We start from the raw sequence: 72,089 nt of genomic DNA, 5'->3' as shown, positions 1-72,089 counted from the left end.
ACTGTTCCCCACTCAGTGTCCTGACTTCCAGCCCACCCCTGCTCTAACCACTAGCTCATGCTGCCTCCCAGAAACCAACCTTGCAGTTTTAACCCCATGTGACGTTGTTCTCTCCTCTGTCCCAGCTGGTGGGATCTCCTGCAACTTACCCAAGTCCCTGTGTTTTTCACTGTCGTCAGAGCGATGGACCCCAGCCTCTGCAGAGACGAATCTCACCCTGATCCTCCATTCCATCTTGGAGCGAGTTATATAGAGCCCCACCGGATGTGGAGGCGGGAGGAGTGGGAGGGGAAATGCAATAAACAGTTGGGTCAGCGCAACTGTGCAACAGCTGATTATTAAAAGCAAGGGCCCAGCAGGCAGGGTGTGGGTGGGGAACAAACAGCATGTGTCCTGCCAAAGACATGGGCTCCACAGAAACATGAAAAGGTGTGTTTCCCTGCAAGCAAGCGAAGGTGGAATTGTAGCACAGGTGGGTGGTGTCACGCCAGCTTTCATCTGACAAGCATGGGTAATAATAGCCAACAGCGCAGACTTCACCGCGGGCTAGCTGGCCCAGTACCAGCCTTCCTGGGACTCTGGGATACCTACCCTGGTTGCTCTCTGTGCTGCTGTCCAGGACAACATGTCCCCGCTGCTGTTGTTCCCTGTACTAGCAAGATTAAAGTTTGCATGGGAACTCCCACCCATGCTGCAAACACATCTTCGTTTGCTGTGTAGACAGACCCTGAGTCCTGACCCACTGGCACCTTCCTAATCTAGTCCTAGTCTAGAAACTCACAGCTCTGCCAGTGCCCTTAAGTCCTGACCCACAGTCCCTGCTATCCCAGCCCTAGACTCTGTTGCACTAATTGAGATGGAATACATGGGTCCAGATTGATTTTGGTGTTAATATGACCCTGCCATTGTCCAGCATTAAACAGTGTTAAACAAGATTCGGGGTTTGGTATCCAGAGCCCTTGGCCTGCTCAGTCCAATGGCAAAAAGACTTTTAACAATCCTGTCAACCTTTCATTAAAGATACAAAAAAGGATGTTTTATTAAGGGTACAGAAAACAAGAACAAACAGCTCAGCCCTTTAACTGTAAAGAATTCAGGCTTTTATTTGAACGACATCCCTTGTTCCCTTTCCCTGTATTTGCGGAGAGGCTTTAGAAGGAAGCCCCCGTCCCCTTTGATAGTCTCATAAATGATTTTAAAGATGGTGCTAACTGTCCTTTGGGGACAAAGAGAAGAAGTTAGCTGTGACTGGCTGGAGCTGTTATTATTACTGTGGTTGTTACAGTGCAGTCCTGCTTCCTAGAAGACACAACACACCAGACACACATGAGAGGGGAAAGAGAAGAACAACGAAGAGAGAAAATGCAGCCTCTGTAGGTGGTGTTGACTCTCCTCCGTAGCCTCCCAGCTGGAGAAATCCAGGCCTGGCCCATGGTCTTACCATCCGCTCTGAGACCTGGCAACTTGCACTAGCCTGGGGTGTTCAGGGCATTGCTTTTAACTGCCTTGTTGATCACAGGCTCACAAGAGTGTTGTGAAATATCCAGGAGTACTTGTGGCACCTTAGAGACGAACAAATGTATTAGATCGTAAGCTTTCGTGAGCTACAGCTCACTTCACCAGATGCATAGAATGGAACATATAGTAAGATATATATATATATATATATATATATATACAGATAAGTTAGAAGTTACCATACAAACTGTGAGAGGCTAATTAGTTAAGATGACAGGTTTCAGAGTAGCAGCCGTGTTAGTCTGTATCCGCAAAAAGAAAAGGAGTACTTGTGGCACCTTAGAGACTAACAAATTTATTTGCGCATAAGCTTTCGTGAGCTACAGCTCACTTCATCGGATGCATTCAGTGGAAAATACAGTGAGGAGATTTATATACACACAGAACATGAAAAAATGGGTGTTATCATACACACTGTAAGGAGAGTGATCACTTAAGATGAGCTATTACCAGCCGGAAAGCAGCGGGGGCGGGGGGGGGGGGGTTGTGGGAGGGGCAGGGGAAGAAAAACTTTTGTAGTGATAATCAAGGTGGGCCATTTCCAGCAGTTAACAAGAAGGTCTGAGGAACCGCGGGAGGGGAGGAAATAAACATGGGGAAATAGTTTTACTTTGTGTAATGACCCATCCACTCCCAGTCTCTATTCAAGCCTAAGTTAATTGTATCCAGTTTGCAAATTAATTCCAATTCAGCAGTCTCTCGTTGGAGTCTGTTTTTGAAGGTTTTTTGTTGAAGAATTGCCACTTTTAGGTCTGTAATCGAGTGACCAATGAGATTGAAGTGTTCTCCGACTGGTTTTTGAATGTTACAATTCTTGACATCTGATTTGTGTCCATTTATTCTTTTACGTAGAGACTGTCCAGTTTGGCCAATGCACATGGGTGGCAGAGGGGCATTGCTGGCACATGATGGCATATATCACATTGGTAGATGTGCAGGTGAATGAGCCTCTGATAGTGTGGCTGATGTGATTAGGCCCTATGATGGTGTCCCCTGAATAGATATATATGGACAGAGTTGGCAACGGGCTTTGTTGCAAGGATAGGTTCCTGGGTTAGTGGTTCTGTTGTGTGGTGTGTGGTTGCTGGTGAGTATTTGCTTCAGGTTGGGGGGCTGTCTGTAAGCAAGGACTGGCCTGTCTCCCAAGATCTGTGAGAGTGATGGGTCATCCTTCAGGATAGGTTGTAGATCCTTGATAATGCCTTGGAGAGGTTTTAGTTGGGGACTGAAGGTGATGTCTAGTGGCATTCTATTATTTTCTTTGTTGGGCCTGTCCTGTAGTAGGTAACTTCTGGGTACTCTTCTGGCTCTATCAATCTGTTTCTTCACTTCAGCAGGTGGGTATTGTAGTTGTAAGAATGCTTGATAGAGATCTTGTAGGTGTTTGTTTCTGTCTGAGGGGTTGGAGCAAATGCGGTTGTATCGCAGAGCTTGGCTGTAGACAATGGATCGTGTGGTGTGGTCTGGATGAAAGCTGAAAGCATGTAGGTAGGCATAGCGGTCAGTAGGTTTCCGGTAGAGGGTGGTGTTTATGTGACCATCGTTTATTAGCACCGTAGTGTCCAGAATGTGGATCTCTTGTGTGGACTGGTCCAGGCTGAGGTTGGTGGTGGGATGGAAATTGTTGAAATCATGGTGGAATTCCTCAAAGGCTTCTTTTCCATGGGTCCAGATGATGAAGATGTCATCAATGTAGCGCAAGTAGAGTAGGGGCATTAGGGGACGAGAGCTAAGGAAGCGTTGTTCTAAGTCAGCCGTAAAAATGTTGGCATACTGTGGGGCCATGCGGGTACCCATAGCAGTGCCGCTGACTTGAAGGTATATATTGTCCCCAAATGTGAAATAGTTATGGGTGAGGACAAAGTCACAGAGGTCAGCCACCAGGTTTGCCGTGACATTATCGGGGTTACTATTCCTGATGGCTTGTAGTCCATCTTTGTGTGGAATGTTGGTGTAGAGGGCTTCTACATCCATAGTGGCCAGGTTGGTGTTTTCTGGAAGATCACCGATGGATTGTAGTTTCCTCAGGAAGTCAGTGGTGTCTCAAAGATAGCTGGGAGTGCTGGTAGCGTAGGGCCTGAGGAGAGAGTCCACAAAGCCAGACAATCCTGCTGTCAGGGTGCCAACGCCGGAGATGATGGGGCGTCCAGGATTTCCAGGTTTATGGATCTTGGGTAGCAGATAGAATAACCCTGGTCGGGGTTCTAGGCATGTGTCTGCACAGATCTGTTCCTGTGCTTTTTCAGGGAGTTTCTTGAGCAGATGGTGTAGTTTCTTTTGGTAATCCTCAGTGGGATCAGAGGATAATGGCATGTAGAATGTGGAGTTAGAGAGCTGCCTAGTTAGAGAGCTGCCTCTTGTTCATATTCCAACTTATTCATGATGATGACAGCACCTCCTTTGTCAGCCTTTTTGATTATGATATCAGAGTTGTTCCTGAGGCTGTTGATGGCGTTGTGTTCAGCACGGCTGAGGTTGTGGGCCAAGTGATGCTGCTTTTCCACAATTTCAGCCCGTGCACGTTGACTGAAGCAATCTATGTAGAAGTCCAGTCTGTTGTTTCAACCTTCAGGAGGAGTCCACGCAGAATCCTTCTTTTTGTAGTGTTGGTAGGAAGGATTCTGTGGGTTAGTATGTTGTTCAGAGGTGTGTTGGAAATATTCTTTGAGTCGGAGACATCGAAAGTAGGATTCTAGGTCACCACAGAACTGTATCATGTTTGTGGGCCTGGAGGGACAAAAGGAGAGGCCCCGAGATAGGACAGACTCTTCTGCTGGGCTAAGAGTATAGCTGGAAAATAACAGAACGCCACTAGCTGTCACCTTCAGCCCCCAACTAAAACCTCTCCAGCGCATCATCAAAGATTTACAACCTAACCTGAAAAATGATCCCTCACTCTCACAGACCTTGGGAGACAGACCACTCTTCACTTACAGACAGCCCCCCAACCTGAAGCAAATACTCACCAGCAACCACACACCACACACCACACACCAAAAACACTAACCCAGGAACCTATCCTTGCAACAAAGCCCGATGCCAACTCTGTCCACATATTTATTCAAGTGACACCATCATAGGACCTAATCACATTAGCCACGCCATCAGGGGCTTGCTCACCTGCACATCTACCAATGTGATATATGCCATCATGTGCCAGCAATGCCCCTCTGCCATGTACATTGGCCAAACCGGACAGTCTCTACGCAAAAGAATAAATGGACACAAATATGACATCAGGAATTATTAATATTAATTAATATTAATAATGTTAATATTATTAACATGTTAACATGTTAATGTGTTATGAATGTTAATATTAATTAACTTTCAAAAACCAGTAGGAGAACACTTCAACCTCTCTGGCCACTCAGTAAAAGATCTAAGGGTGGCAATTTTGCAACAGAAAAGCTTCAAAAACAGACTCCAACGAGAAACTGCTGAGCTTGAATTAATATGCAAACTAGATACCATTCACCTGGGTTTGAATAGAGACTGGGAGTGGCTGGGTCATTACACATATTGAATCTATTTCCTTAAGTTAAGTATCCTCACACCTTCTTGTCAACTGTCTAAATGGGCCATCTTGATTATCACTACAAAAGTTTTTTCTCCTGCTGATAATAGCTCATCTTAACTAATATATATATATATATCTTACTATATGTTCCATTCTATGCATCCGATGAAATGAGCTGGAGCTCACGAAAGCTTATGTGCTAATAAATTTGTGAGTCTCTCAGGTGCCACAAGTCCTCCTGTTCTTTTTGAGGATAAAGACTAACACGGCTGCTACTCTGAAACACGTGAAATATCCAATCTTGACCAGCTAAGTCAGACTCTCGTTAGATGGAAGGAAAAAGGAGAGAGACAAAAGAAGGTGGGAAGGAAAAAGCACATGGGCAGACCATCCCAGGTGGTGGCTGGTTTTTAGCCAGAGCTGATGGAAGTGTCGTTGTCAGCTGGGTCCCTCTCTCTGGTCAGGGTGTCTCTTGGGATGTGGTGTCAGCTGTATCCCGTGCTCCCAGGAGATGGCCGTGGTGGCAGCCACAATGGTAACGCTCGCTCCTTCCCCTTTCATTCCGTCAGTAATTGTTCCATTCACTTCCTCTCCTCTGATAATTTTTCTCCCAAACTTGCCCTTTTTAAAGGACTGCAAAAGTGAGTGATTGGTGGAATAGCCCCTCCCTTCATTGTTTTGTTCACCATTGAGGCCTAATTTCCCACACACGAATTCTGGTCTACTGATTTCTGGTCCCACACTTCTCTTGTTTACCAGACATGGTCATAATAGAAGCCTTGAGTGATATCAGGAGGCCTCTTTGTCTGGACAAATTCAGTCTCTGTCTCTGACTTTTGCACCTTTTCCCATCAACATTTATTGTTATTTGTGACTGGAGATTTCGTGAATTTTTAGTCTACACATTTCAGCTTAAAATCAGAATAGATTTTCAGGCCAGTTATTACAACAGCTCCTCCATCCCCCACAGTTCTGCCAGTGCCCCTCAGACCCAACCCACAGCTCCTGCTATCCCAGCCCTGGACTCCCCCATCCCCCACGGCTCTGTTGGTGCCCCTCAAGGCTGACCTGCAACCCCCTCCCAGGTGCCTAAAGGAATTGGATGCTGTGGAGAGAAGTGAGGAACTGGGTATCTAAATCAATTTGGTGATTTGAAGGTGGCACTCAGAGCACATATGGGGAGCTGTGCTATCAGTACAGGAGGAGAGGTTAGTAGCCAGCTTCCAAAAGAACAAACTCCTCCAGAAAGACTGGACCTCACACTACCTGATTGCGAGAGCTAGTGCTTGAATCACTGGGCAATGGAGCCATGAGCATATGGAATAGCATGGCAAGGGGGCAGAGCTGATGCATGGGGTGCATGCCTTCCCCCCGCCACGATTTCTGCCAGGGTTTGCCAGCTGGGCCCCCTCCCTGTGTGGCAGCTCACTGAGCTGGCAAGCTGCAAGCTACGGCCATGGGGAGAGGCAGCAGCAAGCAGCTGGGAGCTTCAAGGAGGAGCCACTGAGGCTAAGGGGGTGGTGTGCTTGGGGAGCATGACTCAAGCTGTTGGGGGGGGACCTTTAAATTGTCCTCCCCCACTATCAGCAGGTACCAGTCGTCTTTGTGAAGGGGTGATGTGCTGACATACATTGCACATCCTGGCATCTAAGTGATATGTTATTCTTTCTCTGTTGGATAAGAGTGATTCTCTGAAAAGAGAACTCCCATTGAATGCCATTGGGTGTCTTCCCTATTTCTGAAAGATGCCCTTGGAATTTTAATAATAAAAGAAGGAGAGAGAGAGACGGGGAGGGACAAAATGAAAGAGAGAGACTGTCAGATGAGTGGTATAAATTACTTCCTGTTGGGACCAAAGCCAGGTTTGAGTTTTCAAAGGGAACAGTTTGGTTTGGGTTGGAGTTTTGCTTTGCTCACCCATCAGCTCTAGGCAAGGGAAGGAGGGTGGTGTGTGGAATGAGAAACTCTGAGGAACATGCACAGATATACACACACACACAACACAAACACACACAGAAAACAACACTGGAGACAAACAGGGCTCTGACTGACACAACTAAGAGAGAGGCACAACCATGCAAAAGATAAATTCGCCGATAAAAGATACAAACACAAAGGAGGAGGAAGAGGAGCCCCGCGAGAGTCCCATTACCACAAATCACAGACACACAAACAAGAAACATAACATGAGACACACAAGACTCACACAAGCAAGGGATTCACATACAGGCAACACACACATGAGCCCTATCGTGAGACATGGGAAGATGTGACTCACAACAGCAAGAGTTTGGGGTTTTCCATTTTGGGCAGGGAATAGCAATAGAAAGGTGTTTATATTGGTATAGCTTGTTTCTATCAACACAGAGGAATAAACTACACTTCTATCAACGATGGTTCTACCGCTCTACGTGCATCCACACTAGAGGATGTACTGGAAATTGGTACCAAAACTGCTTTCTCTCTATCCATCCACCCCCATATACAGTCACTTGCATTCTCTCTAGCAATCCATCTGTTCCCAGACACCCCCATCTCTCTCTCTCTCTCTCTATTTACATATGTGCCCAGCCAGTTGTCGGAGTCTCTGAAGACTGGCAGCTGCTACAGGAACATGGGAGGTTGTTATTGCCATGAGCGTCCTCAGCTGCTATAATTAATGGAGACGCCAAGCTGGGAATTTAAGGCTTTTGAACTAGCTAATGTCCTAGTTTCACTTAGGAGGTCATTTTTGTCCCTATGACATCCTTCACTATTTCAGTTTAATCCATTTTAAATTTGTCAACTCTGCTTCTAGCTTCTGGTGGGGATTTGGGACCTAAATGGGGAGTGGGGACGGGGAGGCGGGAGTCAGGACTCCTGGGCTCCATTCCTAACTCTCAGAGGGGAGTGGGTGAAGTGTTTTGAGTAAGAGGAATGGAAATCCAGGACTCCTGGGTTCTTTCTCCAGTGGAGAAAGTCATTGTGACGTCATCATGGGTATTTCACTGAAAACACCCATTCAATGTGCAGCGGCACTCATAAAGGCTAACAGAATGTTAGGAACCATTAGGAAAGGAATAGATAAGACAGAAAATATCCTAATGCCACTATATAAATCCATGGTACATCCACACTTTGGATATTGTGTGCAGATCTGGTTGCCCCGTCTCAAAAAAATATATTAGAATTGGAGAAAGTACAGAGAGGAGCAACAAAAATGATCAGGGGTACGGAACAGCTTCCGTATGAGCAGCAATTTAAAAACCCTGGGCCTGTTGAGCTAGGAAAAGAGACGACTGAGGAGGGATGTGACTGAAGGCTACAAAATCATGAGTTCTGTGGAGAAGGTGAATAAGGACGTGTCATTTACCCCTTCATATAATTCAACCAGGGGCCTCCCAATGAAATTAATGTGCAGCAGGTTTCAGAGAAACATAAGGAAGGAATTCTTCCCACAATGCACACTCAGTCTGTGGAACTCATTGCCGGGGCATTTTGTGAAGACCAAAAGTAAAACTGGGTTAAATAAAGGATAGGGTAAGTTCCTGGAGGATGGGTCCATCAATGACTATTAGGCAAGATGGTCGGGGATGCAGCCCCAGTCTCTGGGTGTACCTGAACCTTTGACTGTCAAAAGCTGGGAATGTACAACAGGGGATGGATCACTTGATGATGACCTGGTCTGTCCATCCTCTATAAAGCACCTGGCATTGGCCACTGTCGGAAGAGAGGATATTGGGCCAGATGGCCCATTGGTCTGACCCAGTATGGCCATTCTTATGTTCAGTGCTACAGTTGTCTGGGCATCGAGGTCTCAGCTGGAATGTTCTCTCCAGAACACTGGTGTCAAGCAGTGCATTAGCCAGGGTCATGTGTACATTTGGGTGTGTGAGAGACAGAATGACTTGCTGGAAATTAGAAGAACATTTCTAACCACCAGCAGAGCGAGGTTCTGGAGCAGCCTCCCAGCAGGAGTTGCGGGGAACAAATGACTTAAGAGAGATATGGAGAAATGTCTGAATGGGATTGTATGACAGGGTTGCTTGAGATGAGGGTGGGGCTCAGCACTCCTGTGGCTCCCTTCCGGTTTATGTCTTAAGTTCCTAAGTCTCATGAGTCACAGTTTCAGCCAGTCACCTGCCATGGTCAGGAAGGGATTTTCTTCCTCCTTCCCCTGTATATTCTGTTTTGGGGGGGATTTTGTTTTGTTTATCTCCTTCTTCTGAAGCATCAGGGATGGCTACAGCCGGAGAGAGAACAGTGGGTGGTGTGGACCAGTGCTCTGAGGTAGCATCAAGCCATTCTCTCTCGCCCTGGTACTTGGCTGGCTGGCTCTTGCTCACATGCCCAGTGTCTACTGATTGCAGTGTGTGGGGTCAGTTAGTCATTATCCTCTCTGTCAGAAGCAACCCTGCAACCAAACAAAGGACCACACCACTTTTGAAGCCAGCTTAACAGGTTCTAGTGAGGCATGGTTCTCTGTGCCAAGACCAGCCATCCCTAGCGAATCCACCGCAGCACACTCTGCATTGGTGGTGCTGTCGAAGATGCTGCACGCATGCTGAATGGTTGCTTTTTTCATCCTGGGCTGTCATGGGTCTTCTCCAGCTGAACACTGCAGAGTCTGAGGTCACTGACTGCTCCAAACTATGCAGCTGATTTCCAGATCTAGCCTGGCTTGTGTTGCCCACACTCAGTCACTACATATATGTATGGATGATGAAAATGCTTCTTCTCATCTGATTAGTGGGCCATCATATATTTGAAAGCACAGCAGAAAGAGAGCGGCAGAGAGAGATGCAACATCCACGCACACCAAAGACTGAGATTCTGCAAGGTGCCTAAAAAATTTGGGTGCCCTGAAAATGAGTGGTAAACTGGGCATCTAAATCCTTTTGGTGATTTCAATGTTGCAGTGCCAGCAGACATGTACTCCTGGAACTGCGCTGCTGTCACTACAGGAAGAGAAGAGATTAGCCATTTTCCAGCGGATTAAACTTCCTCAACACATATTAAAAGTGAATAGAAAAGTGTTATTTACCCCTTCACATAGCATAAGAATCTGGGGTTACCCAACAAAATTAATAGTCAGCAGGTATAAAACAAACAGAAGGAAGTACTTCACCACACAATGCAGTCAAGAAGTGCAACTCGTTACCAGACGATGTTGTGGAGGCCAAAAGTATAACTGGAGTATATAAAGAGTGTATTAGATAAATTCATGGAGGGTAGTTCCATGAATGTCTATTAACCAAGATGCAACCCCATGCTCTGAGTATCCCTGTGTTATGCTTATAAGAAGCACATGGGATCTTTTTCAGGGGAAAAAGCAATACGCCGCGTTCGTTGAAGATACAACAATTAGCATATGCATTCAATTACACCACACGCACACTGTCCCGCAAGATAAACACGCAAACTAAGCCCAAACATGAGATCTGGAAAGATATGATTCACAAAAGCAAGAGTTTGGGGTTATCCTTTTTGGGCAGTGAATACCAATAGAAAGGTGCTTGTAGTCGTATTGTTTATTGGTGTCAATAGAGAGGAATAAATTATACTGGTATAAAACATAGCTTTAGCAGTATAGCTGCACCAAACTAGGGTCTGTACTGATGTGATAGCTGAATTGGTACAAAAACATCTCTGTATCGATCCATCTATCCTCATACACACCCACCTCTCTCTCTGAAGACAGCCAGATGCTACAGGAACATGGGAAGTTGTTACTGCCATGAGCATTCCCAGCAGGTCAGATTGATGGAACCAGCAAGCTGGGGAGAAGGCCACCAGGTGTTATTGCCATGCAAATTGGGAGAGCCCACAACTACAGAGTCACCCACCCTGCTCCCTGCAGCACAGTGACCCTTAGTGCCACCCTTGAGTAAGTAGTGACTATGAGGTGACAGCACCCCCTACAGAGCCCCTTTTAGCAGCATATCTTCCCCTAGTGCCATGCTGAAACATTGGAATCAGCGGTCCCCACAGTGGAGAATTCTGAGTATGTCCTGTAGGTTTCTGATTTATTTACAGGTGGTTAATGGCTATGGAAGTAGGAAGTAAATAAAGGAAGGAAAGAAATAAAGGGAGATCATTTACTCAGATTCTTGAGCAGAACCTGAAGGCTGAGTAGGAGGATAGGGGTGTGGGAAAAAACTGGGACCACTGAAAGCACTGTCAAAAGCCAAAAGGAGGCTCTCAGAGGGATGAGGATACTGGAGTGAGAGGTTTCTGAACAAGTATTTTCCCCTGGAGCTCTCTTCGGATTTTGATATGAGTAAAGTGTGTGTGTGTTTGTGTTGGAAGTTCCCTTGTGGTGTCTGTGTGTTACTTGCTTACACTGTCCCTGAAGAGGGAAGCAAGAAACCGGAGCGTCTGCAGTTCAGTTGGACTCTGGGAAAATAGAGGGACTTGGGAGAGCCAGCACTTGTTTCAGGCAACTGAGCTATGGATGCCCTTTGCAAAGACTTTGTAGTGTAAGACAAGAGACAACAGATGGAGACAGACATGTGGCCAAGTGAGCATATGCTGTAATTCCCTGTTTGAGTGCAAAAGGTGGAACGTTGGTGTACCTCTCTCTTTCTTTTCTTCTGTCTTCTTCTTCCTATATCTCTAATTTTGCTCTGCATCATGGATTCTTAATGCACCATCACTAACAGCTTCCAGTGGTCTGCACATACTCCCATTTCTTTACAGCTAGATGAGAAGAGGTGGATTTGTGGATTTGTGATGGCAAAATATCTTCTCTGTTGTAAGATAGGGGCCCAACATGGAAAAGACTGAGAACTGCTACTATAGAAGAAAGCTTCAGTGGTGATGCAGCACTGGAAAGACTGATACTGGAATTCTGTGTTCATTTCTGGTGTCCATACTTTTAAAAGGATGTTGAAAAATTGGAGAGGGTACAGAAAAGACCCACAAAAATAATTCAAAGACATTGAAAAATGATGGGGAAAAAGCCTGGTTTAAAAGACTTTGATTGGTTTAGCTTATCAATGAGAAGATCAGGAGAGGACTTGATAAAGTATATAAGTACGTTCATGGGGAGAAAATACCAGCTACTATAGAGCTCTTTAATCTAGTAGAAAAAGACAGAACAAGAACAAATAGCTATAAGCTTAAATCAGACACATTCTAGTAAGCTTGTTGCCATCAATAGAAAGGAAAAAATTACACTTCTTTAAACCATGGTTATACTGTACAGGCATATATGAATCCACACTGGTAGTTGTACTGAAAATTTCAACAAAAACTGCTCTCTCACTATCCAGTCATCCCCATACACATAATGAAAGAAGGAGAGAGAGATGGCAAAGGGCAGACTGAGAGAGAGAGGGAGGAGGGGACAGATGAGTGGTATAAATTATTTCCTGTTGGGACCGAAGCCAGGTTTGAGTGTTCAAATGGAACAGGTTGGGTTGCGTTGGAGTTTTGCTTTGCTCCCCCATCAACTCTAAGCAAGGGAAGGAAGGTGGTGGAATGAGACACTCAGAGAAATGCACACACATGACACAAACACACACAAGAAACAACACCGGAAACAGACAAGGCTCTGACTGGCACAACCAAGATGGAGACACAACCACACAAAACAGAAATGCACCGATAAAAAAAACCAAACACACAAGAGGAGGAAGACGAGACCTGCAAAAGGCTCCATTCCCACAAATCACAAGAAACATAACATGAGACACGCAAGAGTCACACAAGCAAGTGATTCAAATACAGGCAACACACACAAGAGCCCTAGCATGAGACATGGGAAGATGTGACTTACAACAGCAAGAGTTTGGGGTTTTCCTTTTTGGGCAGGGAATACCAATAGAAAAGTGCTTATATCAGTATACCTTGTTTCTATCAACACAGAGGAATAAACTACACTTCTATCAACTACAGTCCATCAGAGGACCCAACCACATCAGCCACACCATCAGAGGCTCATTCACCTGCACGTCTACTAATGTTATATAGGCCATCATGTGCCAGCAATGCCCCTCTGCCATGTACATTGGCCAAACCGGACAGTCCCTACGTAAAAGAATAAATGGACACAAATCGGACATCAGGAATGGTAACATACAAAAGCCAGTGGGAGAACACTTCAGTCTTCCTGGACATTCTATAACAGATTTGAAAGTAGCCATACTTGAACAAAAAAACTTCAGAAACAGACTTCAAAGAGAAACAGCAGAACTAAAATTCATTTGCAAATTTAACACCATTAATTTGGGCTTGAATAGGGACTGGGAGTGGCTGGCTCATTACAGAAGCAGCTTTGCCTCTTCTGGAATTGACACCTCCTCATCTATCATTGGGAATGGACTACATCCACCCTGATCGAATTGGCCCTGTCAACACTGGTTCTCCACTTGTGAGGTAACTCCCTTCCCTTCATGTAGGCGTCATTATATAACGCCTACATCTGTAATTTTCACTCCATGCATCTGAAGAAGTGGTGTTTTACCCACGAAAACTTATGCCCAAATAAAGCTGTTAGTCTTTAAGGTGCCACCATACTCCTTGTTGTTTTTATGGTTCTACTGGTATCCCTGCATCCACACTTGGGGATGTACTGGAAATTGGTACCAAAACTGTACTCTCTCTATCCTTCCAGCCCCATATACTCTCATTTGCACTCTCTCTCTTTAGCAATCCATCTGTCCCCAGACACCCCCATCTCTCTCTCTTTCTCTATTGCACTCTCTTTACATTTGTGCCCATACAGTTGTCGGAGTCTCTGAAGGCTGGCAGATGCTACAGGAGTATGGGAGGTTATTATTGCCAGGAGCATTCCTGGCTGGTATAATTCATGGAGGCACCAAGCTGAGGATGGGGCCAGCAGGTGTTATTACCATGCAAATTGAGGATCTTTAAAGCTTTTGAACTAGCTAATGTCCTAGTTTCATTCAGGAGGTCACCTTGATCCCTATGACAGTCTTTTGCTTCTTCAGTTTCATCAACTTTAAATTTGTCAACTTTGCTTCTTGCTTCTGGTGGGGATTTGGGACCGAAGCAGGGGGGTAGGCGTCAGACTCCTGAGTTCTAGTCTTGTCTCTCACAGGGGAATGGTTGAAGTGTTTTTGAGTAAGGGGAACTGGGAGACAGGACTGTTGGGTTGTTTCTCTAGTGGATCAAGTCATTGTGGAGTCATCGTGGGTATTTCACTGAAAACATCCACTCAATGTGCAGTGGCAGTCAAAAAGGCTAACAGAATGTTAGGAACTGTTAGGAAAGGGATAGATAATAAAACAGAAAATATCAGAATGCCACTACATAAATCCATGGTACACCCACGTCTTGAATATTGCATATAGTTCTAGTCCCCCCATCATAAAAAAGATATATTAGAATGGGGAAAAGTGCAGAGAGGGGCAATAAAAATGATCAGGGGTATGGAACAGCTTCCCTTTGAGCAGCAATTTAAGAGATGGGGCCTGCTCAGCTTGGAAAAGAGATGACTGAGGAGGGATATGACAGAGCTCTGTACAACATGATTGGTGTGCAGAAGGTGAATAAGGACATGTTATTGACCACTTCACATAACACAAGAGCCAGGGATCCAATGAAATTAATAGGCAGCAGGTTTAAAACAAACATAAGGAAGTATTTCTTCACACAACACACAACCTGTGGAAGTGGTTTCCAGGGTTTTGAGAAGGCGAAAAATAAAATTGGGTTAAAAAAATTGCGCAAGATCATAGAGGATGGGTCCATCAATGACTATTAGCCAAGATGATCAGGGATGCAATCCCATGCTCCAGGTGTCCCTAAACCTCTGACACCCCAAAGCTGGGAGTGGATGACAGGGGGTGGATCATTTAATAATTGCCGTGTTCTGTTCATCCCCTCTGAAGCACCTGACACTGGCCACTGTGGGAAGACAGGATACCAGGCTTGATGGACCTTTGGTCTGACCCAGTGTGGCTGTTCTTAGGTTCAGTGCTACAGTTGTCTGGGCACTGAGGTCTCAGCTGGAATGTTCTCTCCAGAATACTGGTACAAGCAGTGCATTAGCCTGGGCCATGTTTACATTCGGGAGTGTGACAGAGAGAATGATTGGCTAGATATTACAAGAATGTTTCTAACCACCAGTGGGGCGAGGTTCTGGAGCAGCCCCCCAGTAGGAGCTGGGGGGACAAGTGACTTAATGAGTTTTACGGGTGAGCTGGACAAATTTATGAATGGCATTGTAGGATAGGGTTGCTTGAAATGAGAGCAGGGATTAGCACCCCTGTGGCTCACTTCCGGATTATGTCTTAAATTCCTAAGTCTCATGCATCATTGTTTCAGCCTGTCACCTGCCAAGTCCGGAAAGGATTTTCTTCCCCTCCTCACACATATTATGGGAGGAAGGTTTGGGGGGGGGAATTTTTTGTTTTGTTTTCTTTTATCACCTTCCTCTGAAGCAACGGGGAGGCCACAGCTGGAGATGGGACATTGGACGGGGTGGGCCAGGGCTCTGAGGTGGCACCAAGCCTTTCTCTCTCCCGGGTGCTGGGCTGGCTGGTTCTTGCTCACATGCTCTGGGTCTAACTGATAACCGTGTGCAGGGTCAGGAAGGAATTTCCTTCCCAGACGAGATTGGCAGTGACTTGGAGGGAGGGAGGTGTTACCCGGGGTTCTTCCAACACAAAGCTCTTGGTAACTTTTATTCTGTGCGAGGTGGTGTCAGGAAATAAATCAGGGGAGACACAGCTGTCCGACCGATAGATGGCTGGCACAAACAGGACAACACAAGAGTGCTTTCACTTAAAGCTAAACTTTACTTCATCTTGTCAAGGTTCCTTCCCCACTCTGAACTCTAGGGTACAGATGTGGGGACCTACATGAAAACCTCCTAAGCTTATTTTTACCAGTTTAGGTTAAAACTTCCCCAGGGTACAAACTATTTTTCTTTTTCCCTTGGACTTTATTGCTGCCATCACCAAGCTTCTAACAGATATATAACCAGGAAAGAGCCCGCTTGGAAACGTCTTTCCCCCCAAAATCCTCCCCAAAGCCTACACCCCCTGTCCTGGGGAAGGCTTGATAAAAATCCTCACCAATTTGCATAGATGAACACAGACCCAAACCCTTGGATCTTAAGAACAATGAAAAAGCAATCAGGTTCTTAAAAGAAGAATTTTAATAGAAGAAAAAGTAAAAGAATCACTTCTGTAAAATCAGGATGGTAAACACCTTACAGGGTAATTACATTCAAAACATAGAGAATCCCTCTAGGCAAAACCTTAAGTTACAAAAAGACACAAAAACAGCAATATCCATTCCATTCAGCACAACTTATTTTCTCAGCCATTTAAACAAACAGAATCTAACGCATATCTAGCTAGATTACTTACTAAGTTCTAAGACACCATTCCTGTTCTGTTCCCGGCAAAAGCATCACACACACAGACAGAGAGAGAGACTTTGTTTCTCCCCCCCTCCAGCTTTTGAAAGTATCTTGTCTCTTCATTGGTCATTTTGGTCAGGTGCTGGCAAGGTTATCCTAGCTTCTTAACCCTTTACAGGTGAAAGGGTTTTTCCTCTGGCCAGAAGGGATTTTAAAGGTGTTTACCCTTCCCTTTATATTTATGACAAGTCTCAAGCACTTATACACACGTCCGCAACAGGTTAGTAAAACACCCCCAACCTTTGATAATTACCAAAGCTGAGTGTGGCACTCGAGTGGCACAGCGGCAGACACTGCTGGTGGGGAAGACAAGATGCATCCAGAGGGAGAGTCCAGGCCTGAAGAGTTCCACTACCTCAAACTTTTCCCCCTTATTTATACATTAATAACAGAATGACATGTCCCTTAAAGAAAACTTTTTAAGCAAGCAGTTCCAAGGGGCAAGCAAGAGGCTCCTTCTGATTATCGATTAATCAGGTGTGGATTTTTCCAGAGTTTTCAGCCTTGAGGCCCCAATAGACATTCCTGGGGCACTTCCTGCTCTTCTAAGATACATGTACCAGCAAGTTCAACACAATTCTTATCAGGAAGGATGCTGGGTCAAGCTGCCCTCTCTGTGGCACCCAAAAAACCCCCCTCCCCTCCTGCCTTGGTTAAGCTAAGCCTGCTGACTTGGCTAATTTACAGCTTGTTGACTTGGCTGCTTTTAGCAATAAGCCATAGTGGTTTCAGGCACTTTACTGGTTTGTCAAAGTCTCCCCATACAGAGGGAGGGAGGGGTTGGCCTCCTCCGCAGCGTGTGGGTGGGTTGCCAGGATTATCTGGTTATATCTCATTTAATCATTTCCCTGCCATTGGGGGTGCAGCTGGGTCCCTCTTATTCTCTGCCTATGGCACATAAAATCTACTCTCCTGTGGGCCATGACATTTGGGCCCCATTTCAGTTGTTGGGCTGGGTGTGTGAGTGAGTGAGCGGTGGTATTAGTGGCTAGGTAGAAGGTCAGAGTAGATGATCCAGTGGCGCCTTCTTGCCTTAAACTCCATGACAAAGTCACAGTGGGAACAGCAACATTCACGGATGCAGGGAAGATGCTGACAAGCAGGGACAGGTAGGGGCAGCCCAGGGAAGTGGTGGGGGAGTTAATGGACAATCCTTTGCCTCCCAAAACAGGGTCCCTGGGCTGGAGCCCAGAGGAGGGGCCTGGGTTCCCCAGGTGCTTCCCAGACCCAGGGGAGAAAGCCAGGCTGCCAGGGGAAGCAACACAAGCCCCCAATGGAGGCCAAGGGACTGATATTGAGACCACCAGACATGGGATTTCCCTGTGGTTTGGGCTGGACTCTCGATTACCCCAAAAGGGGCAAGAGCCAAGAGCGACCTGGCTGGAGGAGCAGCTCACAGCTGCCAAGGGACCCCCAGAGGTCTGGCTGGCCATTTAGCAGGGCTGGAGTGGGGGAGAAGCCCCGCAATGCTGTCTGGATGGTGAGTTTCTTTGCCCCTGCTGGGGAAGTCCCCCAAGTCCTGGAAAAGCATTCCTGATCTCTTTTCCTGGATCCACAGGATCAGGGCTAAGCTCCCTGCTTTGGAACAGTCTCTAGGAGGAAAGCCAATAGTGTGCCAGACCCACCAGGGTCTGACTCTTCACACAGCCTCCCAAGACTGAACCCATGGGTCTCCAGCCCTCCTGCTTCACATTGTGAACTCTGTCCAGAGAGTGCAACTGAGGCAGACTCCTGGGAGAGATGTGGCCATGCTGCAGGGATGAATGTGCCCCGCCCAGCATTTGCACACTTACATGGCACTATCACAAGAGTTGGGTTCATGAGTCACCTGGACACAGCCTAGGAAGCCCTTAGGTTAGCAAGGAGAGATGAAGGTTACAGCACAGACCATCCTGGGCAGCCCAGCACCCGGCCAAGCTGCAGGGAACCCCTTGAGTCTGTCTCCATCTAACCTCCTTGGTCAGATTCCCGGTGAGAGCCCTGACTCCTCCCCGCCCCCAGCTCTCATCCCCCACCTCACACCTCCCCATCCTTTGATCTCCAGCAGGGGGATTGTTCAGCTTCTCTGTGGAGAGGCGAAATCCATCTCCTTCTGGGTGCTTGGGCGCTAGATGTCAACATCTTTGGAGTCAGGTTTGCTGTTGTCTTCTCAGATTCTCCATTGAAACAGGGTCGGCCTGGGCCAGTCCTTTGGAATGATAGCGAGGCGACATTCATACCTATATCTCTCACCTGCCCAGAGAGCAAACGGTCCTTTTCCATCCACTGGGTAGCCATGCAGCATAGAGGGTAAACTGAGGCACACATGGGTGTCATAAAAATATTATGGCAAACTCCCACTTCTTCACACTCCCTCAGCACTGGCAGGCAGGAAAACTGCTGCCACAGCAGGCTTTGGTGCCCATGCAGTGTATGTAAACAGTGACAGAGCGAGGAACAGAATCCGGTATGACGGGTCCCCCCCATGGAGCCACCTTGAACTGGGGAAGCACTGAGCCCCCAACCCACCAGCCTGGGCCCCCTCTCACAGTGTACTGTTATGACAAGCTGCACAGCCCTCCAGCCTGCACTTTCACCAGCATTCAAACAGGTACGGACACACCCAGCTGCATTTACACACAGGCTCTCTAACCACCAGCTTCTCAGCTTGGGACCCCATAGCAGTAGTGTCCTGCCCTGGACAAATCTAGCCAGTATATATACCCGGTCCGCCTCTCCCTCAACGTGAAGAGAAAAATGCACATTTGTGGTAACCAAGCAGAGATTTTCTCCAGGCACTCCAGTCAAAGCTCGCTGGTTTAGATTAAAACAAAAACAAGTTTATTAACTACAAAAGATAGATTTTAAGTGATTATAAGTGATGGCAAACAAATTAAATCAGATTACCTAGCAAATAAACAAAAAAATGCAAACTACTAAATAGATTGGATATGAATAGCATATTCTCAGCCTAACTTATGATACAGGCAGACTTGTAGTTTCTTAAGGCACAAGTTACATTTGCTTTGCAGTTTGGAATCTCCAGGTGTTTCATACTGTTAGGATATAGATATTCAGGCCTGTCTGTAAAGGCCAAACTCTAAGAATTTAGGTGTATTCTTATCACTTAGCTAGTTCTAGAGGTATAAAAGAGAGAATCAAAATCAATGTCTGACTGTATAAGACCTCTTCTCACTGTGACAGTCTGAGGCCCTGTTCTTAAGCTAAGGCCTTTGGCTAAGCAGCAGAGACAGCCATAAGCTGGAAAGTGAATGCTCACATCCTTACATTCCAAACTAGTCACATTGAAATAAGGTGCTATTGGGCTGTTAGGCACTATCAGGACAGGATTGTATTCCTATCACTTCCAGAGAAAGGGAAGTGCCTAGAAAATGTAAAAGGAAACTTGGTTTGATAGCATCCTGTCTGGCAAGAACTCACTTATCAATAGCTGGGATGTGAAATCCTCATTTCTGTGTTTGTTCTATCACTGGTTTCAGAGTAGCAGCCGTGTTAGTCTGTATTCACAAAAAGAAAAGGAGGACTTGTGGCACCTTAGAGACTAACAAATTTATTTGAGCATGAGCTTACGTGAGCTACAGCTCACTTCATCGGAGTGAGCTGTAGCTCACGAAAGTTTATGCTCAAATAAATTTGTTAGTCTCTAAGGTGCCACAAGTACTCCTTTTCTTTTTGTTCTATCACTGTAGTCCCCATTTCCCTATTGTTTGTCTGTATAACCTCTGTCTGGTTCTGTGATTGTTCCTGACTGCTGTATAATTAAGTTTGCTGGGTGTAAACTAATTAAGGTGGTGAGATATAATTGGTTAAATAATCAGGTTACAATACGTTAGGATTGGTTAGTTAAATTTCAGTAAAATGATTAGTTAAGGTATAGTTAAGCAGAACTCAAGTTTTACTATATAGTCTGCAGTCAATCAGGAAGTGTGTGTGTGTGGGGGGGAATGGGAACAGGGAATGAGGGTGGGGAAATTGGAATCATGTTTTGCTAAGGGGGGGAATGGGAACAGAGACACAGGTAAGGCTCTGTGGTGTCAGAGCTGGGAAGGGGGACACTAAGGAAGGAAACTGGAATCATGCTTACTGGAAGTTCACCCCAAAAAACATTGAATTGTTTGCACCTTTGGACTTTGGGTATTGTTGCTCTCTGTTTATGCGAGAAGGACCAGGGTAGTAAGTGGGTGAAGGAATAAGGCCCCTAACACATACACAGGCTAGAAATCCCTTTAGCCTGGGTCCTGCACTTCAGCCAGTTCAGTCTTTGTTCCTCAGGTGTTTCCAGGAGACTTCTTGTGTGGGAAGTGAAGACTTACCAATGACGTCACTCCCTGCCTTATATAGCTTTAGCATATGGTGGGAATCATTTGTTTCAAAGCTTGGTTCCCAGACTGGTTTGTGGAAAAACACTGACCTCCCAAGATGGAGTCCAGAGTCAAGTGGCCTGGTCACATGTCCTTTCTGGGTCATAGCAGCCATTACCTACAGGCTGGCTCGACTGTTTACAGGAAGACTAAGCTCTTTCACAGTCCGTTGTCTTTGCTGATGGACCTGAAAGCCTGGCTGTGGGTGTTTTCCAGAGGAAGCCCATTTGAAATGCAGATCCTTAGTCAATATTCACAACTTCAGACATAAAAATGATACATTCATACAAATAGGATAATGATATTCAGCAAATCATAACTTTTCCAATGACACCTCACATGACCCATCTTGTTCAAAACACATCATAATTATGCCATAATCATATCATAATAATAACACTATGATGAATATGGGGTGCAGTGTTCTCAAGGTTCCTTCCCCACTCTGAACTCTAGGGTACAGATGTGGGGACCTGCATGAAAACCTCCTAAGCTTATTTCTAACAGCTTAGGTTAAAACTTCCCCAAGGTACAAACTATTTTTACCCTTTGCCCTTGGACTTCCACTGCCACCACCAAACATTTATCCGGGTTTATTTTATTAGGAAAGCGTTGTTTGGAAACGTCTTTCCCCCAAAAAAATCCTCCCAACCCTTGCACCCCACATCCTGGTTTGATAAAAATCCTCACCAATTTCCATAGGTGACCACAGACCCAAACTCTTGGATCTTAAGAACCATGAAAAAAACACTCAGTTCTTGAAAAGAAGAATTTTAATAGAAGAAACAGTAAAAAAGAATCACCTCTGTAAAATCAGGATGGTGAATACCTTACAGGGTAATTAGATTCAAGACACAGAGAATCCCTCTAGGCAAAACCTTAAATTACAAAAAGACACACAGACAGGAATATCCATTCTATTCAGCACAGCTTATTTTCTCAGCCATTTAAAGAAATCATAATCTAACGCATATCTAGCTAGATTACTTACTAAGTTCTAAGACTCCATTCCTGTTCTGTCCCCGGCAAAAGCATCACAGAGACAGACACAGATCCTTTTTTGTTCTCCCTCCTCCCAGCTTTTGAAAGTATCTTTTCTCCTCATTGTCAGGTGCCAGCGAGGTTATCCTAGCTTCTTAACCCTTTAGAGGTGAGAGGATTTTTCCTCTGGCCAGGAGGGATTTTAAAGGTGTTTACCCTTCCCTTTATATTTATGACATGCCCCACAAATCACAGATAGGGTGAAACGCTGGCTGGGATTTCTTCTTGGAGCTCTAGGAAAAACAGAGTGAATAAGACACATGCACCTCTAAATACTACCAAGTATATAAAGACTAACAATATTTTCCACATCTCAAGGACAATTTTAACCAGTTGATTCTGGGGAACTTTCACAGGAGAGTGCATCAGCCACTTTGTTAGAAGCTCCTGAGATGTGTTGGATGTCGAAATCAAAATCTTGGAGAGCTAAACTCCACCGAATAAGTTTTTTGTTATTTCCCGTGGCAGTATGAAGCCACCGTAGCGCAGCATGGTCAGTTTGCAGGTGGAAAAGCCGTCCCCAGACATATGGGTGTAGCTTTTCCAGAGCGTAGAAAATGGTGTAACATTCTTTTTTCACTGACTGACCAGTTGCTTTCCCTCTCAGACAGTTTTTTGCTGAGAAACACTACAGGGTGGAATTCTTGATCCGGTCCTTTCTGCATTAAATTCATACAGCCCGAGATGTGTGGTGAAGGCTGACCTTTCCTTGGCGGATTCATCTAGCGGTACCTGTCAGTACCCCTGGGTTAAGTCCAAGGTAGAGATGAACTGGGCCCGTCCCAGTTTCTCTAACAGCTCATCTGTGCGTGGCATTGGATAGTTGTCTGGGCAAGTTATAGCATTTAGCTTACGGTAGTCCACGCAAAAACGCATCTCCCCATCTGGTTTGGGAACTAGAACCACGGGAGATGCCCATGCACTGCCAGAGGGGTGGATTACACCCATCTGTAACATATCCTGGATCTCCTGTTCTATAGCAGTTTTAGCTTGAGGAGACACCCGGTAAGGTTGGACTTTAATTGGGTGAGCATTACCTGTGTCAATGGAGTGGTATGCCCATTCAGTCAGTCTTGGGGTGGCTGAGAATGTCGGCGCATAGCTAGTGCACAGCTCCTGGATCTGCTGTCGCTGCATACGCCCAAGGGTCATGGAGAGGTTCACCTCTTCCACGCCACCAGCACTTTTCCCTTCATAGTAGACACCTTCAGGCCACTCAGCGTCATCTCCTCCCTGGGCTGTAAACTGACAAATCTTTCATTCTCTGGAATAAAAGGGCTTTAGAGAATTAATATGGTATACCTGTTTCAGAGTAACAGCCGTGTTAGTCTGTCTTCGCAAAAAGAAAAGGAGTACTTGTGGCACCTTAGATGCATCCGATGAAGTGAGCTGTAGCTCACGAAAGCTCATGCTCAAATAAATTGGTTAGTCTCTAAGGTGCCACAAGTACTCCTTTTCTTTCTATGGTATACCTTAGGCTTTTGGTTGGAGGTGGGGAATGCTATGAGATAATTAACAGCTCCCAGGTGCTTCCAGACCGTAAAGGGCCCTTCCCATGACGCTTCCATTTTATGGCCCTGGAGCGCCTTTAAGACCATGACCTGGTCTCCTACTTTGAGGGAATGCTCTCTGGCATGTTTATCATACCAGGCTTTTTGCTCTTTTCCAGCATCCTGTAGGTGTTCTTTAGCAAGGGCTAAAGAGGTTCGGAGGGTGTTTTGTAGGTTGGTTACAAAGTCCAGAATGTTAGTTCCTGGAGAAGGTGTAAATCCCTCCCATTGCTGCTTCACCAACTGTAATGGCCCCTTAACCTCACGGCCATATAGAAGTTCAAATGGTGAAAACCCTAAACTGGGATGTGGTACAGCTCTGTAGGCAAAAAGCAACTGCTGCAACACTAGGTCCCAATCATTGGAGTGCTCATTTACGAATTTACGTATCATGGCCCCCAAAGTCCCATTAAATTTCTCCACCAGGCCATTTGTTTGATGATGGTAACGGGTGGCAACCAAGTGATTCACCCCATGAGCTTCCCAAAAGCTTTGCATAGTTCCTGCTAGGAAATTAGTTCCTGCATCTGTGAGGATGTCGGAGGGCCAACCTACCCTGGCAAAAATGTCTGCTAGTGCCTGGCACACACTTTTAGCTCTGGTGTTGCTTAGAGCTACTGCTTCCGGCCATTGGGTGGCAAAATCCATGAAAGTCAGTATGTACTGCTTTCCTCTGGGTGTCTTTTTCAGAAAAGGACCCAGAATATCCACAGCTACTCGCTGAAATGGAATTTCAATGATAGGGAGTCGCTGGAGAGGGGCTTTGACCTGGTCTTGGGGTTTTCCCACTCTTTGGCATACCTCACAAGACCGGACATAGGTAGAAACATCCTTGCCCATTCCCTCCCAGTGGAATGACCTCCCCAAATGGTTTTTGGTCCTGTTCACCCCAGCATGGCCACTACAATGATCGTGGGCTTAGCTCAAGAGCTTGGCCCGGTACTTAGTTGGAACTACCAACTGTCTCTGAGGATGCCAGTCTTCCTGGTGTCCACCAGAAAGTGTTTCCTTGCATAAAAGTCCTCTTTCTACAACAAACCTGGATCGATTAGAGGAGCTGAGAGGCAGTGGGTTGCTCCGTGCCACCATCCAAGCTCTCTGGAGGCTTTCATTTGCTTCCTGTTCAGTCTGGAACTGTTCTCTTGATGCTGGAGACATCAGTTCCTCGTTGGATTGTGGACCTAGGCTTGGTCCCTCTGGAAGCGATGTAGGGGATGGGGCTGTTTCTGTTGCCTGTGAACCGCTCTCCGCTGGAGCACTATGTTGGGGTTCAGGCTCTAGCTGAGCCTCTTGTGTAGGGTTATTGGCTGCTGCCAGTTCAGGTTCGGGGGGGGCCCTCTGGTATTGGGGTTGCAAGTACTGGATTCAGTGCTGGCAATGGGTCCGGTGCTGGTTGTTCCGCCCGTTCCGGTTCTGTGACTGGCTCTGTCTGGGTCTCTGGTACTGGATCCACTACTGCTGTTGCAGACGTTGGCCTGGGGTCCGTGTTCGTCACCTCTGACCGGGTCCTGATAGAAGTTTCCAGAACAGAGCTAGGCATCACGGCTTGTTTAGCCTGGCTGTGGGTGAGCATTCCCACCCTCTTGGCTAGCTTCACATGATTGGCCAAGTCTTCCCCCAACAGCATGGGGATGGGATAATCATCATAGACTGCAAAAGTCCACGTTCCTGACCAGCCCTCGTACTGGACAGGCAACTTGGCTGTAGGCAAATTGAAAGAGTTGGACTTGAAGGGTTGAATCGTCACTTGGCTCTCTTGGATGATTAAATTGGGGTCCACTAAGGAAGCATGGATAGCCGACACTTGTGCTCCGGTGTCCCTCCAGGCCGTGACCTTCTTTTCGCCCACACTCACAGTTTCCCTCCGCTCCAAGGGTATCTGGGAGGTATCTGGGCCTGAGGAACTCTGGTGTGATTCCGGTGCAATGAACTGTGATCTGTTGGGGTTCTTGGGGCAGTTGGTCTTCACATGCCCCGGCTCATTACATTTAAAACATCGTCCAGGTGACGGGTCACTGGGGCGAGGTGGGTTGCTGGAGAACGGGGTGGCGGGACAGTAAGGTGTCTGGAGGGTTCCTTGGGTGGTAGTTGGGGCCTTGGGCTGCCCCCGGTAGTAGGGTGTGGTCTGAGGTTGTCCCTTCTGGTATCCGCTCCAACTGCGACCAGTTTTTTTCTTTTCTGCCACCTCCACCCATTTGGCTCCAATCTCTCCTGCCTCGATTACAGTTTTGGGCTTCCCATCTAGGATGTATCTTTCTATTTCCTCAGGAACACCCTCTAAGAACTGCTCCATTTTCATTAGGAAGGGCAAATCTGCTGGAGATTGAACACTTGCTCCTGATATCCAGGCATCCCAATGTTTCACAGTGTGGTAGGCATGTCGGGTAAATGACATGTCTGGTACAGATGTGGGGACCTGCATGAAAACCTCCTAAGCTTATTCTTACCAGCTTAGGTTAAAACTTCCCCAAGGCACAAATACAAATAAGGGATACAAATAAGGGATGAGTGCTTTCATGCTAAAACCAAGGGCAATCAAAGGTGCAAGTTTGATGTGTTTGCAGAACAAAAATCGTATTTTATTTATTTTACCTTTTGCCCTTGGACTTTCGCTGCCACCACCAAATGTCTATCCGGTATCATTAGGAAAGAGTCCATTTGGAAACGTCTTTCCCCCCAAAATCCTCCCAAACATTACACCTCCCTTTCCTGGGAAGGCTTGATAAAATCCTCACCAATTTGCATAGGTGACCGCAGACCTAAACTCTTGGATCTTAAGAACAACAAAAAAGCATTCAGTTTCTTAAAAGAAGAATTTTAATGGAAGAAAAAGTAAAAGCATCACCTCTGTAAAATCAGGATGGTAAATACCTTACAGGGTAATTACATTCAAAACATTTAGAATACCTCTAAGCAGAACCTTAAGTTACAAAAAGACACAAAAACAGGAATATACATTCCATTCAGCACAGCTTATTTTTCTCAGCCATTTAAAGAAATCAGAACCTAATGCATACCTAGCTAGATTATTTACTAAATTCTAAGACTCCAGTCCTGTTCTGTCCCTAGCAAAAGCATCACACAGACAGAGAGAGTCTTTGTTTCTCCCTCCCCCCAGCTTTTGAAAGTATCTTGTCTCCTCATTGGTCATTTTGATCAGGTGCCAGCGAGGTTATCCTAGCTTCTTAACCCTTTACAGGTGAAAGGAATTTTCCTCTGGCCAGGAGGGATTTTAAAGGTGTTTAACCTTCCCTTTATATTTATGACAGGCCTCACGTAGTGAAATTGGATCATGTAAAAGAAGTCATTGTAACTTGAAGTCCAATATGCTCCTTAAAACAAAGTAATTTGAGTCTTGCAGGTTTAAATGTATCTAAGGAAATCCCCATCTGTGCCCCATATGTTCATAATGGGTGGGCTGCTTTCTGACGTTATGGTATCTTAAGAAATGAGCAAGGAAAAGGGTCTCTAGATATATATTGGGATCTGCATGGGGCAGGACCAGCCTTGGGGTTGGGCTACTAGATGCCACTTACATAGAAGTGTTGGCAAATAAATTAAGTTATGCCACCGCTGAAATCCGGAAATTGGAAAAGCCCATTTATGGCTTATTATCAAAATTTGGGATGGGACAATGCCTTATATCTGAAATATTGCCCATATGGCAATATGGCATAAACTAGAGGAAAAGGATTTGTTGATACTAACAGAGAATACACAAGCAATACAGGATAATATAGCCCCATCCCTGGCATGTACACAAGCTCAAAAAATGAGCCAGCAATTGGTTATTCAAGTAATTCAAGAGGGTATGCAAGGAAGACTGCCATTAGAAATTTTCAAAAAATACTATGGGAAAATGTCACTGAAGGAGAAAGACAAATTGGTGTTCTGGTGGAAATTAGTAAATTTTACCTTTTATAAGGATCAAATGGCTATTCAAGGGTATGTTATAACTGTCTACCCTAGCCATACCATCAATATATACCCCATATTAACTATAGGGATTCAGGTAACAAGAGATTTAGTAATGTATTCAGTGGATGGCCATACCAAGAATATGAACGATGGAAAACCATAGATGTATCCCTTACGAAGATTCAGGATACATATGTGAGGACCAAAATTTACAAATAAGGGATGAGTGCTTTCATGCTAAAACCAAGGGCAATCAAAGGTGCAAGTTTGATGTGTTTGCAGAACAAAAATCGTATATAATTTACGCAGACAAAAGCTGTGTATGTGTGAGAACTCACTGACCAGAAATTATTGTAGAATATAATGAAGTGTATTTATAACATATTTAATTAATAGATGTTTTTGTAATTTTAGTAAAATTAAGGGCTTTGATTTTTAATATTATGTACCCCTTTGGATTGTAGAATATTTGCAGTATAATGTTCATGTATTTAATTACATAAGAACTGTTATCGTCGGTGTGAATATGAGTTTGATTAGACAATTGCTATTTCACCCTATGCTGGCTGATCATTAGCAATACGTAAAACACATTGAGAAACAAATTCGCATTGAAGTGCAGCACAACAATCTACAAGTATCTAAGGTTTTAAAAACTATTGCGGAAATTGGATATCGCTCTTGGTGGGAAACGTTTCTGGGATGGTCGCTGACAGCGACTGGAGCTTTTAATATAATGATTCACCCCATTGTGGTGATAATTCAAATCCAATTGGCTTTGCTTTTAGGCATGGTGATATTGGCGATGTGGGTGAGAAGAACCATCCAGAAAGTACAGATGGCCAATATGCGAGATCAACTGTTACTATTGCTGACCATAGCTGGGAAGTGTACCCTAGTAATGTAGCATGGGTATCCTGTGGTAATGATGACTGCTTTGGTGAAAGTGTCATCATGGAGAGGAATTGCAGGCCTGAGACCTGATCAACCCCCTTCCCCCATCCCCCCCGTGCCTCCCCCCCGCATATTAAACCATCCTTGGGTGGAACTCAGGGAGTTCACCAATAAAACTGAAAAAAAAAGAGAGAATGTTGTGCTACTGATAAAACACCCCACCTCAGGAATGTCCCTAACGAAAGTTATACCCACCAAGGCTCTATGACGAGATAACTGGCTCTGTGGACATGGGGAAAGCAGTGGACATGATATAGCTTGACTTTAGCAAAGCTGTTGATACAGTCTCCCACAGTGTTCTTGCCAGCAAGTTAAAAAATTATGGATTGGATGAATGGACTAGAAGATGGATAGAAAGCTGGCTAGATTGTCAGGCTCAACGGGTAGTGATCAATAGCTCCATGTCTAGTTGGCAGCTGGTATCAAGCGGAGTGCCCCAGGAGTCAGTCCTGGGGCCGGTTTTGTTCAACATCTTCATTAATGATCTGGACGATGGGATGGATTGCACCCTCAGCAAGTTCGTGGATGATGCTAAACTGGGGGGAGAGGTAGATATGCTGGAGGGTAGGGATAGGGTCCAGAGTGACCTAGACAAATTGGAGGACTGGGCCAAAAGAAATCTGATGAGGTCAAACAAGGACAAGTTCAAAGTCCTGCACTTAGGACCGACTGGCTAAGCAGCAGTTCTGCAGAAAAGGACCTGGGGATTACAGTGGATGAGAAATTGGATATAAGTCAGCAGTGTGCCCTTGCTGCCAAGGAGGCTAACAGCATATTGGGCTGTATTAGTAGGAGCATTGCCAGCAGATCGAGAGACGTGATTATTCCCCTCTATTGGGCACTGGTGAGGCCACATCTGGAGTATTGCATCCAGTTTTGGGCCCCCGCTACAGAAAGGATGTGGACAAATTGAAGAGAGTCCAGCGGAGGGCAACAACAATTACCAGGGGGCTGGGGCATATGACTCATGAGGCGAGGCTGAGGGTACAGGGCTTGTTTAGTCTGCAGAAGAGAAGAGTGAGGGGGGGGGGATTTGAAAGCAGCCTTAAACTACCTGATGGGGGTTCCAAAGAGGATGGGGCTTGGCATTTCTCAGTGATGTCAGATGACAGAACAAGGAGCAATGGTCTCAAGTTGCAGTGCGGGAGGTCTAGGTTGGATATTAGGAAACACTATTTCACTAGGAGGGTGGTGAAGCACTGGAATGGGTTACCTAGGGAGGTGGCGGAATCTCCGTCCTTACAGGTTTTTAAGGCCCAGCTTGACAAAGCCCTGGCTGGGATGATTTATTTGCTGTTCGTCCTGCTTTGAGCAGGGGGTTGGACTAGATGACCTCCTGAGGTCTCTTCCAACCCTAATCTTCTATGATTCTATAAGGTTGTAAAGATGCTGGGAAATTAGGGAGGACACAAAAAGAGACTCAACAAATGGTAAGATAAGCTCTGACCAGTATTTTATGCTGACCATCTGGACAAAGAGAGGGTCACATTGAAGTTACAATTTGGGCATGAAAGAAAATATGTAAAGAACTTGGGCAGGAAGGAAGACACACAGGTGCCAGTATATAATTGGTTTAAAAAATTGTTATTTAGGAGTGTAGGATAACGTAATAGGTTTAGTAAATTTGAAGGAGGTAGCTAGTTTTACCTATATAATGTAAATGAAAAACAATGCTCTTTGGGAACCATTTCCGGACTGCAGTTTAACCTCAAGCTGCTAGAACTCTGACCCCTCTGCACGACCGTGACATGCAGAGGTATCGCCGGGAACCCCAGATGAATGGATTCTGACCGGCCATCGGGTGAAATTTGTCTGTATATTGGGAGTGGTGAGCATAAGAGATTTGCTTGTTATATGTATTTTGTGTGTGTTGCTGATAAATAGATGTTTAGAGCAAAACTATGTAAGGTTCTTTCACTGGGAAAAGTTTCCGCAGACCCGTAGAGCCCTGAGGGAAAGGGCGAGTACTTAAATTGACCAGGTTTATTCCTAAACCCCGTGGGTAAGGATAGGTGCTGTACACACTGAGCACTCGGAAAGCAAAGGGTGGGGGTGATTTAAATTGATTGGGTCATGACGTGAGCCCTTGGTACAGTATAGGCGGGGTGCCCTAAATTGAGAGGGTAACAGTATAGCCACCCCTTCCCTGCCTCCACCTCTCCTGCCCCAGGGCCCATTATACAGTATAGCCGCCCCTTCCCCACCCCCACGCTCTGCTGCCCCTAGTGCCCATGATACAGTATAGCCGCCCCTTCCCCACCCCCACCCTCTGCTGCCCCTAGTGCCCAATATGCAGTATAGCGGCCCCTTCCCCACCCCCACCCTCTGCTGCCGCTAGTGCCCCTTATAGAGTATAGGTGCCTCTTCCCCATCTTGTACTCTCTGCTGCCACATAGCAGCCATCTAAAAACCAGTTTTTGGAGAAATATCCACTAATTTCACCTTTCTGGTATTGTGTATGCAATCTGATAATGGATAATGTGTAACATGCCTTGTTGATGGGGGGAAGTAGTAGATGTGGTATATCTTGACTTTAGTGAAGCTTTTGATACTGTCCCACATGACCTTCTCATAAACAAACTACAGAAATGCAACCGAAGTGGAACTACTATAAGGTGGGTGCAAAACTGGTTGGAAAACTGTTCCCAGAGAGTAGTTATCAGTGGTTCACAGTCATGCTGGAAGGGTATAATGAGTGGGGACCCGCAGGGGTCAGTTCTGGGTCTGGTTCTGTTCAATATCTTCATAGATTATTTAGATAATGGCATACAGACTACACTTCTAAAGTTTGAGGATTATACCAAGATGGGAGGGGTTGCAAGTGCTTTGGAGGATAGGATTAAAATTCAGAATGATCTGGACAAACTGGAGAAATGGTCTGAAGTAAATAGGATGAAATTCAATTCGGAAAAAAATGCAAAGTACTCCACTTAGGAAGGAACAATCAGTTATATACATAGAAAATGGGAAATGACTGCCTAGGAAGGAGTACTGTGGAAAGGGATCTGGGGGTCATAGTGGACCACAAGCAAAATATGAATCAACAGTTGCAAAAAAAGTGAACATCCTTCTGGGATGTATTAGCAGGAGTGTTGTAAGCAAGACACAAGAAGTAATTCTTCTGCTCTACTCCGCGCTGATTAGGCCTCAACTGGAGTATTGTGTCCAGTTCTGGGCACCACATTTCAGGAAGGATGTGGACAAATTGGGACCACCTAGAGAGGTGGTAGAATCTCCTTCCTTAGAGGTTTTTAAGGTCAGGCTTGACAAAGCCCTGGCTGGGATGATTTAACTGGGAATTGGTCCTGCTTCGAGCAGGGGGTTGGACTAGATGACCTTCAGGGGTCCCTTCCAACCCTGATATTCTATGATTCTATGATTGGAGAGAGAGAAGAGCAACAAAAATGATTAAAGGTCTAGAAAACATGACCTATGAGGGAAGATTGAAAAAAAGGGTTTATTTAGTCTGGAAAAGAGATTATAACAGTTTTCAAGTATGTAAAAGGTTGTCACAAGGAGGAGGCAGGAAAATTGTTCTTCTTAACCTCTGAGGAGAGGACAAGAAGTAATGGACTTAAATTGCAGGAAGGGAGGTTTAGATTGGACTTTAGGAGAAACGTCCTAACTGTCCGGGTGGTTAAGCACTGGAATAAATTACCTAGGGAGGTTGTCGAAATTCCGTCATTAGAGATTTTAAAGAGCAGGTTAGACAAACACCTCTCAGGAATGGTCTAGATAATACTTAGTCCTGTCATGAGTGTAGGGGGCTGGACTAGATGACCTCTCGAGGTCCCTTCCAGCCCTATGATTCTATGATAAGCCTCATTCATCACAATTAACTATTATTTGTGGTTATTCTCTTCATCCTTTTTGAACATTCCCCTCACCATTTTCTGCCATTCTCTGTGCTCTCTAAATGCCATAAAATGTGACACCTCCAAAGCAATAACTGGCTTGTTATGTTACATTGGGGATAGAAAGAACATAAGCCACTGAACACTCGAGGAATGTGCTGGAAATGTGTTGTGGTTTTCCAGTAAAGCTCTGCATGCTTTCAAGCCCAGTCTCAACCTTTGCCACATGGTTTGGAATAGAACCCAGGAGTCCTGATGTGTACCTCTGGTTTGCTCTAACACATAGACTCCCCTTCCCTCCGAGAGCTGGGAAAAGAACCCAGGAGTTTTGAATCTCCATCTACCCTGTTCTAACCTTATGGACCCCACTCCCCTCTCAGACTCAGGGGCAGAACCTAGGAGTCCTGACTCCCAGCCTTTCTTGCTCTAATACACTAGACCCCTCTCCCCTCCCAAAATTAGAACTGACACGACAGATATAAACCTTCATGCTTCAGGGCAGGAGCCTGTCACTAACTAAGGAGGTCAAAAAGAAACTTTTCCTCTGAGCAAATTTTTCCATAATTCCTCTTGGGGGGTTCCTCCCTCTGAATCAACTGGGATGGGCTAGTGTCAGAGGCTGATCTGCATGGATGCTGGTCTGTGCCTTGTTGAAAATCATTGCTAGCAGTGGGGTCACTGCAGCTAGTACACCCATGGTCCTCGACAAGAGGAACAGAAGTAAACTGTGTCATTATTAAAACTAGCCTTCTCTGAAGTTTGAGCCATTGACCAGACACAAGGTGAAAAACCTTCCCTAAGCCCACAGAGAAAGAAGTAGGGATGAGAGTTCTTGGCAGGGTAGCTGAGCAGTTTAAGATGGATGCTGTAGGCTTTAGTGTTTTTAGGGACACGGATTCCAGTCCCACCCCTGCCAACTCCCAAACCTACTAGCCACTCACAGACCATTGTGTGAAGGGGATGAGGGGTGAATGTAGAGTTTGAGAGAAAGGTGTCCCCCATAAAGCATGACTCGCTAATGAACCCCAACTCCTGTTGTCTCTTGGCATGCCTCACTGTCTAATTTACTCCATCTCTGCCAGCTCACTGACACCCCCAAACTAGAATCCCTTCCAGGACTTTCTAAATTGTTCAGACTCTGGGATCCTCTTCCCAAAACCTTCTGATCCTCTCTCTCTCTCTCTCTCTCTCTCTCTCTCTAGCCTCTTCTTAAATGCAATTTGCAATATTGTTCTTCTTTGTAAAAAAAACCCTGCATTCATCAGGGGGTTTAAACCCAGGACCTCACAAACTGGCAGTAAGATTCATACCCCTAGACCAATGAACCTGGGAGTTGGTGCTTCCCCTGTGTTCTCCCACCTTCCTGACGGGTCACTCAGACATCCCTTGATCACGATCACCTGCTTCCTCCCTGCAAACTATCACAGGGTTTCTGGCCTCACAGTTAACCAGTGAAACTCCCTACCACTGGGACTTACTGAGGCTGAGAGAGCTCAGCCTAGTTTAGGGGAGCATTTTCACATTTACACTGTGTCAGGGCCAGGACATAGGAAGCCTTCTCTCAGAGGCATGGGCCAAGGGTCCAGTTACCAGGAATCAGACCAGGTAGGAATGCCAGGAGATCAGATTCAAGAGACAAATCAGAAACAGAAATGACCAACCAAGAATCCAGCCAAGTCAGGATCCCAGGCAGGATCCAAGGTCCATGGCAAGACCAAACCAACTTGTATGGACAATTTCTTGATTCCTCCTCTTGTTTACACAGGGGCTGTGGCCCAGTCAGGAGCCTTGAATGTCACCCAATTAGAGCATAGGGGTGGGGCTTGTGCCCCAATTGTGGTTCATGGCTCCCAGTCCCAGCTGCTCTTTGTGAGTTGCAGGGTGGCGGGTTGGTGTGTGGTGACTCCCAGGGCCCCATGGACCTGGATTTCAGCCTGCAGGGCCTGACACATGGCTCATAAGAACATCCTGAGTGATTTTAAATACAATAAATAATGCAGAAGTGATCTAATTCCTCCTAGATTTACCACTGAGTTATGGGATTTAGGGATAAACTACTCGATGGGCAGAACCTCCTGGTGAGCTCCTGCTGCTTCCTGTGAAGTATCATAGGATCATAGAATCATAGAATATCAGGGTTGGAAGGGACCCCAGAAGGTCATCTAGGCCAACCCCCTGCTCAAAGCAGGACCAATTCCCAGTTAAATCATCCCAGCCAGGGCTTTGTCAAGCCTGACCTTAAAAACCTCTAAGGAAGGAGATTCTACCACCTCCCTAGGTAACGCATTCCAGTGTTTCACCACCCTCTTAGTGAAAAAAAGTAGTTTGTGGTGTTTAGATGTTGCTTGTAATTATTAGAATTAATTGGCTGCTGGGAGTCTGAAAGGACAGGAAAAAGGAAGGAGGGAGAGGGGTTGAAGAGGCTGAGGGAGAGCTACTGAGGGTGCAGCAGCAGCTTGAAAAAGAGGTTTCCACTTTAAAAAAATAAAGTCCCATTGAAGTTTGTTAGTACCTTGCCTGGCTACTACAACATAGTTGCACCCGGGCACGGTGTGTTCCTATGTTAGATGGACCTATGGTCCATTCCGGTTTGGCAACTTCTTTTCTCTTATGTTCATCTCTGTTGGACATTAGCCAATCACAATATAGGTGACCTATGTACAGCTACCTGAATAGATGAAGAGATACAGTAATACAGACTCAGGTACCTATTTGTGTGGTGGGAGAACGATTTGAAGATAGGCAGGAAGAGAGGGATGAATTGCAATAGATAAGATGAATAAGAGTGGTCCAACCTTTTCAGTGCTGTGGGCCAGATGGTAGTTTGGGGAAAGCTCTTCAGACCACACAGGGAAATATAATTCCAGATTCAAAAATCAGATCTCTCTTCTTTTTTAGGATATAACCATTGAGAGGTTATTGGGGTTAAGAGGTAATAACATTAAATAAGAGAACAGCTCACCTTAACAAGGCAGGGATGTCCCAGAAAGTTTTTATATGGTACTGCATGTCCTTTCTCCTCTTGACTCAGGCAGGAGACTCTGGCAGGGGTAAAGAGTTCTTCCTCCCAGCCCCCACCTCAGGGAAGGAGTCTGTCAGGTTAGTCACACAGAGACAGAGGCAAAACAGAAGGCACAACTTTATTGCAAAAAGAAATGTCTCCACCATTTGGTAAAGATGTGCTGCCATATTCTTCGCCCAGTGCCACCTAGTGACAAAACATTACTCTTTCCTTTTCTGCATTTTAACAATTTTAAATGTAGAAAATATTTTTTTCCAAACTAATATTAACTCTCAACACACATCTGTCTATTACTCAGCCCTAAATCCTGCAGGTTTTTTTAAACTATCTGGCCAGAACGAGCAATAAACAATGACTAAGCTGTCTTTTATTTGCAATGACTGCCTCTGGCTGGTGGGGAATAGGCTAACAGTTGTCTCCTCGTACTGCATCTGTAAATTGCAGAGTTTGCTCTGTTCATGGTTCATTCTCTGGAGCAAATAGAAGCTGTCAATGGTTTCTGCTGAACTCCACACGCTCTGTCTCAATAGTGAATGATCTGGGCAATGGATTCTTCTCTTTTGTAACACCTGGAGTTCTCCATCCTTTTCTTCATCCAGTTTGACACAGACATGGTCCCTTTTGGGGGTAGATTCTTTCCCAGGGCTAGAACAGGCGTCCTGAGTTGCCTTCCCATTATGGGTGAGGCTGGGCTGTAACCAGTAGCTACTCAGAGTGTCAATCCGTAGCTCGGAAGAGCAGGGATGGATCTTCCTGCTTCAATATTTTCTTGGCTGTCTGTAAGTCCAGCCCTCTCAGCCCCTCCATTTGCTTGTGGGTAGTTCAGGATGATAGTGCTGTGTGAACAATCATAGTTACTTTGCAATTACATCCTCTGTCGATAGTTTTCCTACATCTTCTGGGGTTCCCGTCTCACTTTTCCTCCACTCACCCTCAATCCAGCAGGCAGACAGAAAAGGTCAACCACATTTCAGAGCAACACCTACGATGTTATACTGACCACCATTGAGATGATTGCTCCTCACTATTGCCCTACACAGAGGTTGCGTACGATAACTACTACACTTCCATGGGAAGAAGCCCCATCTTTGCCAACTTTGAGTACCACCCCTGATTCCACCTAAGCTACCCATGACCATGCCTAAGCCGGCCACCTCAGACTTGGTGCTGAGAATTCAGTAAATCAAGGGAGAAGTAAGAGGCCACCTAGAAAAAGAAAAAGCCAATTACAAGTGACATGCAGGCCAATATTGTCATTCAGTCCCAACCTATTCAGTGGGGCAAAAAACGTGGCTCTCAACGGAGCATCTCCACACAAACAGACCCTCATGTAAATTGGACTTCCAGTTCCTTAGTGAATCCATTGCCAAGTTAGCCGGGTCACAGTTGAATTACACCTACCCTGATCTCTCAAGACCCACCTGGTATTCCATATAAGCCTCCTGAAACCTTATACTGAGAATTTGTTTCTACCCAGGACCCAGCTGCCTCCCCCACCAGTGCACATATAAGGCCACGAGGAATATGTCATCCATGAGATCTTGGATGTTAAGGGCCGGTAGTGTACACTTTTTTACCTAATTGACTGGGAAGGCTTTGGCCCTGAGGAGCATATGTGGGAGCCAGGAGAACTATTCACATACCCACCCTAATAGAAGCCTTCTAGAGGAACCGCCCCAAACCTATGGTGCCCAGAGGTCATCCCCTAGGGAAGGGATGCCGTCAGGCCCCGTGGGTTTCAAACCTGAGTCTGTGGGTGGGGTTCTGTGAGCTATCGCTCTCCTATTCTCCACCCGTCAGCTCATAGACAGCAGCTGGGACTGGGGCCCATGAAGTCCAAATGCGCTTAGGCTATGATTGGGAGAGATCCAAGGCTCCTGATAGGGCCACAGTCCCTGTGATAAATGAGAAGGGAGGTAGCTCCCTTTTGTGGACACCCACCCAGCCAGTTAGCTATTGAATTCCTCTTGATAGCTGTTCTCAACTTGCTTTGCCTGTAAAGAGTTAAAAAATCTGACTGCATGCATGGGTAAAGGGAAGGGAGTGGGCACCTGACCAAAAGAGCGAATGGGAGGGCTAGAACTTTTTAAAATTAGGAAAAAAAATTCCCTTTGTCTGTCTGTGGTTGTTCTCCAGAAAGAGGGGACAGAGCAGAGACAGGGGGGAACACTATGACACTATGCTGTAAAAAGCTTTTTGTCAGGTATGGAAATCATCAGATCATACCTAAAACTCCTCATTTGAAACTCCAGATATGTAAGTAGATCAGAAAATGTCTAGAAAGACGCGTTTAGGTTTATCCCTGTTTATTTCTTATTGGCTTGTGGACTCCTCTGTGCTAACCCCAAATGCTTTCGTTTTGCTTGTAACCTTTAAGCTGGACCTCAAGAAGATTATTCTTGATGTTTAATTTCCTGTAAGTGGGTGTTTTAAAACAAGCAAAAGCCTAAGTTCCAGATGTATTTTCTTTCTTTTGTTTTTAATAAAATTTACCTTTTTTAAGAATAGTATTGGATTTTTGGTGTCCTAAGAGGTTTGTGCACGTCATTTAATTAGCTGGTGGCAACAGATGATTTCCTTTGTTTTCTTTCTCAGATCTTCCCCGGAGGTGGGGGGCGAGGTGAAAGGGCTTGAGGGTACCCCACAGGAAGGAATTCCTAAGTGTTCCTTCCTGGGTTCTAAAAAGGGGAGGGGGGAAGGTTGCACTTGGGTTGTGGCAGCATCTATCCATCCAAGGTCAGAGAGAAGCTGTGACCTTGGGAGTTTAATACCAGCCTGGAGTGGCCAGTATTAATTTTTAGAATCCTTGCGAGCCCCCACCTTCTGCACTCGAAGTGCCAGAGTGTGGAATCAGCCTTGACAGTCCCTATTTAAGCGAGCAGAGGAAATTCAAAATTGTCTGTACAACTGGACTTCCCCTTGCCATGGACTGCTGTTCCTGCTTTCTCGTCCTGACCTCCTGCTATCCTGACTTGGCCTGACTCTTAGAAACTGGCTTTTGATTCCCTGCTCTCCGATTTGTGTCTCAATTCTGAACTCTTGGAGTTCCAATCCACGGTTGGACACCAGCAGTGGTGGGATTGGAACCCATGGCCCTAAAAAAACTAGAGCCTACAGCATCCACCTTAAAATGCTCAGCTGCCCTACCTGGAGAACAAGCCCCTACTTTTTTCTCTGTGGTTCCGAGGGTGGGTTTCTCATTTGGCATGTATAGGGTCAATGGCTCAAACCCCAGAAGGGAGCTGTTCTGCCAGTGACTCAATTTAATTCTTTCCCTCTGGTGGGGGAATCAACAGCTGCCAGCTGGACTAACTCAGCCATTAGCAAAGATTTTGGAGGTGACACAGGTGAGGGCCCCGCCAGCTCAGCCACTGGCTCTAGCCCATCCCAGTTGCTCAAAAGGAAGGAGTGCCTCCAAGAAAGGAATAATGGACAAACTTGCTGAAAGGTGCAGTTTCTTCCTGACCTTTCTTGGTTAGTGACTGGCTCATGCCCTGAGGCACAAAAGTTTATATCTAGTGTGTTGGTTCCATTTTGGGAGGGGAGTTGGGTCTATTGGGCTAAAGGAAAGGGGTGGGGCATGGGGAATCAATACTCCTGGTTTCTAACCCTGGCCCTGGGAGGGGAGGGAGATCCTGTCATAGGGCAGATGAAGACTCAGGACTCCTGGGTTCTTTTCCCAGCTCTTGAAGGGGAGTGGGGTCTAGTGGGTTACAGCAGGGTCATCGGTAGCAGTCAGGACTCATGGGCTGTATTCCCAGCACTAGGGAAAATGTTGAGATTTGGCTTGAAAGTACAAAGAACCTCTCTGGAAAACCACAAAACATTTCCAGCACATTCATTACGTCTTCAGTGGCTTATGTTTTTGCCATCCCCAATCTCACACAACACAGTGATTGCTTTGCAGCTATCAGGTTTTATGCAGATTGGGGAGCACAGAGACAAGCAAGCAGTGCGCAAATCTTGAAAAAACAATGAGGAGAGCAACGAGAAATTACAGTTAATTGTGATGAATGAGGATAGTCCATTATCAGACTCAATACACAATACAAGAAGAGTGAAATTGATGGATATTTCTCAATCAAAGGAAAGGTTTTTAGACAGCCACTATTTGGCAGAAGACCAATACAACATGGGGAAGGAGTGACAATACTGAAAAACTGGCACTGGAAGCAGCAGAGGGTGAGCGTAGGAAGTGGCAGCTCTACTGTATAATGAGCACTAGGGGCGGTGAAGGGTGGGCAGGGGCGGTTATACGGTATAATGGGCACCAGGGGGCAGCAGAGGGTGTGGGTGGGAAGGGGCGGCTATAGTCTATAATGGGCACTAGGGGGAGCTGAGGATGAGGGGTGGAAACACCTAAACAATCTGACCAGTGCTCAGAGGAGGATGAGGAGCCGGGTGCTGTGGCCCGTGTGGGAGGAACAGAGCAGGGTTAGAGGAAGTAACAGGCCCTACATCTACTCCACATAGAGCACAGGGAGCCGACTCCAGCAGCCAATAACAATGTTCCAGGAATACTTTTTCTCAGTGTAAGAGCCGATCTGCAGGTCATATTTGCTAGTGGTGACAGTGAAGTGAAAAATGCTCCTGTGTAGGCCAGTTGAGACGTGTATTCCGCCCACAGAGCAGACACCCTTGAGAGATCGCGTGGGCGCATGAATGAAGGTGTGGATGAACGTCCCATACACTCCCCGTTTAAACATCATCATCTCGCAGTAGTTGTCAGGGAAGTCAGCTGGCCTTTCTGGGAAATCCACATGGTGTTCTCTGAATCTGTTTTTCAGACGGGTCCATGATTGCCCTCTGGCCAGAGCCAGGCAGGTGGCAAGCAGGATGAGGGGCAGCAATAGCCGTAGGTGGGGCCTTCTCACGGTCATGGCCGTGTCTGTTGCTGGATCGACCTGCAATAGGGAGGCAGTGCAGGGTGGGGATCTGCCTCCACCATGGAACGCCTGGGCCCAACCTCATCCCCTCCCACCCCACTCTGCCCAAAATCCTCACCCCTCCTGATATCCCGGCCCACCCCACTCTGCCCAGAGTCCATCCCATTGTCCCAGCCCCATTGTGCTGGGGGCTTCTCAGAACATGGCACATCAGGGGCTCCATTGTGCCAGGTGCTGCCCTGGCCCCCACCGAGATCGGGGCCTGCTCCTCTAACCCACTGCTCCCCATTCCCCTCCCACAGCCAGGTTAGAGCCCAGGTGTCCAGAGTCTCAGGCTGTGATCAAGATGGGCCTCCTGCCTTTGTGCCAGGTGCTGCACAGACCCCAACTGACATCAGCCCCCACCTCCTCTAACCCACTGTTCCCCACCCAGCGGTGGAGAGTGAACCCAGGAGTCCTGACTCCCAGGCCCTCTGCTCTAACCACTAGAACTTGCGTCCTCCAAGAAACAAACCCTGTATTTGCAACCCTATGTAATAGTGTTCTCTCCTCTCTCCCCGCTGGGGGAAACTCCTGCAGCTTACCCAAGTCCTTGTTGCTTCACTGTTCTCAGAGCAATGGATCCTAGAAACTGCGGAGCCAAACCTCAACCTGATCCTCCTGCCCACCTTGGAGTGTGTTATATAGAGCCCAGCCAGATATGGAGGAGGAAGAGGAGGAAGGGAAACCTAGTAAATAATTGGGTCAGCATCATTTCCTGATATTTGGTAATTAAAAGCAGTGGACCAGCAGGCCATGGGTGGGTGAGGAACAAACAGCACAAGTCCCGCTAGAGACGTGGGCTCGAGGTGTTTCTACCCAGCAAGGGAAGGTGCAGCTGTAGCATGTAGTACCTGTAGCAGTATGACTGCTCAGAGCTCCGGTACGAAACTGCAGAAAAACCTGAGTGTCTCTGGATTAAGTTTAGAAGTGTGAGCAACAAGAGTGATGTAGTGGTGGGAGTCTGCTATAGACCACCGGACCAGGGGGATGAGGTAGATGAGGCTTTCTTCCGGCAGCTCACGGAAGCTACTAGATCGCATGCCCTGATTCTCATGGGTGACTTTAATTTTCCTGATATCTGCTGGGAGAGCAATACAGCGGTGCATAGACAATCCAGGAAGTTTTTGGAAAGCGTAGGGGACAATTTCCTGGCGCAAGTGCTAGAGGAGCCAACTGGGGGGGCGTTTTTCTTGACCTGCTGCTCACAAACCGGGTAGAATTAGTGGGGGAAGCAAAAGTGGATGGGAATCTGGGAGGCAGTGACCATGAGTTGGTTGAGTTCAGGATCCTGACGCAGGGAAGAAAGGTAAGCAGCACGATACGGACCCTGGACTTCAGGAAAGCAGACTTCGACTCCCTCAGGGAACGGATGGCCAGGATCCCCTGGGGGACTAACATGAAGGGGAAAGGAGTCCAGGAGAGCTGGCTGTATTTCAAGGAATCCCTGTTGAGGTTACAGGGACAAACCATCCCGATGAGTCGAAAGAATAGTAAATATGGCAGGCGACCAGCTTGGCTTAATGGTGAAATCCTAGCGGATCTTAAACATAAAAAAGAAGCTTACAAGAAGTGGAAGGTTGGACATATGACCAGGGAAGAGTATAAAAATATTGCTCGGGCATGTAGGAATGTTATCAGGAGGGCCAAATCGCACCTGGAGCTGCAGCTAGCCAGAGATGTCAAGAGTAACAAGAAGGGTTTCTTCAGGTATGTTGGCAACAAGAAGAAACCAAGGAATGTGTGGGCCCCTTACTGAATGAGGGAGGCAACCTAGTGACAGAGGATGTGGAAAAAGCTAATGTACTCAATGCTTTTTTTTGCCTCTGTTTTCACTAACAAGGTCAGCTCCCAGACTGCTGCGCTGGGCATCACAAAATGGGGAAGAGATGGCCAGCCCTCTGTGGAGATAGAGGTGGTTAGGGACTATTTAGAAAAGCTGGACGTGCACAAGTCCATGGGGCCGGACGAGTTGCATCCGAGAGTGCTGAAGGAATTGGCGGCTGTGATTGCAGAGCCATTGGCCATTATCTTAGAAAACTCGTGGCGAACCGGGGAAGTCCCGGATGACTGGAAAAAGGCTAATGTAGTGCCAATCTTTAAAAAAGGGAAGGAGGAGGATCCTGGGAACTACAGGCCAGTCAGCCTCACTTCAGTCCCTGGAAAAATCATGGAGCAGGTCCTCAAAGAATCAATCCTGAAGCACTTGCATGAGAGGAAAGTGATCAGGAACAGCCAGCATGGATTCACCAAGGGAAGATCATGCCTGACTAATCTAATTGCCTTTTATGATGAGATGACTGGTTCTGTGGATGAAGGGAAAGCAGTGGATGTATTGTTTCTTGACTTTAGCAAAGCTTTTGACACGGTCTCCCACAGTATTCTTGTCAGCAAGTTAAGGAAGTATGGGCTGGATGAATGCACTACAAGGTGGGTAGAAAGCTGGCTAGATTGTCGGGCTCAACGGGTAGTGATCAATGGCTCCATATCTAGTTGGCAGCCGGTATCAAGTGGAGTGCCCCAAGGGTCCGTCCTGGGGCCAGTTTTGTTCAATATCTTCATAAATGATCTGGAGGATGGTGTGCATTGCACTCTCAGCAAATTTGCGGATGATACTAAACTGGGAGGAGTGGTAGATACGCTGGAGGGGAGGGATAGAATACAGAAAGACCTAGACAAATTGGAGGATTGGGCCAAAAGAAATCTGATGAGGTTCAATAAGGATAAGTGCAGGGTCCTGCACTTAGGACGGAAGAACCCAATGCACAGCTACAGACTAGGGACCGAATGGCTAGGCAGCAGTTCTGCGGAAAAGGACCTAGGGGTGACAGTGGACGAGAAGCTGGATATGAGTCAGCAGTGTGCCCTTGTTGCCAAGAAGGCCAATGGCATTTTGGGATGTCTAAGTAGGGGCATAGCGAGCAGATCGAGGGACGTGATCATTCCCCTCTATTCGACATTGGTGAGGCCTCATGTGGAGTACTGTGTCCAGTTTTGGGCCCCACACTTCAAGAAGGATGTGGATAAATTGGAGAGAGTCCAGCGAAGGGCAACAAAAATGATTAGGGGACTGGAACACATGAGTTATGAGGAGAGGCTGAGGGAGCTGGGATTGTTTAGCCTGCAGAAGAGAAGAATGAGGGGGGATTTGATAGCTGCTTTCAACTACCTGAAAGGGGGTTCCAAAGAGGATGGCTCTAGACTGTTCTCAATGGTAGCAGATGACAGAACGAGGAGTAATGGTCTCAAGTTGCAGTGGGGGAGGTTTAGATTGGATATTAGGAAAAACTTTTTCACTAAGAGGGTGGTGAAACACTGGAATGCGTTACCTAGGGAGGTGGTAGAATCTCCTTCCTTAGAGGTTTTTAAGGTCAAGCTTGACAAAGCCGTGGCTGGGATGATTTAACTGGGAATTGGTCCTCCTTTGAGCAGGGGGCTGGACTAGATGACCTTCTGGGGTCCCTTCCAACCCTGATATTCTATGATTCTATGATTCATGGGTAGGTGTGTCCCTGCCAGCTTTAAGCTAGCTACTGTGGGTAACAATATCAAGTGGTACAGACGTCATTGTGGACTAGATGCTCTGGTACCAGCCCACCAGGGACTTTGGGCACCTACCCTGGTTGCCAGCCAGTGCTGTAGTCCAGGTCAATGTGTCCTCTCTGCTATTGCTACCCATGCTAGCTAGATTAAAGCTAGCGTAGGAATGCCCACCCATGCTACAATCACACCTTCATTTGCTGAGCAGACACACCCTGATCCACTGGCCCTTGCTAATCCAGTCCTAGCCTAGAAACTCACTGCTCTTCTGGTGCCCCCCAGGCCCGACCACAGCCCCTGCTATCCCAGCCCTGGGCTCTGTGGCAGTCATTGAGATGGAATATATGGCCCCAGAGAATCAATGGTGTTAGTGTGACCTTGTCACTGCCGAAGAACAAGCAGTGTTAAATAAGGTTTGGGGTTTGGTATCCAGAGTCATCAGCTTGCTCAGTCCCATGGCAAACACACCATTAACAGTCCTTTCCCCCTTTCACTGAAGGTACAGAAAGGAAGGACAAACAGCTCAGACCTTTGAAAGGTAAAGCATTAAGGCTTTTATTTTAACTACGTCCCTTATTCCCTTTCCCTGTAGCTGGGGAGAAGTTTTAAAAGGAACCTCTCCTCCCTGTGTGACAGTTTCAGAAATGGTATTTAAAATGGCAATACTGAGCTTCTGGGGCAAAGAAAAAAAATTAGTTGAGATGGGCTGGAGCTGTCAATTTTGTTGAAGTCCGATCCTCTTTCCTAGAAGACAAAATACCACAGACACACACGAGAGGGGAAAGACAAGAACGGCAAAGAGAGAAAATGCAGCTTCTGTCTCTGGTTTTTGGAAAGTTTTTGGAAAGGGTAGGGGACAATTTCCTGGTGCAAGTGCTGGAGGAACCACCTAGGGGCAGAGCTCTTCTTGACCTGCTGCTCACAAACCGGGAAGAATTAGTAGGGGAAGCTAAAGTGGATGGGAACCTGGGAGGCAGTGACCATGAGATGGTCGAATTCAGGATCCTGACACAGGGAAGAAAGGAGAGCAGCAGAATACGGACCCTGGACTTCAGAAAAGCAGACTTTGACTCCCTCATGGAACTGATGGGCAGGATCCCCTGGGAGAATAACATGAGGGGGAAAGGAGTCCAGGAGAGCTGGCTGTATTTTAAAGAATCCTTATTGAGGTTACAGGGACAAACCATCCCAATGTGTAGAAAGAATAGTAAATATGGCAGGCGACCAGCTTGGCTTAACAGTGAAATCCTTGCTGATCTTGAACCAAAAAAGAAGCTTACAAGAAATGGAAGATTGGACAAATAACCAGGGAAGAGTATAAAAATATTGCTCGGGGATGCAGGAGTGAAATCAAGAAGGCCAAATCACACCTGCAGTTGCAGCTAGCAAGAGATGTTAAGAGTAAGAAGAAGGGTTTCTTCAGGTTTGTTAGCAAGAAGAAGAACGTCAAGGAAAGTGTGGGCCCCTTACTGAATGAGGGAGGCAACCTAGTGACAGAGGATGTGGAAAAAGATAATGTACTCAGTGGTTTTTTTTGCCTCTGTCTTCACGAACAAGGTCAGCTCCCAGACTGCTGTACTGGGCAGCACAGCATGGGGAGGAGGTGACCAGCCCCCTGCAGAGAAAGAAGTGGTTCGAGACTATTAGGAAAGCTGGAGAAGCACAAGCCCATGGGGCCGGATGCACTGCATCCGAGAGTGCTAAAGGAGTTGGCGGATGTGATTGCAGAGTCATTGGCCATTATCTTTGAAAACTCATGGCGATTGGGGGAAGTCCCGGACGACTGGAAAAAGGCTAATGTAGTGCCCATCTTTAAAAAAGGGAAGAAGAAGGAAACTACAGGCCAGTCAGCCTCACCTCGGCCCCTGAAAAATTATGGAGCAGGTCCTCAAGGAATCAATTCTGAAGCACTTAGAGGAGAGGAAAGTGATCAGGAACAGTCAGCATGGATTCACCAAGGGCAAGTCATGCCTGACTAATCTAATTGCCTTCTATGACGAGATAACTGGCTCTGTGGATGAGGGGAAAGTGGTGGACGTGTTGTTCCTTGACTTTAGCAAAGCTTTTGACACGGTCTCCCACAGTATTCTTGCCAGCAAGTTAAAGAAGTATGGGCTGGATGAATGGACTATAAGGTGGATAGAAAGTTGGCTAGATTGTCGGCCTCAACGGGTAGTGATCAATGACTCCATGTCTAGTTGGCAGCCGGTATCAAGTGGAGTGCCCCAAGGGTTGGTCCTGGGGTCGGTTTTTTTCAATAATCATCAATCATCTTCATTAATCATCTGGAGGATGGTGTGGATTGCACCCTCAGCAAGTTTGCAAATGACTCTAAACTGGGAGGAGAGGTAGATACGCTGGAGGGTAGGGATAGGATACAGACGGACCTAGACAAATTAGAGGGTTGGGCCAAAAGAAATCTGATGAGGTTCAACAAGGACAAGTGCAGAGTTCTGCACTTAGGACGGAAGAACCCCATGCACCGCTACAGACTAGGGACCGAATGGCTAGGCAGCAGTTCTGCAGAAAAAGACCTAGGGGTTACAGTGGACGAGAAGCTGGATATGAGTCAGCAGTGTGCCCTTGTTGCCAAGAAGGCCAATGGCATTTTGGGATGTATAAGTAGGGGCATTGCCAGCAGATCGAGGGACGTGATTCTTCCCCTCTATTCAAGATTGGTGAGGCCTCATCTGGAGTACTGTGTCCAGTTTTGGGCTCCACACTACAAGAAGGATGTGGAAAAATTGGAAAACATCCAGCGGAGGGCAACAAAAATGATTAGGGGACTGGAACACATGACTTATAAGGAGAGGCTGAGGGAACTGGGATTGTTTAGTCTGCAGAAGAGAAGAATGAGGGGGGATTTGATAGCTGCTTTCAACTACCTGAAAGGGGGTTCCAAAGAGGATGGCTCTGGACTGTTCTCAGTGGTAGCTGATGACAGAACAAGGAGTAATGGTCTCAAGTTGCAGTGGGGTAGGTTTAGGTTGGATATTAGGAAAAACTTTTTCACAAGGAGGGTGGTGAAACACCGTAATGCGTTACCTAGGGAGGTGGTGGAATCTCCTTCCTTAGATATTTTTAAGGCGAGGCTTGACAAAGCCCTGGCTGGGATGATTTAGTTGGGGATTGGTCCTGCTTTGAGCAGGGGGTTGGACTAGATGACCTCCTGAGGTCCCTTCCAACCCTGATATTCTATGATTCTATGATTCTATGGTGTGACTCTCCCTCGCAGCCTCAGAGCTGGAGAAACACGGGCCTGGCCCACGATTTTACCTGCTGCTCTGAGACCTGGCAACTTGTACTCGCTTGGGGTGTTGAGGGCATTGCTTTTAACTGCCTCTTTGGTATCTGATTTACAGCACTATTGTGAAATATCCTGTCTTATTAGACACAAGGAAAAAGGATAGGTAGAAAAGAGGGGGGGGAAATAAGGTGGGGAAGGAAAGTGATACATGGGGGGCAGGGGTGGAGATGAAGTCTCCTATCCCATGTGGTGGTTGGGTTTTAGCTGGAACATGGAGGTGGCCATGTCAGCTGGGTCCCTGTCTCTGGTCAGGACGTCTCTTGGGATTCGGATGAAAGAGGCCCAGGGGTGTCATGCTGGATCCTGTGCTCCCAGGAGATGGCAGGGCGGCAGCCATGATGGTAAAGCTCATTCCTTCCCCTTCGTTCCATCAGCGATTGTTACATTCACTTCCTCTCCTCTGTCAATTTTTCTCCCAAACTTGCCCTTTTTAAAGGACCCCAAAAGACAGTGATGGGTGGAATAACCCCTCCCCTCATTATTTTGGTCACCAGTTAGGCCTAATTTCCGATACACCAATTCTGATCCATTGATTTTCGGCCCCAGACATCTCTTGTTTACCGGGCATGATCTTAAAACAGTGCTTCAGTGATAGCATTGAACTTAAAGCAAAGCAACTCACCAAACTTCTGAGGCAACTTCACACAGTATCTGGCTGGTTTCAGCTCCGAGAGGGATTGAAGGTGGTTGTAAGTTCCTTCCCGTGTGACTTGTTACACCTGCCCCCAAATCTAGTTTAAAATTAACAGTCTTTCCAAAAATATTCTATTCCTCCCTCCAGCCTGACTCTGTCTTATTACACAGGATTGATCTCAGAAAAAATGTCTCGTGACTCTCAGTGGTTACTCTCTGTCCTGCCTTAGTCTGGCAGAAAGTGGAAAAATGTTCTACTTTTGTTAATTTACTACATTTGGCTCCTTTAGCTGGGCAATCACCTCTTGAACCATGATCTTTCCCACGTCTTGTGCATCTAACTGACAAAATGCTCTCTTTTGCCTGGGGCTTGCCCCACATTGCCTTTGGGGATTTATTGCAATTGGTTTTTGCAGGTGTGCTATATCCCCTAGCGTGACTCTGTTGTAAGTCACTTCCTCTGTGTTTCTTCTTGGCAGCCACTTGTCTCTGTTTTGATTTTTATCATCTCCGCTTGTTTTGCTATTTCTATTGCTGCATGAAGGGTTCGATCCCACTTATTTTGCAGTGTCTCTGACAGCTCTCGTCTAAAATGCCAATCTCTACTCTGTCTCTATTGTGCTCTTCCTTTTTGTCTTCATAATCACAGGTTTCTGCCATGCCGTACAAGCCTCTTATACAAGATTCTATAGGCCCCCCGAGACATATGGACATGCTGGTAAAAACACACTCGGTCATAAACCACATTACACCATGGTATAAATTGCTCATCAAACTTAGCCAGCCTCACAGCATAATTGTTCTTGTGGCTCTCCTCTTCAAAGGCAAAGGATTTCAGGATATGTTCAGCTTCCCAGCCCATGGCATAGACTAGGGAACTCACTTGCGCTTAGTTGCAAAGAGAAAATGTGCAAACTGCTCCTTCCCCACATGTGAATCTGATGGTCTGTCAAAGCAGAAGCTCTCTGGGGCATGAAACTTTGGCATTAACCTGTAAAGGGTTAAGAAGCTAAAGGTCACCTCGCTGGCACCTGACCAAAATGACCAGTGAGGAGACAAGATACTTTCAAAAGCTGGGAGGAGGGAGAGAAACAAAGGGCCTGGGTCTGTCTGTATGCTGCTTTTGCTGGGGATAGAACAGGAATGGAGTCTTAGAACTTTTAGTAAGTAATCTAGCTAGGTATGTGTTAGATTATGATTTCTTTAAATGGCTGAGAAAAGAACTGTGCTGAATACAATGACTATTCCTGTCTGTGTGTCTTTTTTGTAACTTAAGATTTCGCTTAGAGGGATTCTCTATGTTTTGAATCTAATTACAATGTAAGGTATCTACCATCCTGATTTTACAGAGGTGATTCCTTTACTTCTATTAAAAGTCTTCTTGTAAGAAAACTGAATGCTTTTTCATTGTTCTCAGATCCAAGGGTTTGGGTCTGTGGTCACCTATACAAATTGGTGAGGATTTTTACCAAACCTTCCCCAGGAAGTGAGGTGCATGTCCCTGGGCTTGTCAACACTATTATAGCTTCAAGCTGAGACCTCATTCCACAGACAGCCGTAACACTGGAGATAGAACCCAGGAATCCTCTTTCCCAGCCCCAGCTCACTAGACCTCACTCTTCTTCCAGAGCCAGCATTAGAACCCAGGTGTCCTGACTCCAGATCCCCATCAGAAGCGAGAAGCTGAGGAATTGACAACTTTAAAATTGATTAAAGTGATGGATAGTAATAGGGATCGATGTGACCTGCTAGGCGAAACTAGGACATTATCTAGTTCAGAAGCCTTGACAGTCTGAATTTGCATGGTAATTACATCTTGTGGCCTCATCCCAGCTCAGAGGCTCCATCCATCATACCTTTCGAGAACGCTCATGACAATAACAACGTCCCATGTTGCTGTAGCAGCTGCCAGCCTTCAGAGACTCCCACAATGGGAAGGTCACAAATATAAGTAGATAAATATGGGTGTGTCTGGGATAGAGAGATGGACAGAGACAAAGAAAGAGAGAGAGAGCAGTTTGGGTACCAATTTCCAGTACAACCCCTCCTGTAGATTCAGATGTACTACTAGAACCATTGTTCACACCATTGCAGGTTAATCCTCACTATTGATGGCAACAAATCACAGCAGTATAATGAACCTTTTAATTGGTGTTCATTGCCAAAAATGAAAAACCCCAAACTCTTGCTTTTGAGAGTCACATTTTTCCTTACCTCAGGTTTGGATTTGTGTGTGGGTCTGTGTTGTGTGTGTTTGAATCCCTTACTTATGTGAGTCTTCATGTCTCATGATATGGTTCTTGTGTGTATGTTTGTGTTGTGTGGGTATATGATATGCCTCTTCTTTGAATGCCTCTGGCATATCTCCTCTTCCTCCTCATGGGTGTTTCTATCTTTTGATGGGTGTGTTTGTGTTTTCTATGGTTCTGGCTTTTGCTTCTGTCAGTCAGAGCCTTATCTGTCTCCTGTATTGTTTCCCATGTGAACATAAGAACAGCCATACTGGGTCAGACCAAAGATCCATCAAGCCCAGTATCCTGTCCTCTGACGGTGCCCCAAAGGGAATGAACAGACAGGTTATCATCAAGTGATCCATGCCCTGTCACTCAATCCCAGCTTCTGGCAAACAGAGGCTAAGGACACCATTCCTGCCCATCCTGGCTAATAGCCATTGATTGACCCATCTTCGATGAATCTATCTAGCTCCCTTTTGAGTGTGAGTTTGTGTCTTGTGTGTTTACCTGGATATATTTCTCCAAGTGTTTTTCCCAACATATCACTTTCCTTCCCTTGCCTACAGCCATTGGAGGAGCGAGCAAAATCTCTAACCCAACCCAACCCAACCCTTGAAGACTCCAGACCTGGCTTCAGTCCCAAGAGGAAATCATTTACATCCCTCATCTGAGAATATCTCTCTCTCTCTCTCTCTCTCTCTCTCTCATTTTGTCCTTCCACATCTCTCTCCTTCATAGCTGGTCAAAACTGTATATGTTGTAACATTGCTAAAAGAAAAGGAGTACTTGTGGCACCTTAGAGACTAACCAATTTATTTGAGCATGAGCTTTCGTGAGCTACAGCTCACTTCATCGGATGCATAAAAGCTCATGCTCAAATAAATTGGTTAGTCTCTAAGGTGCCACAAGTACTCCTTTTCTTTTTGCAAAGACAGACTAACACGGCTGTTACTCTGAAACCTGTAACATTGCTGTAACTCTGTGACCAAAGAGGCAATTAAAAGCAATGTGCTGAACACCACAGGCTAGTACAAGTTGCCAAGTCTCAGAGGGTCTGGTAGGGCTGTGTGCTAGGGCTGGGTTTCTGTGAGACTGCAAGGGAGAGTTACATCAGAGAAAGAAACTGCATTTTGTCTCTTTGCCATTCTTCTTTTTCCCCTTTCGTGTGTGTGTCTGTCATGTTTTGTATTTGAAGAAAAAGGATTGGAGTGTAACAACAATGATACCATCAGCTCCAGCCGATCGCAACTAACTGCTTCTTTTTGCCTCAGAAGAACAGTTATTATTACCATCTTTGTCAAGATTCCTTCCCCACTCTGAACTCTAGTATACAGATGTGGGGACCTGCATGAAAGAACCCCCCCCCCCCCCCGCGCAAGCTTATTCTTACTAGCTTAGGTTAAAAACTTCCCCAAGGTACAAACTTTGCCATGTCCTTGAACAGTATTTTAAACACCAAGTGTTTTAAACAAAAACAGGGAAAGAGACCACTTGGAAACGTCTTCCCCCCAAGTATCCCCCCAAAACACCCCCTTTCCTGGGGAAGGCTTGATAATAATATGCTCACCAATTTGTACAGGTGAACACAGACCCAAACCCTTGGATCTTAAGAACAATGAAAAATCAATCAGGTTCTTAAAAGAAGAATTTTATTTAAAGAAAAGGTAAAAGAATCACCTCTGTAAAATCAGGATGGTAAATACTTTACAGGGTAATAAGATTCAAATCATAGAGAATCTCTCTAGGCAAAACCTTAAGTTACAAAAAGACACAAAAACAGGAATATCCATTCTCTCCAGCACAGCCTATTTTCTCAGCCATTTAAAGAAAACAGAATCTACAAAAACAGCAATACACATTCCCTCCAGTACAGCGAATTTACAAGCCATTAAACAAAAGAAAACCTAACACATTTCTAGCTAGACTACTTACTAACTTTACAGGAGTTGGAGAACTTCCATCCTTGATCGGTTCCCAGCAAAGGGTATCACACAGACAGCCCAAACCCTTTGTTCCCGCACACCCCGCCCTCAAGGTTTGAAAGAATTTTGTCCCCTCATTGGCCATTTTGGGTCAGGTGCCAGTGATGTTACTTTAGCTTCTTAACCCTTTACAGGTGAAAGGGTTTTGCCTCTGGCCAGGAGGGATTTTATAGCACTGTATACAGAAAGGTGGTTACCCTTCCCTTTATATTTATGACACGCCCCCCAAATCACAGATAGTGTTGGACAGCTGGTTCCACACTGGCTGTGATTTCTTCCTGGAGCTCTAGGAGAAAACAGAGTTAATAAGACACATGCACCTCTATATATACTACTAATTGTATACAGACTAACAATATTTTCCACATCTCAAGGATGATTTGAACCAGTTGGTTCTGGGAAACTTTCATGGGAGAGTGCATCAGCCACTTTGTTAGAAGCTCCTGAGATGTGTTGGATGTTGAAATCAAAATCTTGGAGAGCTAAACTAAACCGAATAAGTTTTTTTGTTATTTCCCGTGGCGGTATGAAGCCACTGTAGTGCACCATGGTCAGTTTGCAGGTGGAAACGCCATCCCCAAAAGTATGGGCGTAGCATTTCCAAAGCGTAGACAGTGGCGTAACATTCCTTTTCACTGATTGACCAGTGGCTTTCCCTTTCAGACAGTTTTTTGCTGTGAAACATGGCAGGATGCAATATTTGATTCGGTCCTTCCTGCATTAAGATTGCTCCCACACCATGCTTAGACGCATCCGTGGTTACTAGAAACGGTTTGTCAAAGTCTGGGGCCCTTAGCACCGGGTCAGACATGAGTGTTGCTTTAAGCTGGTTAAAGGCTTTCTGATACTCTTCAGTGCACTGAACTGCATTGGCTGTTTCTTTTTGGTGAGGTCTGTCAGCGGGGCAGCGATTTGGCTGTATTGTGGTACAAATCGCCTCTAATATCCAGCCAAGCCCACGCCCCCTGCCCCAGCCCTTCCCTGAGGCCTTGCCCCCCTTCTACATGGCCCCACCCCCCAATCATACCTTTCCCCCCTCCCTCCATCACTGACTCTCCCCACCCTCACTCACTTTCACCAGGCTGGGGCAGGGGGTTAGGGTGCAGGGGGAGCATAAGGGCTCCAGTTGTGGGTGCAGGCTCTGGGTGGGGCCATAAATAAAGGGTTCAGGGTGCGGGAAAGGGCTCTGGGTTGGGGCAGGGGGTTGGGATGCAGGGGGAGTGGCTCTGGCTGGGGGTGCTGGCTCCAGGGTGGGGCTGGAGATGAGGGGCTCTGGGCTGGGGGTGAGGGTTCTGCGGTGGAGCCGGGGTTGGGGAGTGGAGGGTCCGGGGTGCAGGCTCTGGGAGGGAGTTTGAGTACAGGTGGGGACTCCGGGCAGGGGGATGGGGTACGGGGTCCAGCAGCACTTATCACAGCTCTCAGGAAGCACCCACCAGGTCTCTGTGGCCCCTAGGCGCAGGGAGGCTCCGTCCAGGAGCTGCCCTCGCACCTGCAGGCGCTGCCCCCACAGCTCCCACTGGTCACAGTTCCTGGCCAATGGGAGCTGCAGAGCCAGCACTCGGGGTGGGGGCAGCGCGCGGAGCCTCCCTGCACCTAGGGGCTGCAGGGACCTGGCGGCCGCTTCCTGGAACCTTGTGGAGCCAGGGCATGCAGGGAGCCTGGCACCCGCCTTAGGCCCGGGCCCCTGCTGTGCCACTGACCGCACTTTTAACGGCCCAGTCCACCAGGGTCCCTTTTCGACCGGGTGTTCCAGTCGAAAACAGGACGACTGGCAATCCTAGCCCTGGACATCGCAAGGGGCAGCGACCCAGCCAGAGGAGGGACAGGCCTGGCTGCTGGAAATGCCCGTGCCCAGCAGAGCCAGTGGGAGCCGGGGCCTGGCTCCCCCAGTGCCACCTGAGCACCAGGGCGGGACATATAGGGGGGAGGGCCTGTCTGCCGGCACCAGCCTGGCCTTGGGGCTTGGAGTCGTCTCTCCTGGGTCTGGGTCCTGCCCACTGCTGGTGAGGGCTGGAAGCCAGGACTCCTGGGGTCTATCCCAGCTCTGGGTGGGCAGTGGGGTCGCGTGTGTGTTTGGGAGGTTATGAGACAATGTCCCTTTGGGGTCACCTGCTCATCGCCCTGCTACAGCGAAGGTTAAGGCCAGCTCCCCGTTCAAACCTCCGCTCTCCGAAGTGCTGTAAAATCCACACAGTTACTTGGCTTGCCAAGAAATTGCGCTGGCTGGGCCCAGGAGCAGGCTGGGCTGGGCTGGCCTGGGCTGGCTGGGCCCAGGGGGATCTGGGCCCAGGAGGGATCTGTCTCCACTGGCACAAGCTTTGGGGGTCCTGCCAGGCCCCTTTGTGCCAACTCCAGTCCCATTCACCCTGTGGTGTCTCACGGTGCTCATGACATGACATGACAGGACATGGCTTTGACACCCCCACAGCCTCTGGGCCAGCCCAGATCTAGCCAAACAGGGCTGCCCCCGACCCTGTCAGCCTGAACTGGCCCCCACCCAATCTGCACTGCCCAGCCCCGCTGGCATGCTGGGTGTCGGTTGGTGGTTTGGCCGTTGCTGGTTCCCTCCCTGTGGTCTGGGGCAGGCTGCTCTCCCCGGGACTGTGGGGAGAGGGGCAAAACCCTGCACGCACAGAGGAAGTTTCAAAACCAGGGATGGGGCAACGGGCTAATGGGTGGTGACTCCATAGCCCGGTGGGATGTGCCAACGGCTGCTCGTTCCCCGCTGTTAATGGCAGAGCCCTGCTCCCTCGTGCAGTGTCGTTGTGGTGCCGGGAGCGGGGTAGAGGAGGGAATGATGCCAGGTTAACAATGGGATGCAGTGGCAGGAAAGGCTGGTGTCCTCCTGGGGTGGATTACCAGGAGTGTCATAGGCAAGACACGGGAAGGAATTGTCCTGCTCTACTCGGCATTGGTGAGGTCCCACTTGGGGTCCTGGGCCCAGTTCTGGGCACCAAACTTTAGGAAAGGTGTGGACAAACTGGAGAGAGTCCAGAGGAGAGCAACACAAATGATCAAAGGGTTAGAAAACCTGACCTGTGAGGAAAGGCAAACAAACTGGGCAGGTTTAGTCCTGAGGAAAGAAGACTGAGGGGGAGCTGAGAACAGCTTCCAAATCTGTGCAGAGCTGTTCTGGAGAGGACAGAGATCCATCATTCTCTGTGTCTGCTGAGGACGGTGTGACGAAGTGGGACTGTTCTTTATGTTTCCTCTGAATAGTGTGGAGTGCCTCATTTTCCCCTATGCAGTTCTTAAGTATCTAGGTGGTGGGATAGGGTGTATGATCATTGCAGAGCCCTGGAGGGCACGTATGTGCAGGGGTATGGACACAGAGAATGGCAGACACTCCCTCTCCTGGCAACTGATGGCCCGGGCCCTTCCCCACTGCAAGAATGACTACGTGGCTCTGGGAAGAAGGATAAAGGAGTTTGAGGTGCAAGTGCTGTACTCATCCATCCTCCCCATGGAAGGAAAAGGCCTGGGTAGAGATCGTCTGTCAAGGTTCCTTCCCCACTCTGAACTCTTGGGTACAGATGTGGGGACCTGCATGAAACCCTCCTTAGCTTATTTTTACCAGCTTAGGTTAAAACTTCCCCAAGGTACAAACTATTTTCCTTTTTCCCTTGGACTTTATTGCTGCCACCACCAAGCATCTAACAGATATATAACCGGGACAGAGCCTGCTTGGAAATGTCTTTCCCCCAAAAATCCTCCCCAAACCCTACTCCCCCTTTCCTGGGGAAGACTTGATAAAAATCCTCACCAGTTTACACAGGTGAACACAGACCCAAACCCTTGGATCTTAAGAACAATTAAAAAAAATCAGGTTCTTAAAAGAAGAATTTTAATTGAAGAAAAAGTAAAAGAATCACCTCTGTAAAATCAGGATGGTAAATACCTTACAGGGTAATTAGATTCAAAACATAGAGAATCCCTCTAGGCAAAACCTTAAGTTACAGAAAAGACACACAGACAGGAATATCCATTCCATTCAGCACAGCTTATTTTCTCAGCCATTTAAACAAACAGAATCTAACGCATATCTAGCTAGATTACTTACTCAGTTTTAGGACTCCATTCCTTTCTGTTCCTGGCAAATCCATCACACACACAGACAGAGAGAGAGTTTTTTTTCTCCCCCGCTCCAGCTTTTGAAAGTATCTTGTCTCCTCATTGGTCATTTTGATCAGGTGCCAGCGAGGTTATCCTAGCTTCTTAACCCTTTACAGGGGAAAGGGTTTTTCCTCTGGCCAGGAGGGATTTTAAAGGGGTTTATCCTTCCCTTTATATTTATGACATGCCCCACAAATCACAGATAGGGTGAAACGCTGGCTATGATTTCTTTCTGGAGGTCGAGGAGAAAACAGAGTTAATAAGACACATGCAGCTCTAAATATACTACCAAGTATATAAAGACTAACAATATTTTCCACATCTCAAGGACGATTTTAACCAGTTGTCAAGGTTCCTTCCCCACTGTAAACTCTACGGTACAGATGTGGGGACCTGCATGAAAACCTCCTAAACTTACTTTAACCAGCTTAGATTAAAACTTCCCCAAGGTACAAATTAATTTTATCCTTTGACCCTCGATCTCCACTGCCACCACCAAACTTTAACTGGGTTTATTGGGAAACATAGTATGGACACGTCTTTCCCCCCAAAATCCTCCCAACCCTTGCACTCCACTTCCTGGGAAAGGTTTGGTAAAAATCCTCACCAATTTGCATAGGTGACCACAGACCCAAACCCTTGGATCTGAGAACAATGAAAAAGCATTCAGTTTTCTTACAGGAAGACTTTTAATAGAAGTAATGAATCACCTCTGTAAAATCAGGATGGTAGATACCTTACAGGGTAATCAGATTCAAAACACAGAGAATCCCTCTAGGCAAAACCTTAAGTTACAAAAAAGACACACAGACAGGAATAGTCATTCTATTCTGCACAATTCTTTTCTCAGCCATTTAAAGAAATCATAATCTAACACATACCTAGCTAGATTACTTACTAAAAGTTCTAAGACTCCATTCCTGTTCTATCACCGGCAAAAGCAGCATACAGGCAGACAAAGACCCTTTTTTTCTCTCCCTCCTTCCAGCTTTTCAAAGTATCTTGTCTCCTCATTGGTCATTTTGGTCAGGTGCCAGCGAGGTTACTTTAGCTTCTTAATCCTTTACAGGTGAGAGGATTTTTCCTCTGGCCAGGAGGGATTTTAAAGGGGTTTACCCTTCCCTTTATATTTATGACACCAGTTGATTCTGGGAAACTTTCACGGGAGAGTGCATCAGCCACTTTGTTAGAAGCTCCTGAGATGTGTTGGATGTCGAAATGAAAATCTTGGAGACCTAAACTCTGGGGCCCTTAGTACAGGGTCAGACATGAGTGTCGCTTTAAGCTTGTTAAAGGCCTTCTGACACTTTTTGGTCCACTGAACGGCATTTGGCTGTTTTTTTTTTTGTTAGGTCTGTCCGTGGGGCGGCGATTTGGCTGTATTGTGGTACAAATCGCCTGTAATAACCAGCCAAGCCTAAGAAGGATTGAAGTTTCTTTGACTTTGGGACAGGCCACTTTTGGATAGCATCCACTTTGGCCTGTAGGCGGTTGATAGTTCGTTGACCCACCTGGTGTCCAAGGTAAGTCACTCTGTTTAGGCCTATTTGACACTTCTTAGCCTTAACAGTTAGTCCTGCCTCCCTTATGCGCTCAAAGACTTTTTGTAGTTGTTCCAGGTGTTCTGCCCAGGAATCCGAAAATATGGTCACATTGTTAAGGTAGGCGACTGCATATTCTCCTAATCCCTCTAGGAGACTATCTACAAGTCTTTGGAAGGTGGCGGGTGCATTCCGCAGCCCAAAAGAGAGTACAATAAATTCATACAGCCCGATATGTGTGGTAAAGGCTGACCTTTCCTTGGCGGACTCATCTAGCGGTACCTGCCAGTACCCCTTGGTTAAGTCCAAGGTAGAGATGAACTGGGCCCATCCCAGTTTCTTTAATAGTTCATCTGTGTGTGGCATTGAATAGTTGTCTGGGCGAGTTACAGCATTTAACTTACAGTAGTCCACGCAAAAACATATCTCCCCATCTGGTTTGGGAACTAGAACCACTGGAGATGCCCATGCACTGCCAGAGGGGCAGATTACACCCATCTGTAACATATCCTGGATCTCCTGTTCTATAGCAGTTTTACCTTGAGGAGACACCCGGTAAGGTTGGACTTTAATTGGGTGAGCATTACCTGTGTCAATGGAGTGGTATGCCCATTCAGTCAGTCCTGGGGTGGTTGAGAACGTCGGCGCGTAGCTAGTGCACAGCTCCTGGATCTGCTGTCGCTGCATACGCCCAAGGGTCATGGAGAGGTTCACCTCTTCCACGTCACCAGCACTTTTCCCTTCGTAGTAGACACCTTCAGGCCACTCAGTGTCATCTCCTTCCTGGGCTGTAAACTGACAAACCTTTAATTCTCTGGAATAAAAGGGCTTTAGAGAATTAATATGGTATACCTTAGGCTTTCAGTTGGAGGTGGGGAATGCTATGAGATAATTAACAGCTCCCAGGTGCTCCTGGACTGCGAGTGGCCCTTCCCATGATGCTTCCATTTTATGGGCCTGGAGCACCTTTAAGACCATGACCTGGTCCCCTACTTTGAAGGAATGCTCTCTGGCATGTTTATCATATCAGGCTTTTTGCTCTTTTTCAGCATCCTGTAAGTTTTCTTTAGCAAGGGCTAGAGAGGTTTGGAGCGTGTTTTGGAGGTTGATTACAAAGTCCAGAATGTTAGTTCCTGGAGAAGGTGAAAATCCCTCCCATTGCTGCTTCACCAACTGTAATAGCCCCTGAACCTCGCAGCCATATACAAGTTCAAATGGGGAAAACCCTAAACTGGGATGTGGTACAGCTCTGTAGACAAAGCGCAACTGCTGCAACACTAGGTCCCAATCATTGGAGTTCTCATTTATGAATTTACGTATCATGGTCCCCAAAGTTTCATGAAACTTCTCCACCATGCCATTTCTTTAATGGTGGTAAGGAGTGGCAACCAAGTGATTTACCCCATGAGCTTCCCAAAGGCTTTGCATAGTTCCTGCCAGAAAATTAGTTCCTGCATCTGTGAGGATGTCAGAGGGCCAACCTACCCTGGCAAAATGTCTGCTAGTGCCTGGCACACACTTTTAGCCCTGGTGTTGCTTAGAGCTACTGCTTCCGACCATCAGGTGGCAAAACCCTTGAAAGTCAGTATGTACTGCTTTCCTCTGGGTGTCTTTTTCGGAAAAGGACCCAGAATATCCACAGCTACTTGCTGAAATGGAACTTCAATGATGGGGAGTGGCTGGAGAGGGGCTTTGACCTGGTCTTGGGGTTCTCCCACTTTTTGGCATACCTCACAAGACCGGACATAGGTAGAAACATCCTTGCCCATTCCCTCCCAGTGGAATGACCTCCCCAAACGGTCTTTCACCCCATCTGTTCACCCCAGCATGGCCACTAGGATGATCGTGGGCTAAGCTCAAGAGCTTGGCCCGGTACTTAGTTGGAACTACCAACTGTCTCTGAGGATGCCAGTCTTCCTGGTGTCCACCAGAAAGAGTTTCCTTGTATAAAAGTCCTCTTTCTACAACAAACCTGGATCGATTAGAAGAGCTGAGAGGCGGTGGGTTGCTGCATGCCACCGTCCAAGTTCTATGGAGGCTTTCATCTGCTTCCTGTTTGGTCTGGAACTGTTCCCTTGATGCTGGAGACATCAGTTCCTCATTGGATTGTGGACCTAGGCTTGGTCCCTCTGGAAGCGATGTAGGGGATGGGGCTATTTCTGTTGGCTGTGAACCGCTCTCTGCTGGTGCATTATGTTGGGGCTCAGGCTCTGGCTCAGGCACTTGTGTAGGGTTATTGGCTGCTGCTGGTTCAGGTTCGCGGGGGCCCTCTGGTATTGCGGTTGCAAGTACTGGATTCAGTGCTGGCAATGGGTCCGGTGCTGCTTGTACCGCCCGTTCCGTTTCTGTGACTGGCTCTGTTTGGGTCTCTGGGACTGGATACACTATTGCTGTTGCAGACGTTGGCCTGGGGTCTGTGTCCATCACCTATGACCGGGTCCTGGTAGAAGTTTCCGGAACAGAGCTAGGCATCACGGCTTGTTTAGCCTGGCTGCGGGTGAGCATTCCCACCCTCTTGGCCTGCTTCACATGATTGGCCAAGTCTTCCCCCAACAGCATGGGGATGGGATAATCATCATAGACTGCAAAAGTCCACGTTCCTGACCAGCCCTCGTACTGGACAGGCAACTTGGCTGTAGGCAAATTAAAAGAGTTGGACTTGAAGGGTTGAATCGTCACTTGGATCTCTCGGTTGATTAAATTGGGGTCCACTAAGGAAGCATGGGTAGCCGACACTTGTGCTCCGGTGTCCCTCCATGCGGTGACCTTCTTCCCGCCCACACTCACAGTTTCCCTCCGCTCCAAAGGTATCTGAGAGGTATCTGGGCCTGAGGAACTCTGGTGTGATTCCGGTGCAATGAACTGTAATCTGTTGGGGTTCTTGGGGCAGTTGGCCTTTACATGCCCTGGCTCGTTACATTTAAAACATCGTCCAGGTGACGGGTCACTGGGGCGAGGTGGGTTGCTGGAGAATGGGGTGGCTGAACGGTAAGGTGTCTGGAGGGTTCCTTGGGTGGTAGTTGGGGCCTTGGGCTGCCCCCGATAGTAGGGTGTGGTCTGAGGTTGTCCCTTCTGGTATCCGCTCCAACTGCGACCAGTTTTTTTCTTTTCTGCCACCTCCACCCATTTGGCTCCAATCTCCCCTGCCTCGATTACAGTTTTGGGCTTCCCATCTAGGATGTATCTTTCTATTTCCTCAGGAACACCCTCTAAGAACTGCTCCATTTGCATTAGGAAGGGCAAATCTTCTGGACTTGCTCCTGATATCCAGGCATCCCAATGTTTCACAATATGGTAGGCATGTCGGGTAAATGACACGTCTCGTTTCCACCTTACGGCTCTGAACCGCCGACGGGAATGCTCGGGTGTTAGCCCCATTCTGACTTTCGCCTTGGTTTTAAACAGTTCATACTTGTTCATGTGTTCCTTAGGCATTTCAGCTGCCACCTCAGCTATGGGTCCACTGAGCTGCGGCCTCAGCTCTATCATGTATTGGTCTGTGGAGATGCTGTACCCAAGGCAGGCCCTTTCGAAGTTTTCTAAGACGGCCTCGGTATCATCGCCTGCCTTGTTGGTGGGGAACTTTCTGGGATGGGAAGTGGTAACTGGAGAAGGATTGCTAGGGTTTGTTGGTATATTCTCCTGAGCCTTTGCCTTCTCCATCTCCAGTGCATGCTTCCTCTCTTTTTCCTTTTCCTCCTCCGCATGCTTCCTCTCTTTTTCCTTCTCCTCCAGTTCTTTGCCCCTTGCCTCCAGTTCTTTTTCCCTTGCCTCCAATTCTCTCCTGTGGGCAGCTTCCATTTCTTTTTCTTTGACGCTTGTGCATCCATCTCCATCCGTCTGAGTTCTACCCGTCTTTCGTGTTCCTTCTGTCTTTCCTTAGCCTCAAATCTGGCTAATTCCAGCTTCTGTTGAACACTGCAGTCTGTCATCCTAACCTCTCTGCTGAGGCTTACATCTTGCCAGCTTCTCTGAGTAGTTACTACAACTCCTGAGGAAGCTCGAAGAAGGAAGGTAATATGGATGGGGACGGTTCAGCTGTTGTGACCTGCACTGGATGTGCCATGTTTGTCTTTCTTCCACAGGACAGAAGCGACTTTGTCTGTACAAAGTGCAAGCTGGTCTCCATATTGGAAGAGAAGCTTCAAGGTCTGGAGAAACAAGTATCGACCCTGCGTTGCATAAGAGAAACTGAAGATTTCCTGGACAGACATCAGGATATGCTTCTACGGGCACAATGTTCTGAAGATTCAGAGCGGGCTGCGCTGTTGGGACGGGATGTTGGTGAAGAAATTTGGCAGCATGTGATCTCCAGAAGAAGAAAGGGGAATGTCCATGTACCAGCAGCGCAGATACAGGTAAGCAACCGTTTTCATGTTCTCTCCACAGGTACTAATGCGGAGAGTGGACTAGATGATACATCTGAGGGAAGGGAACAGAAGGAGACTCTGCCGATTGGAAAGCATGAGATGCACTGTCCTAGGGATGGGGGTTCCACGGCCACCGCTCTGAAGAGGAGAAGGCGGGTGGTGGTGGTCGGGGACTCTCTCCTCGGGGGGACTGAGTCATCATGGGGAAGGCTTGATAAAAATCCTCACCAATTTACATAGGTGAACACAGACCCAAACCCTTGGATCTTAAGAACAATTAAAAAAAATCAGATTCTTAAAAGAAGAACTTTAATTGAAGAAAAAGTAAAAGAAACACCTCTGTAAAATCAGGATGGTAAATACCTTACAAGCTAATCAGATTCAAAACATAGAGAATCCCTCTGGGCAAAACCTTAAGTTACAAAAAGACACAAAAACAGGAATATCCATTCCATTCAGCACAGCTTATTTTCTCAGACATTTAAACAAGCAGAATCTAATGCATATCTAGCTAGATTACTGACTAAGTTCTAAGATGACCATGAGAGGGTGTTCCAAGAAGGAGAAGTGCAAGGCAGAGACAGGCTCCACCTAACAAAGAGAGAAGAGCATCTTCAGAAGCAGGCTGGCTAACCTAGTGAGGAGGGCTTTAAACTAGGTTCACCGGGGGAAGGAGACCAAAGCCCTGAGGTAAGTGGGGAAGTGGGATACCGGGAGGAAGCACGAGCAGGAGAAAGCGAAAGGGGAGGGCTCCTGCCTCATACTAAGAAAGCAGGACAAACAGCAAGTTTTCTCAAGTTTCTGTACACAAATGCAAGAAGCCTGGGAAACAAGCAGGGAGAACTGGAAGTCCTGGCACAGTCAAGGAATTATGATGTGATTGGAATAACAGAGACTTGGTGGGATAACTCACATGACTGGAGTACTGTCATGGATGGATATAAACTGTTCAGGAAGGAGAGGCAGAGAAAAGGTGGGGGAGTTGCTTTGTATGTAAGAGAGCAGTATGAAGGCTCACAGCTCTGGTATGAAACTGCAGAAGAACCTGAGTGTCTCTGGATTAAGTTTAGAAGCGTGAGCAACAAGGGTGAAGTCATGGTGGGAGTCTGCTATAGACCACCGGACCAGGGGGATGAGGTGGACGAGGCTTTTTTCCGGCAACTAACAGAAGTTACTAGATCGCAAGCCCTGGTTCTCATGAGAGACTTCAATCACCCTGACATCTGCTGGGAGAGCAATACAGCGGCACCCAGACAATCCAGGAAGTTTCTGGAAAGCGTAGGGGACAATTTCCTGGTGCAAGTGCTGGAGGAACCAACTAGCGGCAGAGCTCTTCTTGACCTGCTGCTCACAAACCGGGAAGAATTAGTAGGGGAAGCAAAAGTGGATGGGAACCTGGGAGGCAGTGACCATGAGATGGTCGACTTCAGGATACTGACACAGGGAAGAAAGGAGAGCAGCAGAATACGGACCCTGGACTTCAGAAAAGCAGACTTTGACAACCTCAGGGAACTGAAGGGCAGGATCCCCTGGGAGAATAACATGAGGGGGAAAGGAGTCCAGAAGAGCTGGCTGTATTTTAAAGGAGTGAAATTAGGAAGGCCAAATCACACCTGGAGGTGCAGCTAGCAAGAGATGTTAAGAGTAACAAGAAGGGTTTCTTCAGGTATGTTAGCAACAAGAAGAAAGTCAAGGAAAGTGTGGGCTCCTTCCTGAATGAGGGAGGCAACCTAGTGACAGAGGATGTGGAAAAAGCTAATGTACTCAATGCTTTTTTTGCCTCTGTCTTCACTAACAAGGTCAGCTCCCAGACTACTACACTGGGCAGCACAGCATGGGGAGGAGGTGACCAGCCCTCTGTGAAGAAAGAAGTGGTTCGGGACTTAGTTAGCCTGCAGAAGAGAAGAATGAGGGGGGATTTGATAGCTGCTTTCAACTACCTGAAAGGGGGTTCCAAAGAGGATGGCTCTAGACTGGTTCTCAATGGTAGCAGATGACAGAACGAGGAGTAATGGTCTCAAGTTGCAGTGGGGGAGGTTTAGATTGGATATTAGGAAAAACTTTTTCACTAAGAGGGTGGTGAAACACTGGAATGCGTTACCTAGGGAGGTGGTAGAATCTCCTTCCTTAGAGGTTTTTAAGGTCAGGCTTGACAAAGCCCTGGCTGGGATGATTTAACTGGGAATTGGTCCTGCTTTGAGCAGGGGGTTGGACTAGATGACCTTCTGGGGTCCCTTCCAACCCTGATATTCTATGATTCTATGATTCTATTTAGAAAAGCTGGATGAGCACAAGTCCATGGGGCCGGATGCGCTGCATCCGAGAGTGCTAAAGGAGTTGGCGGATATGATTGCAGAGCCATTGGTCATTATCTTTGAAAACTAATGGTGATCAGGGGAAGTCCCAGACAACTAGAAAAAAGTTGAATGTAGCGCCCATCTTTAAAAAAGGGAAGAAGGAGGATCCTGGGAACTACAGGCCAGTCAGCCTCACCTCGGCCCCTGAAAAATTATGGAGCAGGTCCTCAAGGAATCAATTCTGAAGCACTTAGAGGAGAGGAAAGTGATCAGGAACAGTCAGCATGGATCTACCAAGGGCAAGTCATGCCTGACTAATCTAATAGCCCTCTATGATGAGATAACTGGCTCTGTGGATGAGGGGAAAGCAGTGGATGTGTTGTTCCTTGACTTTAGCAAAGCTTTTGACACGGTCTCCCACAGTATTCTTCCAGCAAGTTAAAGAAGTATGGGCTGGATGAATGGACTATAAGGTGGATAGAAAGCTGGCTAGATTGTCGGGCTCAACGGGTAGTGATGAATGGCTCCATGTCTAGTTGGCAGACGGTATTAAATGGAGTACCCCAAGGGTCGGTCCTCAGGCCGGTTTTGTTCAATATCTTCATTAATCATCTGGAGGATGGCATGGATTGCATCCTCCGCAAGTTTGCAGATGACACTAAACTGGTAGGAGAGGTAGATACGCTGGAGGGCAGGGATAGGATACAGACGGCCCTAGACAAATTAGAGGATTGGGCCAAAAGAATAAGGGTATAAGGCCCTACTGTCAATCAAACCATAACCCCGCCCTTGATCCCTTGACCCCGCCCCTTGACCCCTTAGCCCCGCCCCCACCTCAAGGGGGCCCTACCATCAATCGAACCCTAACCCCACCCTCTTGACCGCTTAGCCCCGTCCCTAGACCCCTTAGCCCCACCCATGAGTTATTACTTCCGGGGTCAAGGCAGCCACGTGACCGACAGCAAGGTGTGTCATGTGACACCTACCCCTTGACCCCTTAACCCCACCCCCTTGAACTCTGCGTCCCACCGGAAGTCCCGCCCCATGGGGTATTACTTCCAGGGTCAAGGCTGCCATGTGGCCGGAAGCAAGGTATGTCATGTGACCCCCCTCTAACATCTCCTCCCTCTGCCCTCTACCAATCAGGATAGGTTTTGCCCCTGTAGGACTTCCCCCAAGAGGAGCTTTGACCAATCAGGGCGAATTCCGGGGCGGGGGTGTCCTCTCTGGAAGTGGGTCTTGTGACCCCTCTAACAACTCCTCCCCCCACCCCTCTACCAATCAGGAGGGGTTTTGTTCCTGCTACTCACAAACCGGGAAGAATTAGTAGGGGAAGCTAAAGTGGATGGGAACCTGGGAGGCAGTGACCGTGAGATGGTCAACTTCAGGATCCTGACACAGGGAAGAAAGGAGAGCAGCAGAATACGGACCCTGGACTTCAGAAAAGCAGACTTTGACTCCCTCAGGGAACTGATGGGCAGGATCCCCTGGGAGAATAACATGAGGGGGAAAGGAGTCCAGGAGAGCTGGCTGTAATTTAAAGAATCCTTATTGAGGTTACAGGGACAAACCATCCCGATTTGTAGAAAGAATAGTAAATAATGCAGGCGACCAGCTTGGCTTAACAGTGAAATCCTTGCTCATCTTGAACACAAAAAAGAAGCTTACAAGAAGTAGAAGATTGCACAAATGACCAGGCAAGAGTATAAAAATATTACTCGGGGATGCAAGAGTGAAATCAGGAAGGCCAAATCACACCTGGAGTTGCAGCTAGCAAGAGATGTTAAGAGTAAGAAGAAGGGTTTCTTCAGGTATGTTAGCAAGAAAAAGAAATTCAAGGAAAGTGTGGGCCCCTTCCTGAATGAGGGAGGCAACCTAGTGACAGAGGATGTGGAAAAAGCTAATGTACTCAATGCTTTTTTTGCCTCTGTCTTCACCAACAAGTTCAGCTTCCAGACTACTTCACTGGGCAGCACAGCATGGGGAGGAGGTGACCAGCCCCCTGCAGAGAAAGAAGTGGTTCGAGACTATTAGGAAAGCTGGAGAAGCACAAGCCCATGGGGCCGGATGCACTGCATCCGAGAGTGCTAAAGGAGTTGGCGGATGTGATTGCAGAGTCATTGGCCATTATCTTTGAAAACTCATGGCGATTGGGGGAAGTCCCGGACGACTGGAAAAAGGCTAATGTAGTGCCCATCTTTAAAAAAGGGAAGAAGGAGGATCCTGGGAACTACAGGCCAGTCAGCCTCACCTCAGTCCCTGGAAAAATCATGGAGCAGGTCCTCAAGGAATCAATTCTGAAGCACTTAGAGGAGATTAAAGTGATCAGGAACAGTCAGCATGGATTCACCAAGGGCAAGTCATGCCTGACTAATCTAATTGCCTTCTATGACGAGATAACTGGCTCTGTGGATGAGGGGAAAGGGGTGGACGTGTTGTTCCTTGACTTTAGCAAAGCTTTTGACACGGTCTCCCATAGTATTCTTGCCAGCAAGTTAAAGAAGTATGGGCTGGATGAATGGACTATAAGGTGGATAGAAAGTTGGCTAGATTGTCGGGCTCAATGGGTAGTGATCAATGGCTCCATGTCTAGTTGGCAGCCGGTATCAAGTGGAGTGCCCCAAGGGTCGGTCCTGGGGCCGGTTTTGTTCAATATATTCATAAATGATCTGGAGGATGGTGTGGATTGCACCCTCAGCAAGTTTGCAGATGACACTAAACTGGGAGGAGTGGTAGATACGCTGGAGGGTAGGGATAGGATACAGACGGCCCTAGACAAATTAGAGGATTGGGCCAAAAGAAATCTGATGAGGTTCAATAAGGATAAGTGCAGGGTCCTGCACTTAGGACGGAAGAACCCAATGCACAGCTACAGACTAGGGACCGAGTGGCTCGGCAGCAGTTCTGCAGAAAAGGAGCTGGGGATTACAGTGCATTAGAAACTGGATATGAGTCAACAGTGTGCCCTTGTTGCCAAGAAGGCCACTGGCATTTTGGGATGTATCAGTAGGGGCAAGGAGTTGGGGCAGAGGAAGGGTGCGGGGTGTACAAGGGGCCTCAGGGAAGGGGGTTGGGGCGCAGGAGGGGGTGCCCAGTGCGGGAGGGGGCTAGGGCAGTAGTGCAGGGAGGGTGTGGAGTGTGGGAGGGGGCTCAGGGCAGCAGTTTGTGGTGTGGGCTCCTTCCTGGCCCTGCTTACATGGAGTGGCTCCGGGATGGCAGCGGCGCGTACCACACTGCGCCGCTCCAGGAAGCAGCTGGCACCACGTCCCTGCGGCCCCTGAGGGAGCGGGGGCAGAGGGCTCTGCGCGCTGCCCTTGCCTGTGGGTACTTCCCCTGAAGATCCCATTGACCGCAGTTCCCCGTTCCTGGCCAATGAGAGCTGACAGGGGCAGCGCCTGCAGGCATGGGACGCCCTCTGCCCCCAATCCCCTAGGGGCCTCAGGGATGTGGCAATCCCGCGGGCCAGATCCAAAGCCCTGAGGGGCTGGATCCTGCCTGCGGGACATAGTTTGCCCACCCCTGCTCTAGGGTCTCTGCTGCCGGGATTGTCCCTGGCGCTGTGTTTGTCCAGCACCGACCACGTGGGAGCCCAGTCATGATAGGCTCCACTGGCAGTACAGCAGAGCAATGAAATCTCTCCCCAGTGTACACATGGAGCCACCTGTGATACCCTGTTAATCTCCTAGTAATTGGTTATTGGTGCTCTGGGAACAGCTAGAAGCTGCAACCGAAATCAGGGCCCTCGTTGTGCCAGGCGCTGCACAGACCCCGACCAAAATCGTGCCCCATTGTGCAGGGCACTGCACAGCCACAGAGTGTTGGGAGATATATATATATATATACACATTCTGATTTATATATTCATATCATATGTTATAGGTTATTGAGGCCTGGTATGAATGATGCGTACTTGACGTAAATGCATGCATTGCAAGTTAGCAACCGAAGCAAGAACTTAAGGTTGAGGACTGTTAGAACTATTTGTGCAAAAACAATCTTATGTTCTGAGAAAAATACAAAAAAATCATCAAAAAAGGAAACAGCACCAGCTGGACTGATATAAAATTGCATAAGAACTGGAGGAAATGGCACACCTATGATCATGGCGACCCGCCCAGGATTGTCTCTTTGGAACTGTGTGAGTAAAAGGCCTAATAAACAAAGGCAAAGAACCATTGACGTGACGGAATGGACTATAAATGGTTGCCTATAATTGCTGTAAATCAGAGTCAATTATTGATCCAGAGTCCCGTGTGGATATAGATGTGGTTTTCAGCGGCTCCCTGCATCTTGTGATAGGAAGGCGAATCGACTGGCCAGCAGGACCTTTCTGACCTTTGGACTCTGGGATAGTATGTTTGGGGTGTGAATGTGGAGCGAGTAAGGTTTGTTTTGTAATCAATAAAGAGCATCTAGAGTATTATTTACCAATACAGTGTCCGGTATCTGCTTGCTCCCCATCCCGTAGGGAGACCTCTATTGTGGGTCTAACATGTGGTGGAGAATGCGGAGGGAGGCTAGATATTAAGGAGTGCCAGATTTCAAGACGGGGTCTTACAGGGTTGGGGGACTTCTTATTTAAGACTAAAATGGGTGACTCCTTATTTGTAAAATTTGTAAAAAATTTGTAAGAAAAAAAACGCGTGGGGAGATACCACGTGGTGTTAGTGTAATAATGTTTAAAACACTGTTTAAGAAGAGAAGCAAAGGGGTGGAACAGGCACCCCAGGGAACTAAAGTTAAAGCCCCTTCTCTATTAAAAAAATATTGCATTTGGGACATGCCCTTGGATGGAAGGTGCAGTGGAACTGAATATAATATTTGATACCTCAGAAAACATGTATAAGAATATGTACAGCCGTACAAGCCTAATGGCAGTAAAAAGCAAAGGGCCATAGTATGGCTGTTGTGGCAAGCTGTAAAAAAGGCAATTGCATGTAAGGGGGAAGTCTGTGCAAAGTTACAAACATTACAATAAATTTTAAAACTTGCCAGAAAAATGTGGAGTGAAAAGTAAGGTAGGCACAGATAATGCAAACTCAGAACAAATGGAAAAAAAATTGAAAAAAATGAATTGGAAAAAGATTGAAGCAGGCAAAAATAAATTAGATCATCAAGTAATAAAAATGAAATAGTTAATTCAAGATTTAACTAAGAAAAAGGAAGAGGAGATCACAAGCGTTTCTCACAGTTGGTGCCAAAAAACTAGAGCAGCATTGAAAAAGCAAGTAAAAATACAGAAGCTGCAAGTTGCGGCTGTGTGTAAAATAAAATATTGAATTTGAATTTAAATTCCAGTGGTATTTGGTCTGGAGAAGATCTGCGAGGGGTTCAAGAAAAGAGGAAATTTGACCAACCTCGAGAGGGGCTTTATACTAAGTTGAGGGAAAAAATAAGAAACTGGCTAGGAGAGCCTAAGGGTATGTCTACACTATGAAATTAGGTCGATTTTATAGAAGTCGATTTTTAGAAATCAATTTTATACAGTCGATTGCGTATGTCCACAGTAAGCGCATTAAGTCGGCGGAGGATGTCCTCACTACCGTGGCTGGCATCGACTTACGGAGCAGTGCCCTTTGGGTAGCTATCCTGCAGTCTCTGCCACCCATTGGAATTCTGGGTTAAAATCCCAATGCCTGATGGGGCAAAAACATTGTCGCAGCTGGTTTTGGGTACATGTTGTCAGTCGCTTCTCCCTCCGTGAAAGCAACAGCAGACAATCGTTTCGCACCTTTTTTCTATGCAGACGCCATACCACTGCAAGCACTGAGCCTGCTCAGCTCAGCTCACCGTCACCACAGCTGTTGTGTCCTGGGTGCTGCTGTCAGCAGACATTGCAGTAGGTCTTCTAACCATCATCATCCACCGCTTCCGCTGCAACTCCGCTCTCCTGAAGCTCGGAGGATCCGTTCTGGTCCTCCCGGGTGCTGCTAACCATTGTCATCCACCGCTTCCACTGCAACTCTGCTCTCCTGCTCTCCTGCAGGTGCCATACCATGGCAAGCATGGAGCCCACTCAGCTCACCGTCACTGCTGCTGTTGTGAGCATTGTAAACACCTCGCACATTATCCTGGAGTATATGCAGAACCGGGCCAAGAGACGCCAGCATGAGGAGGATTTTGATGAGGACATGGACACAGATGTTCCTGAAAGTATGGGCTGTGGCAATTGGGACATCATGGTGGCAGCGGGGCTGGTTGATACAGTGGAACGCCGATTCTGGGTCAGGCAAACAAGCACAGACTGGTGGGACCGCATAGTGTTGCAGGTCTGGGACGATTCCTAGTGGCTGCAAAATTTTCACATGCATAAGGCCACTTTCCTGTAACTCTGTGAGTTGCTATCCCCCACCCTGAAGTGCAGGAATACCAAGATGAGAGCAGCCCTGACAGTTGAGAAGTGAGTGGTGATAGCCTTGTGGAAGCTTGCAGTGCCTGACTGCTACCAGTCAGTTGGGAATCAGTTTGAAGTGGGCAAGTCTACCGTGGGGGATGCTGTGATCCACGTAGCCAATGCAATCATTGATGTTCTGTTATGAAGGGTAGTGACTCTGGGAAATGTGCAGGTCGTAGTGGATGGCTTTGCTGCAATGGGGTTCCCTAACTGTGGTGGTTCCTTCCCCACTCTGAACTCTAGGGTACAGATGTGGGGACCTGCATGAAAGACCCCCTAAGCTATTCTTACCAGCTTAGGTTAAAATCTTCCCCAAGGTACAAGCTTTGCCTTGTCCTTGAACAGTATGCTGCCACCACCAAGCGGGTTAAACAAAGAACAGGGAAATAGACCACTTGGAGACGTCTTCCCCCCAAATATCCCCCCAAGCCCTACACCCCCTTTCCTGGGGAAGGCTTGATAAGAATCCTCACCAATGGGTACAGGTGAACACAGACCCAACCCTAGGATCTTAAGAACAATGAAATCAATCAGGGTTCTCAAAAGAAGAATTTTAATTAAGGAAAAGGTAAAAGAATCACCTCTGTAAAATCAGGATGGTAAATACCTTACAGGATAATCAGATTCAAAACATAGAGAATCCCTCTAGGCAAAACCTTAAGTTACAAAAAGACACAAAAATAGGAATATACATTCCATTCAGCACAGCTTATTTTACCAGCCATTAAACAAAAGGAAATCTAACGCATTTCTAGCTAGATTATTTACTAACTTAACAGGAGTTCTAAGGCTGCATTCCTGATCTGTTCCCGGCAAAAGCATCACACAGACAGACTAACCCTTTGTTTCCCCCCCCCTCCAGATTTGAAAGTATCTTGTCCCCTCATTGGTCATTTTGGGTCAGGTGCCAGCGAGGTTACCTTAGCTTCTTAACCCTTTACAGGTGAAAGGGTTTTGCCTCTGGCCAGGAGGGATTTTATGGGACTTTATACAGAAAGGTGGTTACCCTTCCCTTTATATTTATGACACATGTGAACAGACTTTTCCAGTAGCTTTACTGGCTGCGAATGCATCCCAATTCTTCCTGGCAAATCAAACGTTAAACACTATTGCTTTTAAACCCTTTACTGTAGTTACAAATGTGCACTCACCAGACCTGCCTTCGCCGGCTTCTGGGTGAGGGATCCCACCTTCGGAGGATATTGGGTCCAGGGTGATGAAAAGGTCCTGGGTGCCAGGGAGAATGGATTCACTGCTTGCCTGCTGAGCATTCTCCTTCTCCTCCTCCTCCTCTTCCTCATCCACAAAATCCTCCTCCCTGTTGCAGGAGACTCCCCCTTGCAGGTGTCCACGGACAGTGGTGGAGTAGTGGTAGTGTCCCACCCTAGAATGCCATGCAGCTGATCATAGAAGCGGCATGTATGGGGGTCTGACCTGGAGCACCCATTTGCCTGCTTTGTCTTTTGGTAGGCTTGCCTGAGCTCCTTAACTTTCATGCGGCACTGCTGTGTGTCCCTGGTGTAGCATCTCTCAACCATGCCCTGTGAGATTTTGGCACATATATTCGCATTTCTTCTTTTTGCTCAGATTCTGCACAGATTCTTTTCCCCATATAGCAATCAGATCTCCCGTCTGGTCCAC

This window comes from Lepidochelys kempii, chromosome 13, assembly GCF_965140265.1.
Source record: "Lepidochelys kempii isolate rLepKem1 chromosome 13, rLepKem1.hap2, whole genome shotgun sequence".
Lineage (NCBI taxonomy): Eukaryota > Metazoa > Chordata > Testudines > Cheloniidae > Lepidochelys > Lepidochelys kempii.
This window is presented reverse-complemented; position numbering follows the sequence as displayed.